The following is a 72,089-nucleotide window of genomic DNA, read 5'->3' on the forward strand; positions in this document are numbered from 1 at the left end:
CATTGATGGCATTAGAAGTACCTTGAAATATCTGTTCTATTCCTTCCCCTTTCATTTATGAGCCACCAACAGTTGCTTCATTATTCTCTTATCCTGGCTTAAGGATATTTTTCTCTCCTAGCATGACATTCCTTTCTTCTTCTAGGAGGCTGTCATTGTTAAGCCTCATGCAGCTGGACAAGATCATGCAAGTAAGAACTACATAGACTTCAGTACGGTATCTTTAATGCTAACCTCAGAAAATATAACATCTTCGAAACTGTAAGAGGGATTAGAATTAGAATTAGAATTAGAATTGATTTTATTTGTAGGCCGCCCTTTTCCCTGAGGGGACTCAGGGCGGCTCACAGAAACCAGGGAAGGGGAAATACAGCACTAAGACGACAACACATAATAAAATAATAAGCAACATGCATACAACATTCGGGCGGGGTAATGGTCCTTATCCCCAGGCCTGACGGGCGAGCCAGTTCTTCAAGGCTATGCGGAAGGCCTGGACGGTGGAGAGGGTACGAATCTCTACGGGGAGCTCGTTCCAAAGGGTCGGGGCCGCTGCTGAGAAGGCCCTCCTCCTTGTAGTTGCCAGCCGACACTGGCAACTACACCAACACATTTGGTGAACAGAACAACAAGTTCTGTTCACCAAATGAACTTAATGAATAAATGAGGATGGGACATTTCCCATCCTCATTTATTCATTAAGTTCATTTGGTGAACAGAACAGAATAGAATAACAGACTTGGAAGGGACCTTGGAGGTCTTCTAGTCCAATCCCCTGCTTAGGCAGGAAATGCAACACCACTTCAGAAAAATGGTTATCTAATCTCTTCTTAAAAACTCCCAGTGTTGAAGCATTTACAACTTCTGAAGGCAAGTTGTTCCAATGGTTAATTGTTCTAACTGTCAGAAATGTCTCCTTAGTTCTAAGTTACTTCTCTCCTTGATTAGTTTCCACCCATTGCTTCTTGTCCTGCCCTCAGGTGCTTTGGAGAATAGGTTGATTCCCTCTTCTTTATGGCATGCCTGAGATACTGGAACATTGCTAACATGTCACCCCTAGTCCTTCTTTTCATCAAAGTAGACATATCCAGTTCCTGCAACCATTCATTATATGTTTTAGCCTCCAGTCCCTTAAACTGGAATGATTTGAGCTTCTTCTTCCCAGATTTCTGTTCTACTTTTGTACTTTTATGTCTACTTTCCTTTTCCTAATCTTTGCAACTTCACCAACAATCTTTTCCAACCTTGGAAGGATGGAAGGCTGAGTCAACCTTAAGCCTGGGGAGATTTGATCTGCCAAATTGCAGGCAGCTGGCTGTCATCAGAAGTAGCCTGCAATACTGCATTCTAACACTGCACCATCATCATCATTATCATCATCATATCATTTTTATCAATAATAAACTTTATTTAAGAGGTGGAGAGGACAGAGAGGGCAGAGGAGTTTTTTAAATTCATTTTTAACTTTATACTTTTCTGATGATTTCACACACTTTGCGAAAATGAGTCCTAACATACTATTCAAGGCAATATTTTGTTCTTGACCTAATAGAAATTGAGTACTGCCTATTTAACAGCATTTATTCTCTTCGTATCCCAATTAAAAATACTATCCAAATAAATTTAGTTCATTGATTTATCTACTTTCACCTGTAACACACCATAACAGAACATCACTCTCTTTCCAATTTTTCATACTTAGGAATAAGCATGGGTTTTTAAAGAGTTCTTAGTTTATTGATTTGAATTAAAGACCTTATAGTTTATAGTTTATAGTTTATTGGAATTTGTAGGCCGCCCTTTTCCCTGAGGGGACTCAGGGCGGCTCACATAAACTAGGAAGGGGGGGGATACAGACAACAAAATAGAGACAAATACTAAAATGGTAAGCAACATACATTCATCATTCGGGAGGGGTCACTATCCTTATCCCCAGGCCTGGCGGGCGAGCCAGTTCTTCAAGGCTGTGCGGAAGGCTTGGACGGTGGAGAGGGTGCGGATCTCTACAGGGAGCTCGTTCCAAAGGGCCGGGGCTACTGCTGAGAAGGCCCTCCTCCTTGTAGTTGCCAGCCGACACTGGCTGGCCGATGGAATACGGAGGAGGCCTAACCTATGAGATCTTATTGGTCGCAGGGATGTAACTGGCAGAAGGCGGTCTCTCAAGTATCCAGATCCACTGCCATGAAGGGCTTTATGGGTGATTAATAGCACCTTGAAGCGCATCCGGAGATCGACAGGTAGCCAGCGCAGCTCGCGGAGGATAGGTGTTATGCGGGTGAATCGGGGAGCACCCGCAATCACTCGCGCGGCTGCGTTCTGCACTAGCTGAAGTCGCCGGATGCTCTTCAAGGGCAGCCCCATGTAGAGCACATTGCAGTATTCCAGCCTAGAGATCACTAGGGCCCGAGTGACTGTTGTGAGAGCCTCCCGATTCAGGAAGGGTCGCAACTGGCGCACCAGGCGAACCTGGGCGAATGCCCCCCTGGTCACAGCCGTTAGGTGGTGGTCAAATGACAGCTGCGGATCCAGGAGGACTCCCAAGTTGCGAACCCTCTCTGAGGGGTATAGAATTTGACCCCCCAGCCTGAGTGATGGTATATTAGCCAAATCTTTGGGAGGAAAACACAACAGCCACTCGGTCTTTTCCGGGTTGAGCACAAGCTTGTTAACCCTCATCCAGTCCATAACGGCCTCAAGACCCCGGCTCACCACATCCACCGCTTCATTGAGTTGGCACGGGGCGGACAGATACAATTGAGTATCGTCAATTAGGTTTCTGAAAGCATTTTTCAGATAACATAATGAATTTTTATGCCCAAAAGCTGATGCCTGTGGATTCAATCATCTCCCATTGACAACTCTGGTTAAATTATCAGGTTGTATGTAATTTTATTTGAGCATTGGAAAATGAGGGTTGTAGCCAAGAGTTTGGTGGGGTTTTCTTTCCTGAAATGATGATTTATTCCTTTTGGCTTCAATAGCTATGGTGTCAGGCATATTTTATACTTCTCCAACTTTGACACTTCAAACATTTGATTTCCCTTTGCAACTTCCAATCTAAAACATGTTTTCCATTATAGACATTGAAGTGACTGCCATGCGTACACTGACTCATAAAGCTGTTTTATATTTTCACCAAATATATAATGCTATTTGAATAAAATACAGATGGCCCCTAATGTGTTAAACACAGCAAATTTGCCATTTTTTTCCACTGCTTTTTCTCTCTTTTTCTCCCTTTATTGCATCATCAGCTTCTCTCTTTCCAATCCAACGTGGGTCTGCTTGACAGTAGCATGAAATCTTATCAACCTAAGATTGAATGAATTTGAGACATAAGGACAGCACATTAGACATTCATTCAGAAATGATGCAAATATGTAAATGTGTCGTAGAAAAATACGCCCCCATGAATTTCCTATGCACAATACACATTCCAAAGAGTATACACTATTCTCCCACCAACCATTTCTAGTGTAACTAGCTGAATCTGGGCATGCAAATGGGCACAGGAACTCCACTGGTGCAGTGCTGATGGCTAACACATAACTTCTGACACTTGCTGAAGTAGGTGATCAATGGGTAGATCTCATCTGAACTGGCCGTGCCCACTTCTTACTACAATAGGCTCTTCTTCATTGGATGTTCCAGAATAGGCAGAAATGCTGGATGTCTGGGGAGATCAAACAAGTGAATCTGATGACAACAGTATCCTGCCAACATGATAAAGCCTCTCCCCCTTTCATAGGTATTCTGACCTAGGCTTCCTGAAACAGTAAAAAGCACACGCTTAGTCCCAAAAACCCTCTTTTTATTTCAACAGCTGTGAATTATGTTCATTCACAGCCTGTAATGAGTCACAAATAGTTTGTAAAGATTTCTACAGAAGTCTGGCCAAAGTCTTTTGGGATAAGGCTGATAAAGCACCCACCTTTATCTCCCTTCAAATGCTGCCAAAGACCTAATCGGCACTTAGCATTGTAAGGCCACATGGAGCACAGAGTCAAAACGGAGCTTCAGAATTTAAACCGACCATCATTAACAAAGTTGCTTTCTGTAAAGGTTCCTGTGCCTTTGTTTCTCCTTTATGTTTTATGGGAGGGGTCAATAATCTCCAAGCCTTACTCCTGAGCCATCCCTTTTGTCTTAACTGTTATTGCCTTCTGGTCACTCTGCGCATGCACGCACTGAAGGCTCCGGAGGCAGCACATAACTCCCAGATGGTCCTGGCCTCTTCTCTGCCTCTGAGGCAGAGCCATCTTCTGAGCCTTCCCCAGACCCCAGGACTGGCCCATGTTCCTCCCCAACCTCTTCACTGTCTCACTCTGCTGCCAGTTCCACAAGCCACCAATGGACCACAACATTAGGTACATTTTTGGCATTGCACATGCACTCTGAACAGCCAGAGATTTTTACGCATTCTGATGAAAATCTATGGACATTCTCAGTCATCCAGGTCATGATTGTCCCAAAGATGCTTTTTCAAGAAGCAACTGGACTTTCTGATTTTTCTTTTGAAGATGTTTCATTTTTTTCAGCAGAGCTGAAGAAACTTCCTGGATGAGAAGTAGGACGTAAGATGCCGAGGTGGTGCAGTGGTTAAATGCAGCACTGCAGGCTACTTCAGATGACTGCAGTTCTGCAGTTCGGCTGTTCAAATCTCACCGGCTCAGGGTTGACTCACCCTTCCATCCTTCCGAGGTGGGTAAAATGAGAACCTGGATTGTTGTTGGGGGCAATATGCTGACTCTGTAAACCGCTTAGAGAGGGCTGAAAGCCCTATGAAGTGGTATATAAGTCTAACTGCTATTGCTCTTGCTCTTGCTATTGTTTTCAAAGAAAAAGCCAGAAAGTCCAGTTGCCTCTTGAAAAAGCACCTTTGGGAAATTCTGATGAAAGCGGCAGTCTATGAATGCCATGCATAGAGGCTAGAGAACTATCTCCTGGGAGTGTCTTAAATCAAATTTCTGCATTGAGCAGAGACTGACTAATTGGCTAAATTGGCCAACTTTCTGGATTCTATTGAGAGTAAGAAGAGAGTAGTTACCACAAGCTGATTCACTCAATAGACTAAAAGATCCTTATGAGAATTTCCAGCTCTTCTGTCTTCTGGGTAACAGAATAGCTATATGTCCACACGCATCCCAAGAATGTTACTGTCTAAGTTTATCTTAAATTAACATACCAACATCCACCCTTGATATAGATTGAACTCCAATCCTCATTATCCTTATCCAGCACAGGTGTCAGATAGAGCAATATTGGAACATGTTGCATGGTCCTCCTCAGCCAATCTATGTGTGAACAGAACTTGTATATATTTTTTCTCATTTTATTGTTGGTGATCAAGTAAGAGGAGACTTCTGCAATAAGAACCCATCAATGTGGATCTGGTAGTTGTATACATGTTCTAATTCAGACTTTTCCAACTTAAGGCCTTCTGTAGTTGAACTCCAACTTTCATAATTAATGGCCTAGAACAATGGGACTGTAGAGATCAACAGGTTTGGCAAAGCTGGTCTTTAACAAAGTTCAAAATCTCCAATTTGGGAGCTTATATTTTTAAAAGTGAGTCAGCTGCCTCCAATGTCAAAAACTGAAGGGTAGAGTTCTAGGGCATAATTAATTCCCATGTATTAATTCATATGGCCTATTATATGCTACCTAAGTTAGCTTTCTCCCTACCCAGGCAGGAAAAATACTGTCCTGTTGTCCCTAATTAAGTAGAATTCAGTGACTTCTTAACCTGAAGGAGGCATCAACTAATACTTCGGGAGCATATATACCATGACTCAGTCCTGGGTAAGCAGAAATAAGTGAATAAAGGAAACAGTTTTAGGATAGTGAAATAAAATATAAATTGGTGCAGGAAGCTTCTGAGCATCTTTTTTAAAAAAAAAAAATCCTAGGCCTCTGTAAGATTTTATTGGCATGCAGAAAGTATAAAATATCTAAAGATGTGATTTAAAAGAAGCAGCACAATTCAGGAACTGAAAGAGTGTAAATACAGAAGGGAGGGAGAAAAAGAGAGAGAGAGAGAGAGAGAGAGAGAGAGAGAGAGAGAGAGAGAGAGAGAGAGAGAGAGAGAGAAAGAAAGAAAGAAAGAAAGAAAGAAAGAAAGAAAGAAAGAAAGAAAGAAAGAAAGAAGAAAGAACAAACTAACAATGGAGTTAAGAACTGAAACATCGTGTGTATTGTATCTTGATTTGGCTTTAGGGAATTAAAAATTAATCCTTTCTTGAGTCTCTGAGTGGAATTTTGCATATTATTTCTGTCATGCAGCCACAACCAGTTTAACTCAAGGAGTGAGCATCCAGTATGGCTTTGTTCAGACCTGGCTGATGTATTTCTTCTTTTGTCAATGTTTGTTTCCCTATTCCATTTACAGATCACAGCAGAATTAAATCTGTTTGCCAGCTTATGGCAGATGTATCATCGAAAGCCCTCATCTGCTCATCGTTGGTCAGGCATGCATGAATACTTGTCTTCTGTTATTATGGCTAAGACATGTGCAATGTTCTGCACTGCTGGAATGATCTGCCTCATTTCTATAAAGGGAGCTACCCTGTAGACAAATAAGGATGGAAACATGGTGAGGAGAGAAGCTGGAACAGCACTGCTGCTCAGCCCATCTTCTGCTCCATCAGAATTTCCATCAGCGTAGAAGTGAGAGAAAAGGAGGAATCAAAGATGCTCTTTTATAAAACCTATTCTTTGATATGAGGATCACTCAGTTAACTTAGCTTCAGTTTTTGGGACACACTCTGATATTCTGGAAATAAGGTACAAGTTTATCACAATAATGCATCATACAAAGCCTTTCAACCAAACCCTAAAAACTTTACTCTGTATCCCTTTGTTTAGAATATTTTTTTCCTTTAAAATTTCCTCAAATTCCTTCCAACTACATTCTTACCCATCAACCCCTTCTCCTGATTGTGTCCCAACATTGGTTCTTTTTTCTTTTGCATTACTTAATTTATTATATGTTTATTTAGAATGTTTATATTCTGCATTTCTTCCCACATGTATCATAAATATTCTATCATCACCATCTTCCATCTGTCACTGACCAGCTACACACTTGTTTAGCTTCAAGCATAATGGCTGCATCATAAGCTTTTAGACAATGGAGGACAATCTATATAGTTCATGGGCTTCAGCCATGAGTGTCCAAGTTGCCATGACCAAATTCTGTCAAATTTCTCCAGTTTAGTTTTCCATTTCATAATTGACTTTTTGTCTATTCACCCCACTTGGTGCTAAAAGTAATTATCCCTCAAGTATTCCCCCATCAAGTTGTAGATGTCTTCCTCTTATATTTATGGCCTAGTTGAATACTTGGATACACCTCAAATCTTGGATGATGATATGGAAAGGAAGAAAAAAAGAAAGAAACCTTCTAGTATGGGTATCATAATGAAAAAACTACTACCCCTGCTTGTTTGCTAAATACTTTTTAGACTGAGGAAGACAGCATAAGGGCTAACTGATGTATGATTCTGTGTAATCCTAACAGTGAGGACAGTTAACCAATGGAAGAGCTTGCCTTCAGAAGTTGTGGTTGCTTCGTCACTGGAGATTAAGAAGAGACTGGACAGCTACTTGTTTAAAATGGTCCCTTCCAGCTCTATTCTGATTGATTGGCAATCAGATGCCTTCCAGAACCTAACATCTCATGCAATTCCCCTACTTCTTTTTTTCCTAGGTTGGAGACCATTTTTATCCTCAATGTTTTTTTTAAAATGGTGAAATATACAAAACAAGTAATCTTTATTAAATAATTACAGTGGAAAAACCCCAGATGTGTTAGAATGACTAACATGAATTAAATACAAGATTAATTAAGAGAGAGACCTATATGATAAATACAACAATCTACATACAATTATTTTTTTATCATTAGGTCTAGGGCTATATAGTAATGTGCCATTTCATTTTCTCATGTTTAGAACCGAGATTTTTAAAAGACAGATTACAAACTCATATCTAGGATCCATTCCTTCAAATCAGGAGAGTGACTTTCTTTCTAATTGCATAGTCCCTTAGCTATATATTGGCCTTGAGAGAGCCAATACTTTTCATTAAAACACAAATTCCATGTTTGAGGAATATAGTTCAACATTACCCAGACATCCTTAATTATAATATTTCTTTTCAAAATTAAATTCTGTCCAAACTTAAATCCACATTTACAACAAAAACAAAGCTGTCACTAAATCATATAGTAATACACCTTCAAAAATCTTGCATTACCAACATAAGAAATCTAACATTTATTCCATTTGAAACATTATTTGGAAGACCTAGTCTTCATCAGAACTAATTTCATCATAAACATAGACACTTCTAAATGTCAGTCAGAAATTATTTTTGATTCCCACAAAATCATAGATGAAAAGAAATCCTCACTAGTACACATCTGCTTCTATCTGGCCAAGAGACATCCTTCTCTTCCTTCCCATCTTTACTCATTTACTACAGTAAGCATTCTCAAAGTTGTCTGAATTCTAAAGAATGCTCTAAAAAATCCTCAGATTGCCAAGGTCCTTCCTTTTGTCCCATCAATGAGCTGCTCATATTTTATAGGACAGCCAATAGATTCACTTTAGATAAGAACTTTCAGCTTCCTCTGAGTGCCACTGTAACTGATGGGTCTCCACTTTAGCTCCTGAAAGATGTTGGAGAAAGAGAGGGAAAAAACCCACCTCATTTCACAGATTATGAATCACACACAATTTAACTTCTTACTTCCACCAAAACTACTCTTCCATTAGCAGTTTTCTGTTGTCAAGGCAATTTATTTATTCTTCTATATCCTTGTACTATAACAGGGGTTTCAAACTCACAGCCCACAGGCTGGATGGATCATGCACTGACCATGCCCACCTCCATTTTCTGAAGGTACATGTTTGTTTGTCTCAAAATACTACTACCTTATTTATTTAAGTTTTATTAAAAGTACGAAAATAAAAGAAAAGTAAATGAACTAATCCTATGCCCATGATTATGTACATATCTCTGTGTGGGCATTTGTGTATGTATGTATGTATTCTATTGTTTTGTATGTATATTAATACAACAATCCTTGGATCGTCAAGTTGTATCCAACAGTTTATGCAACATCTTATGTCAGAAATTGTTGCTTTGCATATATAACACTTTTACACTTGTGCCTCTTATTTTTCACTGCCATTTCCATTTTTTGTCCTCAATATACTTACGGTACCCATATATCTATTTGGCAAATAGGAAGGATACTTGATTAAATAGATGTTAGTCACAAATATTTATTTTATGGTACATAGTGTACAACAACTTCTATATTTCTTCCAGTCTCATGATATGACATCGGAACACAAATGGAAAATTAATTTTTTTTTAAAAAAAATGCTGCTATTACCAGTAACAGTACATATATTGTGCCATGCATATAAAGCTTACCATGAACATTTTTAAGGCCAACATCTTTAAACAAGTTTTCTTCCTACTTACTAATTTCTTTCTCTTCTCTGCTCCATCCCCAAAACAACTGAATATCCACCTTTTGCAGTTCAATATTTTAAAAAATTGAAAAGATCCAACATTTTGAAGACCAATATGGTCTATATTGCAATCAAAATTTCAGCTCTCCAGTCCCATTTGCTAAATTTGTCTGGCAGATTGTTCATTTCAGAAATTGACAGTTCCTTTTGTGCTCTGTAAATAGTATATGTCTCTTCAGATCTGAAGAATTTTCTTTCTTTTTATTCTCAGAAACATTGTTTAGAGCACAGTTGGTAGCTTCTTTCATTTTTCTACCTTAGAAATGTACAAAGTTGTTAGAAGAAGTAAAGGAAATTAAAAACCCATTGAAATTTTCAGCACATGAAAAGGTTCTGTGTGTCTCACAAGAAATCCTACGAATGCAAAACCTAACCCTTCTACAGAAATTATTGTGTACCTTTCCTTCTTCTGCCATTTTCAGTTGCAATGTCATGTTCCGGCGTTCACGTTAAAAATAAACAGAGAGTCCATTTGTTTCGTGAATAACTTTATCTCTATCTAAGAAACTATGTGATAACCAGCACTAAATGATTATGATACAATGTTAAGCAAATCCAAGTCAGTTCTAACAAAGTTAATCCCATCACTTAGATATACCATTACCCTGCCCAATTCCACCCACAAATCCACCCAATTACCCAAATGATGCCCCTAATCACCAGCACCAATCACCATGACCCTCAGCCACCTTCAGCCACACCCCCACTCAGTGTCATCATTGCCTTCTTCCTTATCGGCTGCATCCAAGTAGAGAGTTACTTCAGAGTAGGCAGCTATAACCAAGTAGAAGAGTTGGGTGAGTTCAGAGTAGGCTCTGAAGTGCAGCTGCTGTCCAAAAGGTTCTAACAGGTTCCGCCGACAACAGAGAGATGAATGGAAGGGCTTTGGTAGTGGCCCCAGTGGTGTTAGCAGCAGCATCGGTGTTGGCGGCGTGTAAGCAAGGGGAAGTGGGTGTGGCATTGGCGGCATTGGCAATGGTGGCGTGTAAACCCTCACCGAGGTCAGGAGGTAGCAGTGGCGCAGAAAAATCTCTAACCCGCGAATGTCAGCACAAGAGTTGTTATGCAAAGGAACACTTATTCTTTTGGGCTGAAAACTGGCTTTAACGAAGTTATTATATTATTATTGCTTTTATTGTGCAGTCTATTCTATAGGTTTCTATTCATATTCTATAAGGAACTATAATTATTTTTTAAAAGTGTGACCTTATGAAGGCTTTATACTAAAAATCAAATAATTCACTGTGGGAACAACTTGCCATGGAACAATCCTTGTGGGATAACTGAATGTGATAAATGTTATCCACCACTGTTTCTTCTACTTGATTTCCATTTTTGTGAATGGAAATAATGTCAAAGAAACAATAGCACATAATATTTGTCACATTGAGTTATCCCACATGGAATTGTCCCACACTGAGTTGGCTATGGCTAGTTGTTTCATGGTGAGTTGGTTGCAGCAAGATGGCCCCAGTGAGATGGCTAAACTGGATTGGCATGGCAAGATGGCCATGGCGAGTTGATTGCAGAGAGATAGCCATGGCAAATTGGCCACAATAAGATGGCCATGGCAAGATGGCTGTGGTGAATTGTCTGGGGCAAGTTGTCCCATTTCACGAGGCACCATAAACTTATGTCAAACTGTAATGGACCACAATCTATGTGATCAAATCCAATCTATTTGGATATAAGACTACTGCATCTTTTCAGAAAGAAACAATACATAGAGAGACCAGAAGAAAAGAAATGTATAGGGTTCTGTACATATATTTTTTAAAATATATTGGAATAACTTTCTAAACAAGAATTTAAACTACCTAACTGAATTTCCTCCAACCCTGTCCTCACAATAATCCTATAGGTTTGATTCCTGTAGTATCTATTAGAATTTTGAGAGTAAAGGAATATTTGAGTCGCTGTCTCTCTAGCTGCTGTGTCACAACATGCTTGATCACAGAGATGAGCAATGTGAGTAAACACAATCAGAGAGAGAGGCAGATATACAAACCGGGGAAAGTTTTTTAAAAAAATCCCAAAACAGTCCAATTTTTAAGGCCTGATGTCTAGAAATGTCTAGATTTTATTCAGGTAAAGTTCCTGTCATTTGACACTCATTTCAGGCTTTTGTACATTCATTTTATCTTTTAAAACAATCCACAGCTTGAACAAATGCCTCTCATATAGAAGGCCGCAAGGTTCTGCCTCCTGTTCGGTTTGACAACAACATCTCTAGAAACTTCCCTTTATGATAGCACAGGATTGACCCAAAAAGCCACTCAGAGTCACTCAATAGTGAGTTGGGTTGCATATAAATTTAATCAGTAAATAAATAAGTTACAGCCAAAGCAGAAGGAAGTTCATCCATTTCATTTTATTTTCATATAAAAATAAACAATTTAAGAACAAAAGTAGAAAGTTTCCTGGATGTACAAACTAGGTAACAGTATGACATTTGTCACGTTTAACATTTCCTTGCTTGCTTTCATTGAAAGCATAATCTACATCCATATATTTCGCCTGTTACAAATTTTCCATTATTAAGGCTTGGATTCATTTGCTGTTGTTAAAAACATTTTATTTTTAAAGCTAGTAAGCAACAGCTTAAGAATTCAAAACAATCACCAGCAGAAATGTATCTTTTGCTGTTAATACTCTGGAAAAAATGCATCTCTCATTAGTGGTAGCTGCCATTTTGATGTGGCAGGGGATACATTTCTCTCTGCTTTTGGATAAACAAAAGTGACTAGCCCCAAATAAAGTTTTTTCACTAGTATTTTGAACATCTAGTTTCAGGATGTTATGTCCTTGTTTATATTGCCTCCTCTGGGAACAATGCCATGAATTTTTAGAACCAAATGCAACTGAGAACATCATTCATCAGTAGTGTCCCTTGGACAGAAATTTGGATAGTCCATTGCATCAATATGAGAATCCAGACTTTTCAGTTCATTAAACACCTCATGTGTGCAGCACATCAAGTGTGCATTTTAATGTCAGATTTCAAAACTTTTGAGTTTGTGTCAAATTAATAATAATCAACTCTAAATATTGATACAAGACTATAGGGATGCATTGATCAAGTCATGATGCATATCTAAATGCCAGTTCAAAATTTTGTTTTTGTCTATTCCTGTGTCCTATTTTAGATAAAATTTTAGATAAAATAGGACACCGGAATATATAGAAACAAAATTTTGCATTAGCATTTAGATAGACATAATTTGATCAATTCATTCCTAGAACCTTGGATCAATTTAAACAAAAATGAAGAGAAGTTATATAGATTTTTATAGGCTTAATTGCTGGAGGTTTCTATGAAGTCCATTGGGATAAAATAAGCAGACTACAATTTTCAGAAGCTTCTGTAACATGATAATACCTCATTCTCTTTCTCCTATTAAGGAGATTATGGTTAGCCCACATATATAATGAACTTTTAATTTCTGAAGCTGTGTGAGATACATTCACCCATATGGGAAAAGTAAATGGGTTCAGTTTAGAGTGTGATCTGGAGACAGCAATTACCCTGCCCATTTACTAACACTCATAGGCTTACAGTGTATAGTTTTCTCATACTTCAATATCATCACACTAAGGGACAACTTCTAGCTTATTGTTAAACTAGGCATAGGCTAGGGTAATTGTATAGGTACTATAATTGCAAAATTCAGTCAATTAACCAGTTAGACTGATTGAAAGCATATTAATCTTTTTTTAAAGTAACTGAGCAGCAGATACACAGTGCATACTTTTACACAATCAGATTAAAACTGCAGATGACATGTGCAATTTTAAAAGTGGCATTATTTCCAGTGGTGCTACCAGGGGACACTGGGTAAAAAATAAAATTCAGAACGCCATTCAGCAAATTGAGTCCCCGAGCTGCAGAATTAGCATGTGATATGCTAAAGTAATATTTGATACCCTCAAGAGAGAATACAGTCATAATATTTGAAGGCTAAAAGGACTGAACCGCACCTCTGATTTCTCCCTCTATTAAAGTGAAGCAATGTTTCTTTTAAGATAATATCTACTGCAAACTGTGCAATTGAGCATATTTTTTTCACAGACAAATTTTGCTGGTTTAATGAAACTGACAGAATTACTAGATTGTAAAAAATTGATGGCAATTCTGATAGCAAATAAATCCCTTACTCAAGGACCACCCTGATGTTCACACTTATTTTTCATACAATCACAGAAGTCCTGATTGTCTTCCAGAAAGTTTGATCTTCAAGAGATTTAACAGTGCTGCATTAATTATACTTACTCACAAAAATATTGGAATAAGTAATCCTGAGCTTCTTATGAAAAGGAAGAATTTTCAGCCAACCCTCATCAAAATTGTACAGAGGGTTTACAATTCTAGTCAGAAAAGCAAGCTGCTGCTTTCTAACACTGTAAGGCTAGCCATGCAGTGTGTCACATTTTGGATTTCATTCTGCTTCTTCATATAGAGTCACATTTTTAAAATGTCATTGTATTGCACATTCCTTCAGGTAATAAAGGTCTCTTCTTAGACTTGTTTTGAGCTTGAGTGCAGTTTCCTCCCCATTCTCAGCTTCTTTTCACACAAAAGCCATTTTCATTAAAAAAAAAAAAACAACCCAATAGCTGTCATATTGACCAATTGAACCAGGGTAACAAACCTGGGTGCACTTACTATGGAGTAAGGCACATAGATGTAGTCTGAGTAAATCTGCCCAGAATTGAGCTTATAGGACGCATAAGCTTCATCCAGTCACTCTCACATATGTTATCTTGTCATGGTCAGGCACAATAGAAGTGGATCCCATCTTGAAGTAGACAAGTTGACGACCTTGTCAGATAACAAATAATGTATTATTATTATTATTATTATTATTATTATTATTATTATTATTATTATTATTATTATTATTAATTCATTAAACATGAAAGTCAACTGAACATTCAAAAATGTATCACAAATACCATTGACTGGTGTTAATGGCTGATACAGATTGCTGCCAGCATTCTAGGTATCAACCAAGTACCTTATTAAAATATATGATGTTCCGAGTAGCAGTTTTTTTGCAATTCCACTGATGTTATTGCAAGAAGCTGCAATTTGTTGATGTATCTTATAAAATTCTTGGACATGGTGTCAAGTGCCCTGATGACAATGGGTATCACTGTATCATCATCATCATCATCATCATCATCATCATCATCATCATTTTTATTATTATTGAAGTATAAAGATTTTTTTTCTAAAACCAACTCTAAAGTTATCCAACTACAGCCTCTTCTTTTGCAAGGTACATATCAAGTTAGGACCATAACTGTACATCAAGAGTTCTCAGTGGTTACTTCTAAGAAAGCAATAGCCTTCCTATGAAGACTAGCCATAGCTCATCTATAAGAGAAGTGTGAGACATGTTTATTGCAGATGCCTTTGGATTCAATAAAAATAAATAAATGATACATATTCACATGATTGCTCTATAACAAGGGTGTCAAGCTGGTTGGCCATGGGTTAGATGCATCACACACAGGCCATGCCCACCCCAGCTCTGTGAATGGGAAAAATGTTGCAAAATATCATGCGATGGCAATGTGACATGATGAGTTTGACACCTCTGCGAACTACACATTCCAGGATTCCTGATATACAAATACCACTAAAATCCTGATTATTTTGAACTAGTCCAACAAAAGCATAATATTACTAAATAAGCAATGTTGTCATATATACTGAAGAGTTCTTGGTTGAAATAATCCATTACATGGTAATAAGTGGAGGAGCATGGCATATGTTCTGATTATAGCAATACTGTCAACATTACTGGTGCAACCCCAAAAGTTAGTGATATGACCAGCGGTGGGATTCACTTAGCTTTCCTACCAGTTCACAAATGTGAACACTGCCTTCTGTGCATGCACAGTGCACTACATCGGGGCAGGTGGGCAGAGCCTCCTGCAGCCACTACTACCGGTTCGCCTGAACACGAGAGAACCAGCTGAATACCACCTCTGGCTATGACCAATCATGGGAGGACAATTTGCTATGTTCATACCTATCTATTTAGCTATATATAGGGGAGAGATTGGGAAATTAACAAGTGTGTGTCCATTCTTTTCACCTTATCTTTCAAGTATTACCCCTCCAAACAAATTGACATACAATGTTCTAATCAAAGAGGGTTCATCCAAAAATAATAGTAAAATACAAAGTCTAATTTTCAGGTTCAATAGCAGTAGACTTATATACCGCTTCATAGGGCTTTCAGCCCTCTCTAAGCGGTTTACAGAGAGTCAGCATATTGCCCCCAACAATCTGGGTCCTCATTTTACCCGCCTCGGAAGGATGGAAGGCTGAGTCAACCCTGAGTCAAATGGGGATAATATGCTATCTAAAATGTACCAGATTATTTTGCATGACTTTTGAGTCTGCATTCACATAATTTAATTATTATTAAATGTTCTGTTGGGTTAATTTCTTATAAATTGTTTCATAGGCCAGAAACATATTTCAAAGTTATTATTAAACCATTCATAATATAATTCAATAGCCAAGACTGATAGCAGCAGACGTGACCTGTGTCAAGTTCCCAGAGTTCATCTGAGGCTGCCCTTTGAGTGAGGTGGCATTTGTTAGGAACTGTGGGTGCTGAGATATGAGAACAGAATGCTCTACTTGTCAAAGGAAGATCCTGCTTACATTGCATCCAGCTGGAAACAGTCATCCAGCACACACACGCTAATCTCTTTGGAACTCATCAAGACTGATAAAGAAAAGGCGTTGGAATGTATTTTCCAGGATCACTATTGTAGCCGATGGACCCCAACTTAGTCTTAACACAAAGGAGAGTGGCTTCTCTAAATCCCTTCTCTCAAGTGCTATCATCATCAAGAACTTGTCCTCTGGATACTCCCAAGACAGATTTTTAAAATATATATATATTAAAGCCACCTGCTGAATGATCTCCTGAGATTTCTCTGAATTATCCTGCATTATGATTTGGCAGATAATTCTCCTCATTAGCAGTCCCTATCCATGAAATGCCCTCCATAAAAATATTTTTGAACCATCTTTCATGGTTTTGAATCCCAGGCAAATCCTTTTTTTTCCTTCTGTTTTTCCCTCAAGTAATGTTTTACTGGCTTTTATATTTTATATTTTTATATCTTCTATAGTTATGTTTTCAGCTAATCTTTTCTCTGTGTGTATGTGTGCGTGTGTGTATACATACATACATACATACATACATACATACATACACACTATTTCTCCATTTTAAAATGTTTCAATTTTTTCTGCTATTTATATTTCATATTGGATATTAATTTTATTGCTCTTATTATTGTATACTGTTGCCCTGAAAGCTTCGGGCATCCTGTTTCAACATCTTCTATGCTTCTATGCTTCTATGCTTTCAAGCATCTTCTAGATGCTTTGAAAATATATTTCCCAGAATTGCAGGCACTATAACTATTGGCCATCCTAGCTGGGATTCTGAGAATTATAGGCGTAACTCAAGAACAAGAGTAATTCACCTCATAAATTTGAATTATACTGTTAATGATTCCTTTTGCAAACTAAAATGTGATGGAAAGCACAATTTTCCATTCATACCCTGCTTCTCTGAAAATAAGACCTCCCCGAATAATAAGCCCAATCAGACTTTTGAGCACATGCACTAAAATAAGCCTTCCCCTGAAAATAAGCTCTCCCCAAAAATATTGCAACATAGGTGCCATAAGGTGACCACGCTCACTGTCCCCTGCACCTCAAAAATAATAAGACCACCCTGAAAATAAGGCCAAGTGCTTATTTCAAGGATCAAAAGAAAATAAGACCTGTCTTATTTTCAGAGAAATGTGGTAGATCCTAATTCAGACAATACTATGTGCTTTAGACACAAGGAATCCCTTTTTAGAATTTACCTAGTTGGTGAACTATTTTGGAATTACTATTTACTTGATAAACAAATGTCTCCAAGGAATATTAAAAACTAGGTACAATAATCACAGAGATCATTGTGATATCATGAACAATTAATTATTTTCTTGTGTGTATGCCTGAATGTGCCAATCTTCTTTTTTTTTAAAAAACATTCTCATTTTGCTAATTTAGGATTATAAAACTTTTAAAATTGGCAACTATTACCTGTCCAAGTTGTTTGGTTGATGAAAACGAAAGCTGTGCATTGCGAATGACTCTCGCATACCTCTATAGCCTCATTTACATCAAATACAGAAAGGAGACACCCTTTATGATGGTAGGATGGCCAGCATCTGTAATTTTCATTGATTATTGTAGCTTCAGGCACTCTTTTATAATCTAGAAAAAAGCAAAGAAAATCCACATTTAAAATGCATTGTTTCTGGCAAATTGGGCTTTGACGGTGTCTTAAAAAATGTTTCCAACATTCTTCTCCCTTTTTAATGTACTGCCTCTGTATGTGCTTTTAATCTTGCACCAAACATTTGCCAAAAAGAATATTTTGTTATATACACTTTGATAGAAAAAAAATTGTGAGCAAGTTTTGCCAAGAAACTCTCTGTGCCTCTACTTCTACCCCACTTCTCTTTCCTGTGAAAAGTAAGTATTTGATTTCACTGAGGTCTTGGTGGACAGACTGAATGAATATCATCCACATCAATGAGCAAAGACCTCAGCTCTTGTTATTCTTAAATCAGCCCCAACCTGGTGCCTCATGTGTGTTAAGATTGCAAGTTCCAGAAGTCCCAATCACCGATTATGCTGACTAGGAATTCTGTGGAATGTAGTCCCACACATGCAAAGAGGAAGAACAGAGTAGGACTTCATAAGCATTCCCAGCCCTTGTTCAAAATCAGGGGAGCATAGCTGGTTTTACCTATTTTATAACGAACAAACACAGTCTTAATGAAGCCAACTTTTCATTGTCAGTTTAGTTCAAAAGGGCAGTGACCTGATGAGCTCCATAGAGAAAAACATGAGGTAAAAATAGTATAGTTGGTTCTTGCTCAGGCACATCTTGTCTGCACAGACTCTTGATTGACTTTGATTTAGCCTCCCTTCTACGCATGTGTTTTGCTCACAACTCAGTGCTGTTTTCCAGCTGTCTGAGGATACCCCTAATGAATGCATCATGCAATTAAATTAACCATGTATAGCTCTATTTATCCACAGGACTCCCAAAATCCCGTCCCAAGAATTTGTTAAACATAAATATATATGTAACTATGGACTTCACATTTTGCAAAACAGAAGAAATCCAAAAACACATAATTTCTAAATGTCAAATCACCAAATCTAGAATGTCCAAAATAAGTACAATTAGAAGTACACTATATCTATATATTGTTTTTGGATTTCTTCTGTTTTGCAAAATGTGAAGTCCATAGTTACATCTGTTTTGATTTGCAAGAGCTCAACCTGGACCCTGTCCCCATTCCCTTTTTTAAGAATAGAATAGTGGGAAATCTCCACAAAGTGAATTTAGTGGCCTAGATAAAACTTGTAGCATTACCTAACATGCTTTGCTCATGTGAAAAGATTCACACAAATAATCTTTCTGTTCTTGGCAGCTTGCATGGATATGGAATACCACCCATCAGACAGATGCTTACAGCCCAGGAACCACAGGTCTCCAAAGGTCTCTGGCAGAGGTAGTATTCAGCCAGTTCTCTCTGGTTCGGGTGAACCAGTGGTGACTGCAGGAGACTCTGCCCACCCATCCCAACATCATGCATGAGCACTATGCATGTGCAGAAGGCGGTGTGCATGTGCAGACATGGCGCATGCACTCACATTTGCGAACTGGTAGGAAAGGTAAGTGAATTCTGCTGCTGGTCTCTGGTCTCTGGACTAGCATAAATACTTTGTCATAACATATTTAGTAAATAGTAACACAAGCCCACAAATATATATACAACTGTTTAGAAAGACAACTAACTGAGCCTTGAATATGAGAACATGTAAAGTTGAATGGAAAACCCTAGACATCTAACTAGACCAACTGTTTCCATTAGCTTTTTGGCAAATTTTCAGCATGGCATAGATTTTGGATTCACTCCCATTGCAACAATTATTCTCTTTTCTTCTACAAATACAGCAGCCTATGGGGAGAGGATAGCACATAGAATTCATTTTCTATTCAGTGCCCTGCACTGAGTGAAATAAATGTCAGCTGACTTTCTAAACAGAAAGAATGTCATCAGGAATCACAAGAGCAGCAAGTATTGCTAATGTCCAAAGACCCTTTTATTGCTTAATTATTGTCATTTTATTACATGTTTTATTTTAATTATTATCTTAATAATTATACTAATTATTCTGTTTCTATGTTGGTTTTATATTGATTTATTTTACACTGCCATTAAGATGAGGTGTAATGAGATGAGATAACCTTTATTGTCACTTTTTTTTCTGTGAACACACTGGCACACATTTAAAAAAATGAAATTCTGATGCCTGTTCTCAAAAGAGTAAAGACACACACTCTCGTATGTATGTATGTATGTATGTATGTATGTACGTACGTACCTACGTATGTATGTATGTATGTATATTCTATATATTAAATAAATAGGCCTATAAAATATATATATTCTAGATCAGTTTTATGATGACTGGCAACAGCTTTTCAGATTTCAAATGAGAGGATATACTATGAATTAAATATCAGAACAGTATGTATTCTACTACCAAAACCAAATATCATTTCATGAAGAAAGGAAAGAAGAAAAGGATGATGATGATGATGATGATGATGATGATGATGATGATGATGATGATGAAGAAGAAGAAGAAGAAGAGGAAGAAGAGGAAGAAGAGGAAGAGGAAGAAAGAAGGTTTATGTGTGTGTGAAAGAAAGGAGGGAGGGAGGGAGGGAGGGAGGGAGGGAGGGAGAGAGAGAGAGAGAGAGAGAGAGAGAGAGAGAGAGAGAGAGAGAGAGAGAGAGAGATTTTTCCACATGAGTTTCAATAGTGGATATAGTCATTGTAATTGAGCATGTAGTAGATTCACAAGATTCCAAACTTGGAAGATTCTTGTTTATGGATCTGATGGAAGCTAACATTCCTCCAGCTGAGAGGAGATGGCAGCTCAAACTGTGTGCGAAGAAAATAAATTCACACTGTACGACAAGAGGTTCAGAGGCAGCTGGAAAGGGCCAAGAGTTTTCAGCTGAATTTAGCACAGATTAGGTTCAGTCTGGGCAGGACTTCTTAAATAGCTCTGTGGGGGATCTGCCCGTTATGCTCTACTTAACCAACGCAAAGTAAAGATTGAAAAGATTTATTGTATTTATATAAACTTTGCTAAACTGCAATTTGGTCCTAACAAAACCATTTTATTGCAAATTCAAAAACTTCAGAACTATAATCTCATTAAAACAGGATTAGACATTTTAATAAAAGTTAACTGGAGATTCAGAAACACTACAAAGGGAGGAGATGTTTAAACTCCAACATCAAACATGCATGCAATTAGAAGTGAACTAAAAAAATACTGACTTTTTAGCAGCTCTTTGAAAATTCTCAAACTAAATGGCTGCAAAGAAAGTATTCCTTTCTGAAAGAAGACAATTACTGTAACTTAACGAAGCTGATATAAGAGGTGCAGTTCTTAAAATATATTTACCTCAAGAGGGATGAATAATGTGAGACATCATATGCAACTCAGTGTGTATGGAGATTCTCAGTCATCCAGGTCATAGTTGTTCCAAAGGTGCTTTTTTCAAGAGGCAGCTGAAGAAGCTTCTTGAATGAGAAGCAAAATGTCTTCAAAGAAAAACCAGAAAGTCCAGTAGCCTCTTGAAAAAAGCGCCTTTGGCACATGTGCCACTCACTTGCAATACCCATCTTCCCTTATTATTGACCATGTTGGCCAGGGATGATGGGAGGCATAATTTAATAGTCCTTAAAGGGCTTTCATCAGGCAACCACAACAATATATAAGTTTAGCCACAGCAACTCACGGAGGATAGTTTTAGGCAGGGTAGCATTTCATTCTCACCATTGCTTATCATTAATCAAATTGATTTTCCAATTTAGCAATTTTACCCAAAACACAACATTAAAATATTCCCTCTTGTGGGTGACCATTCACCTGTAAGCATGTAAGCCCAAAAGTCAGCTAATAATATGTTGTTGTTTATATACATACATACAAACAAACAAACAAACAAACAAACAAACAAACTGTGTGTGTGTGTGTGTGAGTGAATGAATGAATGAATGAATGAATGAATGAATGAATGAATGAAATGGAAGCAATCTGAAACCTGCTGTGATTTCTTTAATAATGTCTGTGTGTATTCATTCTATTTGAACAAAGCTAAAAAAATTATTAAAATTATTTTCTATAAACAAAACCCATTGAATAATAAATCCCGAGACCACAATATAATGATAATGGGATTGGGTATACTTTAATTCAGCCTTCCCTAATGAAATATTCTCCAAGTATAACAATCTGCAATGCTCATCAACCCCTGTATGTATGACCGATATCTTACAACAGCTGGGTAAGCCAGGCCTTTTCTTACCCCAGACTTCCAGCCTTGGTTTTTCACATTACTATAATTATATGTTCAAGGCCACCCACTGAGTTCATGGCTGAGCTGAGATCTGAACTCAGGTTAAAGTCCAGCATTCTGTCAACTGGACCACACTGGCTGACGATTGGCAGGACACTCAATGAAGGAAAGCAACACAGTGTTATTTGTGCTCTGCTCAGTGTTGCTATGGTTTGACTGGCTACAACACAACTGAAAGGCTGAACAGAGAAGCAACCAACCAATGGCAGGAACATAAGGTGCCTGTGCTACACAGACTGGAAGAGAAAACCCAGGAGGTACATAAACCCATCAGCACATGCTAGCAGCCTTGACACAGACAGTAGAGATTGATGCAAGATTATTAAAAAATAGAGGAGCTGCCGGCTAAAAGAGCTCCTTAAAAATTAGCCCATTTGAAGCCAGAGGTTTATTATAAACCCATAAGTATCACTATAAGTCTATGGCAGGAGTACCTCTATTGCTCCATAGAAGATATCTTTATTTATACTATAAATGCACAGAAGAATTTATCTGAAGCATGTGATTAAATATATGCATAGAATTAAAAGAGTTAATGGGAAGAAGTTCCAAACTCAATGCATTAAGCCTCAATTTGGCCCACCAGCTAAATAAAAGAAGCCCTTTCTTCAGAGATTTTCCTGCTCATATTTTCCTTAGTATCATGAAAAAGAAAAGAAAAATGCCTAAGCATTAAAGCATGCATTGTTTCATATGGCCCCTAGAATTTGGTTTTTATGAGTTAAGAGTTTTGTTTAAAAATGGTATAACCTTTATGTCACTAAGATTATAACTATCGCTTGTATTTTCCTTCTCTCTCCAAATGTTGTATGTAGCTGTGTGTATTTGAAGTTCTTTTTATAAGACTATTGGGTCAAGTTTTCACAAATGGCAGACCAATACTAAACTGGTAATTATTAGACTTTCAAACTAGGGTGTTCATTCAAATTTTATTGTTCTTCTAGAGGTAAGAAAACTTGAAAATTATTAGTTCAAGGAGGATTTGACTAGTTTCTTGTTGATATTTATTTTTATTATGTATAGCTTCCATGAAGGCCAATAAGTCTGAGTGGTGTGATCTTGATGTTTTCTGAGTGTGGATCTTTTACTACCAAGCTAGATAATATGACCTTGATTATGAAAAGTCTGTAGTAAAATGACCAAGGTCAGAGAATACAGGAACCAACAGTTGAACTCTGAGCTGCTAGTGCAGGGCTGTCAAACTCCCAGCCAAGGGACCAGTTGTGTCATGCGCTGGCCACTCCCACACCTAGTTTAGCAAAGGGGAAAAAGTCCCGATACCTTATGTGACACCACCGTGACCACCTATGTTTGACACCCTTGTGCTAATGGAATCTAAGTGCTATCATGCAGATACAGATTCCAGATAGGGACATGGTGGCTCAGACGCTGAGCTTGTCAATCAGAAAGATCAGCAGTTCAGTGGTTCGAATCCCTAGTGTCATGTAATGGAGTGAGTTCCCATTACTTGTCCCAGCTTCTGCCAACCTAGAAGTTCAAAATGCATGTAAAAATGCAAATAGAAAAATAAGGAACCATCTTTGGTGGGAAGGTAACAGCATTCTGTGCGCCTTCGGCTTTTAGTCATGTCAACTACATGACCACCGAGACGTCTTCAGACAGTGCTGGGTCTTTGGCTTTTAAACAGAGCTGTGTACCACCCCCTAGAGTCAGTAATGACTAGCACATATGTTCGAGGGGAACCTTCACCTTTACAGTTTGCAAAGCAATCAGAGGGCGCGAAACCACATACCTTATAATTTATTTATTATTTATTTATTTATTAATAAGATTTATAGGCCGCCCAATCCCAAGGGACTCCGGGCGGCTTACAAAAAAGAGAAAAAAGAAATAATGAAAAAATTAAAAAGACAGATTTAAAATCACCACACATACATTCATTCTGATCGGGGCTGGACCTCAACAGTGAGGTCAATAGCCCAGGCCTGCCGGAATAGCCAGGTTTTAACAGCTTTTCTGAAGGCCATGAGAGTGGGTAAGGTCCGGATCTCTGGGGTTAGCTCATTCCAAAGGGTCAGAGCAGCCACAGAGAAGGCTCTCCTCCGGGGATCTGCCAGCCGACATTGTCTGGCTGACGGCATCTGAAGGAGGCCCACCCTGTGGGATCTCACCGGCCGCTGGGAGGTATGTAGAGTAGGCGGTCTCGCAGGTACGCTGGCCCTAAGCCATGTAGGGCTTTAAAGGTAATAACCAACACCTTGAATTGTGTCCAAAGACCAATAGGTAGCCAGTGCAGCTCACGGAGGATAGGTGTAATGTGGGTGTACCTAGGTACACCCAGTATCGCACGCGCGGCTGCATTCTGGACTTGCTGCAGTCTCCGAACACTTTTCAAGGGTAGCCCCATGTAGAGCGCATTGCAGTAATCCAGACTTGAGGTGACCAGGGTGTGAGTGACCATTTGAAGTGCCTCCCGATCCAAGTAGATGCATCAGGCGAACCTGGGGAAAGGTCCCCCTGGTCACAGCCAACAAATGGTGCTCCAGTGTCAGCTGGGAATCCAGGAGGACCCCCAAATTGTGGGCCCTCTCTGAGGGGTGTAAGTTTTTACCCCCTAGGATCAAGGACTCTAGGCTGTCCTTCGGGGGCAACAGCCACAGCCACTCAGTCTTGTCGGGATTGAGTACGAGTTTGTTTACCCCATCCAGATCCTGACAGCTTCCAGGCATCGGCACATAATGCTAATAAATGAAACCAAAAGGCAATTGTAGAGAATTGTTGGTTAGAAATAATTCTGGCAATGTCAGAAGATTGCCAGAATGTGCAATGTGAGATCAGACTAGTCTATTAAGTAACAAGGAGCAAGCTTTAATCATTCCTTCTACTCAAAATTATGAGGGTCTATGCCAATGGGAGAAAAAGAAGCAAAAGTTGGCCCTTGGTTTTACTATAAATAGGGCTTGCATTTTATACTTGGCAATTACTGTGATTCTTTATTAACAGTTCTAATTTTCACAATAAAATTACTTAACACAGATCTGCTTCTTTGAATCATTGCCTGTGCAGTTTACATTTCTGGTTTCATCTAAGAGAAGCCTGACATCCTCCATCTCTGAAATTTTCCTAGCAATAAGCAGAAGGAAGTGATCTTTAAAAAAAACATAGCAGATACTGAAGTGTTGAAAATAGTAAATGTATTGAGCAACCAAGTTATTTAGGTCATGCAGTTTAATGCTATTTCTTAAGATAGCCTAGGGATGCAGTGGCTCAGTGGCTGAGACGCTGAGCTTGTTGATCAGAAAGGTCGACAGTTTGGAGGTTAGAATCCCTAGCACCACATAACAGAGTGAGCTCCCATTACTTGTACCAGCTTCTGCCAATCTAGCAGTTCAAAAACATGTAAAAATGCAAGTAGAAAAAATAGCAACCACCTTTGGTGGGAAGGTAACAGTGTTCCGTGCACCTTCGGTGTTTAGTCATGCTGGCCACATGACCACGGAGATGTCTTTGGACAGCATTGGCTCTTCGGCTTTGAAACGGAGATGAGCACAACTAGCACATATGTGCGAGGAGAATCTTTACCTTTACCTTAAGATAACTACTTGTCTTTACAAGAGCTCTGCCTGTTCCCAAGAATCAGAATAAAATGTCTACCTTATTTTGGATGCTTGAATTATCAGCTTGCACAGAAAAGGTGGATTCTTGGCCATCTTGGCCAGCAAAATGTCTTTGGTTAACTCTGCTTTCTCTGCTGCTTAAACTATTTTTAACTCAACTTTTGTGGCTACTGGAAGAAAGTAAACATACGAACGAATGCCCTATTTAAGAAGCACACTGTTAAAAGAGTGAGTATAGAACGGAAAACAAATCTTTCTAAAAACTATCTTTATTATCTGAATAGTAAGCAAGCCCATTTTACTCTAACCAGTCAAATTCTTGGACTACAATGTAATATAAATTAGGTAAAATGGGCAGCGGTTTCCTCTTTTTAACTTGTTCGAATCACTCTCAATCTGACTTTAATCAGTCCTAATGACCATTTATTTCAACCACAGCAACAGACTGTTGTTTTTAAAATAGCTACAAGTTGGAAATCTGCCCAGTCTTTTTTTTCCCAGGTTGTTGCCTACAGTATATCAAACTTCTAATGTATTTTCTTCCCTTTTGTTTGTTGGATTGACAAAATTAAATGTTTCTGTCAGATTTCCAAAAAAGAGAGAGAGATGAAAATGATTTAAACTTATTTGTAGAATAACATAGTATCAGTATTAATTTCCTTTATATGTAACAGAATAACAACTGGCTACTTTAAAAAAAAAGTTTCCACTTTATATACATGAACTTAACCACTAATATGTTTACAATAGAACCAGTGGCCAATTTTACAATTATTTATTTTGCTTAATTTATACCATATGCTATTTTACATTATTTTACTCATCCTTTCATGTTCAAATCTTGAGGATTAAGGGAAATTAATTCTTTTTTAGAATTCAAAATCTTAGTATGGTAAAATATGTCTATGACTTGTGAAGCCAAGGTTAGATGCAGATAAAATCATGATTAGAGTAGACCATCTGAAATTAATGGGGCAAATTAGTCTTGACAAACCTATGTCTAATTCTATTCCAGTGATCGATCTATCTATCTATCTATCTATCTATCTATCTATCTATCTATCTATCTATCTATCTATCTATCTATCTATCTATATACCTATACCTATACCTATACCTATACCTATACCTATACCTATACCTATACCTATACCTATACCTATACCTATACCTATACCTATACCTATACCTATACCTATACCTATACACATATACAAATATACAAATATACACACATATATACACACACACACACACATATATATATATATATATATATATACACAGACACACAGACACACAGACACACAGACACATATATATATGTATGTATGTATGTATGTATGTATGTATGTATGTATGTATGTATGTATGAAAAAAGTGAATACTGAAATGTGAATATTGAATAAAATAACAGGAAAACAGATCATATTAGGGGAAAATCTTATAAATGTGCCTATAGTACATAATGAAAAGGGAATATTAAAAATGCATATATTTGGAAAAAATCATATGGTTTTTCATGCACACTCTAATTGATGTAGGGCAGAATGAAAATAAGAATGAAAAAATAACAAATCTATCCTACTTCTTCACAAGCATTACATTTTCAGCCAAAAATATAGCTAATAAGGTGACCTGGTTTGGTGTTTTTTAAACTACTTCAGAACTTGGAGCACTAAACAAATAATTGGTTTATGCAGAACTTATCAATGGAAAGAAATGGTTCAAAGACCCCAAAAATCTTTTTTCAGATCTTGAAAACATGTCAAGAGCATTTTGTTTTATTTGGAGCTCAGTAGTTTTCCACAAAATTTAATTTTAGGAACATTGACCCAAATGAAACATTGATTAGCAGCATGGGTTTTGTGGGAAACTATTTTTAATAATTTTGCAAAGTATAATTACTGTAGATTCAAAATAATCTTGGTTAATGGATTTGATTTGATTTTTATCTTGGCTTTATTAGTTCATAAGTAACTCAAGGAAGTGAGCATGCATAATTATTTATTTACAAGTTCTATTTACAGCTGATAATTTATCCTAGTTCCTTGCAGTCAGTACCACTAACCCACTGAGATATTTTGAATGCAGTATCTGCACAGTGTCTCCAGAAAACCAACTTTAATAATGCAGTGATTTAAGATACATAACTATTAAACCTCCCCTTTGGTACCACAAACACACATATGCTTTGTTTCTATATCACTACAGTGGAATATAATTTATGGCACTATAAAACATTTTACAACTAAAGCACAATGAAAACTTAAGAATCCAGTCCTTCTGTAACATAGCCAAGGTTTATCTTTTAACATTTAGTTATGGGATGACTCAGATTGACAAGAGCTTTCATGCAGATGCATGTTTGTTGACTATGTTGCCACACAGGTGGGTTGTAAATTCCGGCGCTACCAGTTCGCTCTTGCACGTGCTCGCGTACACACACAATGCTTTTGTGAATGCACAGAAGCATCCAAGAGGGTGGGCTGAGCCTCCCGCTGCAGCCACTACCAGTTTGCCAGAACCGGGCCGAACTGGGAGCAATCCACCTCTGGTGCCACAGATGAAGTTCTACTTTAAAGAAGCTTTCCATTTCCCCTTCCCACTTTCTGTGGAAACCAGTTTAAATATGGTTTTCAGATTCTTACATCGTATTTTAAAATTCTAGAAATTTCTTCGATTTCAAAAGCTGGAACTTTACCTGATTTGTGTGGCCATGTTGAGTTCTTAAGATACATGCCACTCTTGTACATATACAAAACTCTTTCAAGATGAATGGCTGTTTCATCTATTCCCCAGCGAAGTTCTCCTATAACAAGAAAAATGGGGGGAAATGACTTAGAGAAGAAAATAAACTCTGCCTTTACAGAAACTCCAGGAAATGTAGAAAGAAAGGCACAAACCTATCATTTTAACTGATTGAGGGAATGAGGGGAAGTAGGCATGGGGGCATCAATGGAGGTTTAATTTCTCGTGTTTACATTTCCACCTTGAAATTCAACCAGAAAGAAATGAAACAAAATGTATCATTTTTATATGGTCTGGTATAAAATGCGAAAGAAAGAAAAAAGGAATAGAATCATTAGGGGGTTGAAAAATGCCATTCAGAATAGATAAGGTAGCTGAGTGGCAAGAATAGAAATCTTCGTCCTAATCATCAAGAAATTGGAGATCTTCCAAAGAAATTCAGTAGTCTTCGACTTACAACAGATCATTTAGGGACCAAAGTTACAATGGCACTGAAAAAGTGACTTATGGCCGTACTTCACACTTACGACCTTTGCAGATTCCCCATGATCATGTGATCAAAATTCAGATGTTTGGCAACTGGTTCTTACTTAAGGCCATTGCTGTGTCCCAAGGTCATGCGATCACTTTTTTCAACCTTCTCACAAGCAAAGTCAATGGGGAAGGGATTCATTGAACAACTGCAGCAAGAAAGGTCGTAAAATGGCTTAACAAATGTTTCACTTAACAACAGAAACTTTGGGCTCAATTGTGGTTGTAAGTTGAGCACTAGGATTCAAGAAATGAAGTATTTCTTCATACAGTGCAAGCCAGGGGCATCTGATGAGTGCAGAATCATGCAGATTTTTTTTTGTCTGATACAGAAATATTCCTTGTATGTTCTTACCGGTAGCATTGACTATCGCATCGAGCAATGGCTTCAAGGATGAAGGGGCACTGTGAGGCAGGAGATATGTAAAGAAAAACCTACAAAACAATGAACCGTGTTAGGTTTGCAATAGTTTGGTAATCGCTGTTGAGGAACACCAATGAATAATAAAATTCCAGTAATGTGCACATTCTTCATGAAGAAAATCTATCCATAAGATCAGTAGGGGTGGACAGCAACTTAAAATGGCACACAATCAATGATTGTCACATCTCTGGGAATTGCAAAAAATAAAACCATGTTCTGTACAGGTAGTTGGTGACTTTCGGTGGCAATTAAAACTGAACTTTCCCTTGGTAAGGAATACAGTTGTAAAATGTGACTTTTATCTTCATTAAGCAAATCTCATGATTTAGAGTAAGGTAACTTCCCCTGAGTTCCCACAACCAAAGTTGGTGGGGAAGCTGGCAGAAACTTGCAAGTCCCAGGCTTCTTTCTTTACTATTAATTTATTAACTTTTCTATTTTTCTTCAACAAAACAGAATAGAGAGAAATTACAAGTTTTCTTGATCTTTACACTCCTGATGATACAATGTAGGATTGCATTTAGGATATTTTTCCAGCCACATCAGTCAGTACATAGTGACCAGTTTTGGTCACCACATTATAAAAAGCATGTTGCAACTCTAGAAAAAGTGCAGAGAAAAGCATAAATCATGCCAATTCTTATGTAGATTATGCCCAACCTGTGACCAACCCAATTGTACAACATTTTTGTGGCAGGCATTAAGCAAACCCATTGTCTACAATGAATGCTTTTTGCTGGAAATTGGAAATAAACACTCGTTTCCATTAAAACAAAAGTGTAAATCATGGGATCCTGCAAACAACCATAAAAGTTGCCAAGTGCCAAAAATGTGTTCACCTGACAGCATCCAGCTGTCAGAATTTTGAATCTAGATTGTAAGTATCTTTTTTGGAATCCATTGAAACTTTGGTTGTAAATCAAAAAATATATGGTACGTATTTCGCTGCTCTTTCAGCTTATATACACGTGCATCACCATTACCAAGCTGAGTTCACAGATCAACCTGCTCCTTGTCTATTACTAATCTTAAAATACTAGCCCTGCCCCATAATCAAGAGATGTACTCATCCAGTTCACCCTCTCCACAATGCAGGATCAACTTTGTGGGATCTAGTAACAAAAATCTTTGCCCAGTAACAAAAATGACTGCCCAGCCTATTTTAATCTCTGAAGTATAACTGCTCATATTCCGGGACAGTGTGACTTCCAGGACAGTACAATAACTTGTAACATACGGCTACTCTTCCTTAATGCCTATTTTCTGGTTTCAATATGTAAACAATAATTTGATTTGTTAAATTATTGGTGTCCATTTGGATCAGTACCTGTATGCATTGTAAAGATTCCTCTTCTCATTCATGCTTTGGCATTTGCCGTCAACAGAACAAGGAAGAGTGAAATTTCTTGCTGGAAATTCCATGAAACAATCTCTGTTGCTAGTGCAGAAGGTTTCCTCATTGCTGGCATCATCCAGATCTGTCACTTTGAGCTCTCCATCCACAATCACAAATTGTCGAGGTCGGAAATCCAATAGAGTTACAGAGCCAAGAGGAGAATGGGCCAGGTAATGCAGAAGCTGAACTAAGCTGAAGCATATCTGAAATCAGAAAAGCCAAGTTGTCACACATGGCTTTTGTAACAGAACAATCCTAATAATATCTGTTTATTGTTAGAGACCATGGAAATTGACAATAAGCCTTCAGCTTTCTTCATTATTAGAAACAGATTCAGCAACTATGAATGCCAAGTGTGCAACTGGAAAGTTTGCTCAATAATTTTTCTTGGTCCTTGGCATACAAATCTGGCTCTCTGATGTCCCGGGTGGAAAATGAAGTTAACATCACACATGCACAACAGAGGTGGGTTCCTACCAGTTTGGCCTGGTTTGAGTGAACAGGTAGTGGTGTGCTGGCCTGGGTCGCAGAACTGACAGTAACCCAGGCTGGCCATGCCTCCGAACCAGTTCCCCAGTCACCATAGTCACCGCCACCATCTTGTTTTGGAATTCTGCACATGCACAGAACAATTTTTACTGAAATGTGCATGTGCTGCAGCACACATCCAGTGCACATGAGCAAGCTGTCAGTAACGCCGGCTAAAATCCACCCCTGATGCACAAATTTCTCAGAAACCAATTTCACCCAATGTTCCAGCATGATCTTGCAAGATACATTTCAAAGTCCACCTCCAGACTGCCTCCAGATGGCTCTGGCACATGGTGCAGCCACACAATTCCATCACATGAGAGTCTATTTGGGAAACAATGGGGCATAAAAATGCCATGGAATGAACTGGTTTCTAACATTGATCCATTAAAAATACTTGTCAGTTGCAAACTGTTCTGCTACAATATAAAGTTCTAGAAAAACCACACCTTAAAATGTATTCATTTTACAGATAGTTTTTGACTTATGACTACAACTGAGCTTAAAATTTATTTTGCTAAATGAGAGAGTTGTTAAGTTAGTTTTGTCCCATTTTATGATACTTGCCACATTTGTTTAAGTGAATCACTGTAGTTGATAAGTTAGTAACATGGTTGTTAAGTTAATCTTATTTCCCCATTGATGTTGCTTGTTGGAAGATCACAAATGATGATCACATGACTCTGAGACACTGCCATCATAAATATGAGCCAGTTGCCAAGCGTCTGAATTTTGGTCATGTGGCTATGGGGATGCTGCAACGGTTGTAAGTGTGAAAACAGTCATAGGTCACTTCTTAATGTGCCATTGGAAACAAACTGTTGTAAGTTGAGGACTACCTATACATTCAATGAGACCCAATGCCAGCCCATGACACCTGAAACAGCTTTTGAAGTCTTGGTCAGTAATTAATGATATCATCATGCAAATACCATACTTATGCAGACATGTAACCTGTAAATTATTTGTATGACACTATCACACATGTCATCATTTTCCTCTTTCTCCCACTGCAAATAATCATGGTGTCAGTACCCTGGCATAGTCTACAAGTTTTGTCACTTCCCACTTACCTTACAGTAACTTGGAATTAGTACAATGATGCCTTGGTACTCAACTGCTTTGGAACTCATCGAGTTCATCAACAAATTTTGACATGAAAATTTTATCCCAATAGTCATAGTTTGTTTACTACTCAACACACAAGCTAGAACCTGTTGGTGTCAGCTGCTTTGTGGCTCACTACATTATGCCTTATGAGAAAAAACTGTTTGGTATTCATCATTTTTGGTACTCATCATCTCCCAGAACCAATTAAAGATGAGTATCAGGGTACCATTATAATAATATTGTCCCCAGGGATCCCCTCTTCATTTTTGTTTTGGTTTTTTTTATCAGTCTCTGTCCTAATAGTTTTTAGGGGATTCAACTCCTGTATTCCTAACCAAAATGGTATTTTATGCTGAGAGCTCCAGTCCCGATACAGCTGAAAAGTGCCAGGTAGCAGAACTGATATCTTCATATAATGAAACAAATACAATGTTTAAAAGTTATGATATTTATGTAGCTGCTTACGAGGCACATCTACATTATATTAAAGTAACTGAAATATATTTACAATTGCCAAGTCGTGTCACAACATTTGAGCACCCCTAATGTTTGGAAATTGAAAGTTGAAAAATTTGAGCCTTCAGTGAATGGCTGTAATTGGGATCAGCAATTCTGTCACTAAGTGCCATGGCTGTAAAGTGTGTGTGTGTGTGTGTGTGTGTAAATCATATGAGTGTGCCAACTCACAATAGCAGTTACAGCAGTTGCAATCATTAAGTGAATAGCATGCAGTTGCTAAGCTCAACATCACCTAATTGCAACTTCATACTCCTACTTGCTTCCTCTCTTTTGCTTGTGAAGATTGCAAATGGAATCACGTGTCTGCAGAATGCCACAACTATTACAGAAGTGTGCCGGTTGATAAAAATGTAAATTATGATCAGGTGACCATGGGGTCAGTGCAACTGCCACAATTACAGGTACTTGTCGACTTACAACGGTTCATTTAGTGACCATTCAATGTTATAATGGCACTAAAAATGGAGTTATGACTGTTTTTCACATTTATAACCATTTCAGAATCCTCATGATATGTGGTCAAAATTCAGACACCTACAACTGACTCATATACATGACGGTTGCAGTGTCACAGTGTCATATGATCACATTTTGTGACCTTCTGACAAGCAAAGTCAATGGGGAAATAAGATTCACTTAACAACCACGTTACTAACATCAACTGCAGTGATTCGCCTAACGTCTGTGGCAAGTAAGGTCATAAAATGGATCAAAACTCACTTAATAACTGTCTCACTAAGCAACAGAAATTTTGGGCTCAGTGTGGTTGTAAGTTGAGGTCTACCTTTATAAGGATCGAACATAAGTCTCTTCATTCAATACCATCATAACTCTGAAAGGTAGCTGGCTGCATAGTCTCTAAGCAAGGACTACCTATACTCATTTTGTGCATATCAAAACAGAGCCATTAGACCTTTGTAATTGTACTTACGTGAAACCTGTCCTCCCATGAAGTCTGCAAAAGCTGTATCATCTCCAATGGTGAACCTAGTTCTGTGATGGCAGTCAAGGTGTCTGAGATGTCATTGCTGTCTTGGTAACAATATCCATGAAGCTGCAAAGGCAGACATAGGAAATGTGATTTATAAACCCATTTATTGTATGGAGTTCTCCATCATCCCATTATCTACTGACCTCACACAGTGATACAGTTGAAAACCTGGACAAAAACCTTACTGTGCAGAGAGAATTGGCATATTTAGAACAGAACAAGAGTTAGCCTACAAAATAAAATGCTTCTATGCAGGAGACTGTTCACCAAGATAGATAAGCAGGTAATAAAAAGTAAAGGTTCCGTCAAATTGAATTCAGCTCCTGGGTAACTATATGGTCATGTCCCCAGATTTTTCTTGGCAGCAGCACAGAAGTAATTTGCTCTTCTTTTTTGCAGGTTTCACACACAGAGACACACACAGTTTTACAGACAAGCCTACAATTTCACCATTTCTGTATATGTAGCTCCTTTTCTCTCTGTTTAGAAAAATTTGTAAAAACGCCTGTCTTCTGCCAGGCTTTCCATTATAATTAATTGATTTTAGTATCAATTTTAATTAAGCTTTAAGTTTTTAGACTCTATGCTTTCGCTTTGTTAGCTTTCCCTGAGAATCAACTGAATTTTTTGCAAAACAGAACTACAAGAGCCACAGAATTCCTGGATAGAAGTCCCCTTAAGCTGGAAATTATTTATTATGTATTATATTTATTATTATTATTATTATTATTATTATTACTATTATTATTCATTAAATTATTATTTAATTATTAAAACTAAAAAAGGGCCTAAATGGGATGACATAGAGTTGGGGCTGGGGGGGCAGGGCCACCCACAATTTACGGTACCAGTTCAGGGGAACCAGTCCAAATTGGTAGAATACCACCTCTGACTGGTAGTCCTTGACTTATTTAACAACTGTTTGAAATTACAATGGCACTGAAAAGATAGTGACTAACAACCAGTCCTTACACTTAGAACTGTCATAGCATCCTATGTGATCAAATTTTGGGTGCTTAGCAATTAGCATGTATTTACAATGGTTGTGATCAACATTTACAACTTTCCCAGCTGGGTTCTGGCAAGCAAAATCAATGGGGGGGGGAGTCAGCTTTGCTTAATGGCCACACGAATCATTAACAGCTGCAGTGATTTGCTTAAAAACCATTGGCAAAAAAGATTGCAAAATCAGGTGCGGCTCACTTAACAACTGCCTTGCCTAACAATGGAAATTATGGTCTTAATTGTGGTCGTACATCAAGGAGTACCTGTAGATAATTTGGCATGAAACAGGTACTTTCAGATTATATAGTTTGTACTTTCAGTCTATATAGTTTGATTTCTGAAACAGAGAAATGAGAAATGTCAGGTGGTTATTCAGTTGAAGGGCAAAATAAGATCGAAGACGATGGGGATGTCAAGTAAATGTGAGAAGTGAGAATTCTATTGAGGATTGTGTTGTCATCTGCCTGTAATTACTACTATTGCGGGAAAAGCCAAGACAAAGAACAAATGAGTACAGGAATTTCCAAGCTGTCACAACAGCAAATACTATGATTTTAAAGGAAGTTTGACAAAATCCAACATCAGATTTCTTCCTTAAGATGCAGAACTTTGACAGAGCTATGCGCATCCTTTAGACATTTAGAAGGAACCAGAGTCACATTCCAAAAAGTGCTCCTGCCAGCAGAATCCACATTTGAATTTAATTGAGATCAGATTGATTAAATGCTGGTCTCCATGGATTGAACAGTGTTCCTCCTTTGTAACATCAAAAATATATAATTCAGCTACCAGTTTTAACAGTGCTCTGGGCAACTTTCCACTAACTGGATTAACTTTCCGCCTAGGACAAATGAGAAACTGTCATACTGCAATATTCCTAAAGCTTAAAAAACTTTGAATATATTTGGATTTCATTTGCTACTTATCATTAGGGAGATGTGGATGTTCCACTTTGTAAAGAAAATGCAGCAACATAATTAAATTCTTAAATCATATCACATTGAGTTTTGTGCCACCCTGAAGTCTAGCCAGGAATTACTGAGGCAGTGGTGCTATGTCCAACCTTAATTGCTTTAGGAAAAGTCATCTTGATTTAAGCGTGTTGAAATCCACACATTGGACATGAACTAATTTTAACAAAGATCAAATTATTGACTTCTTAAGGAAGAAATATAAAGTTGAGAAAGTAAGGGGAATTATATCAGCAGTGTAATTCGATAAGTGATTATGTACAACTCCAATTATGTTGATCACCTCACTATTTATTAGGTTGTGCATAATTTAGCATAGAACCTATTTGAGCAAACGAAGAGGAAAGGTCACCATCTGAAAATACATAATAACTCATCTCTATTATGTGCACCCTGTGGAATGGAAGTAGTGTCCAGAAAAATAGAGCTTAGATGATGTGTGTAAATAAATAACATTATTTTCACTGATTGGAGTTTCCTCCAAAGAATTCTTGTAATGAATGGTTAGTGTAGAATTCAGAGTTAGATCCCCTTAGCTCTCCTTACCAAACTATACCTTCCTTTGTTCTCAAGTGAAACATGGACTGACTACTAAATCAGTTTAAGTCTACTTTTTAGATAGACATGCTCTCTACATTCTAAAACCTTTCCACACATAAAACCGTCTTACATTGTAAATGTCAGTAGCCTGGAAACAGTACCGAAATTAGTAGCAATTGATTCCATAACAGGCCTTTCCGGGGAGTATTCCTAAGGAAAATAGATGAGGTTGCAAATCATCAGTTCCTATTAAAGAAGCAGCAACTGAGAACAGAGTTTTTAGGAGTGATTTATATGATGCATATGTCAGAATAGACAAATTAGCCTGGATTATTTCTCATGAAGGACAGTTTTCAAAGTGAGTAAGGATGGTGGAGGGGTTTTTTTTAGCCAACATCATTGTGTACCTTGTGTCTTATGTAAAAAGATCCCCTCCTTATCACACCTTATACAAGACAGCCCCCACAACACACACACACACACACACACACACACACTTCATAGTTTCTAGCATCTAGACAGCTACAGCTACTTCAGAGAAGAGACACACAACTCATCTAATAATGACAAGGATAGTTAGGGGAAGTTTACAGTTGTATCAGCTCTGGCTTCTAGCAGGAGCAGAATTCCCGCTAACAGATCTTTTCTTCACTCTTAAAAGCTCAGGATAACATCTGGGCCTTAGGGAAACGTTCTTGCAATAAAGAAGCACTTTATGTAATTTATCTTTCTTCACCAAGCCGCATCTGTCTGCTCTTTTGGCTGACTCCTGTCTCCCACCCCCACCTCAAATCCCATGGGTTGCACAAGAAAAGGAACATATGGTCACCTCCAATGAATCACCAGAAGGTGGCACTGCTTTGACCTTTCTAACGTCCATCAAACACCAATTTGGACCTATGCATCCCTTTAAATAATTTGTATGCATCAAGACTCTTTAATTGTTAATTAAAGAGTTATCATGAATCAAGATAAAACAACAAAGAGATTTTCATGCATTATTTAAGGGGCATATAATCACTCACTTAAAAATATTAAATAGTGTTGAGGGAGGCAATGGTAAACCACTTTTTCAGATTGAGGGGAAATGATATAACATGTGGCTACTCAGTAAAATTCATATCAAGTATGGACTTGAAGCAAGACCAATAATAATTAATTTGCTATTAATCTTTAACTAATATTTTCCTTCCTGTCTTTAAGTGCTTTAGATAGAACCATTGTTTTATACCAGCTGCAAGATAATATCATATGAAATATTCCCTAGAAGAAAGTTACTCCTTAGTGCATTTCCTATCAAGAAAGGGGGAGGGGAGAAATCGCCAGAAAACTTCCATATGGAAAAGCTTTCATTAGATGAATAAGGCACAATAGAAACAAAACTGTTCCTTAGTAATTGTTTCTTTGTAATTGGCTCCCCCAAAAATGAGAAGAATCATTTAAGACAAGCTGTTTATGCCTGCCTGAGCATTTGTGCCAACCGAGAAGGCTTATAATTATATTTGATTACAGTAAATCAAACATCACCATTATCTCTTTACAATTGCATCCATTGTTTGAAATTAACAGTTCTACTACTGCAGTTCCAAAGGAAATAATTTTTCAACCTTCATCTCCAGATTGCAATGTATAGTAGTCGAGGGTGTCTTGACACTAAACTACAAACTATCCATATTTATCTCCCAACAAAAATGCAAGGTCTGGAATCTCTCCTTCTTCAACCCACCTACCTCCACTTCCACAAAAGAAAGCAACCACATTGCATAGAAATAGGAGAAAGAGGCAGTTACCAGTAGCTACCAGGTTTCATAGAGAGCAACTGCACAGCAATTAACAGAATTAAATAAAATTTCAGAAATAAATCAGACTTTGATACCTCTCTTTTGCAAAGGTCCCTCATTACTAAATTGATTTTCCTTCTTCCACTTCCTTCATTCCAAACACAGCAACATTAAACTGGCTATTAAAATGTCTCCCACTAAAATGCCCACTTGCTAAGAGAATAGGAAAGAGGTGGAACAAGCAAACACTTGATTGTGCTATATTTTCTATGGGTTTGGGTCTTCAGGTCAATGCTGCCTCCTGGCAATTACTTTGACCAGTCCTCACAGTTCTCTTGGCAAACATTTAGGAAATGGTTTGTTCTTGCTTTCCTCCTAGAACTAAGAGAAAGCGATAGGTATAAAGTCACCCACTTGGATTCATACCTAAGGCAAGATTAGAACTCACGGGACTCCTAATTTCTAACATGTGCCTTAATCACTACACCAAACTGTCCTCTTGAGTTATACAGAACAAACTTATGCAAACTGTACTAGTGACACCGTAATAAAAGAAAGGGGGGATTTTTGTTGTTCTTGTTAAATAGAAGGTTGGGATTTTTCAGCAATTGAACCTTCCCAGTCTTGTGGGTCATACTTTACTTCTCATATGCCCAGTGAATAATTTGCCATATCCAAGATGAATGGATAAAATGAAATGATACACACAAAGTCAATGAGATCCTTAGGAGTGCTCAGTTTTCATTCTCTCTATCTATGTAGAAATTAATCTATTCTATTCAATCTGTTCTGATGATTTAGATATTCATTCGTTCTAATTTCCCCTTGCCAAATAGTATTTTAAAAATTCAGGAAAAAAATATACTTTATTATTTGAATATAACCTTTGGAACTATAACAGACAGACACAATATTTAGCTGCCAGGATGCTAACCATATTTAGACTTATTTCATGCAATTTTTCTGGCTGAAGATTTTCAGGCATTTTTTTTTAATTGTTTTGCCTGCCTCCCCTATGGTGCCATTTCAATTTCTAATGGGCACTTAACACACTTTTCCTACCTAATGCTCTTCGGAGATGAAACATTGTTTTTCTATCATAGACATCATTAAGTATTACCTGCATTTTGAAAAACAAAAGTACACTGCCTTAATTAATCATGGCCCACTTTATAGTTAACCCAAAACATTTCATCAACATGTACTACATACAGAATGTTTTGAAAGAATGCATTTAAAAATACAAACACAATCTAAGGGTGACTGTGAGGCCTGGCAGGATAAGAACTGGGAAGGGCTGAAACAGTAGAAGAATAAGTCTGTTATCTTACAGACACACTTCAAGCTGTCATCTGGAAGAGATTTACAAGGAAAATGTCCCTTGCAGGGTCACATGTATGTCTAAGGGAAGACCCCCTTCCACTTAAAGTAAGACTTGTGACCACATTCAATTTGAAAAGGCCCAAGAAGGCATAACCTCTATGGGTGACCAGTCAGCAAGGAACAATTTGTATATTAGATGGAGGACTTAGAATAAAATAATATTTATTTATTTATTTTAGAAGTAGTCTCTGCCTCTTGAAACAAAACATTCTTTCTAGAGTTGCACTACTCAGGTCTTTTGCTTTCATTGCATGCAAAGTAAGGTGAAATTATAAGAAAGCTCCAGATGCTCAAGCAATCACTTATTTTAAAAAAATACACAAGGTTAGAGACTTGTTCAATCATATAGTTTGCATTTGTTTTCTTAAATGCTGCTCTTCTGCAAAAAAAATTAGATACCCAATTGGGGAAGGTTGCATTGTTGCTATGATTCCATGATAATATGCATAGTATATACTTCCAGAGAACTCTTACCTGCATTTCCTTGCTTATATAATAAAATTTGAATAAAACATTAAGCAAGACTCCAGATTTAAGCAGTGAGCATAACAATTTTACAGTTGGAAAGAACAATAAGCTTAGTCAAGGTTGCTCTTGAAAATATTACATATTTATTGAAAACGTACCAAAACCACTCAAGGTGAATTACAGAATAAATAATGAAACAATGAACGAAACATTTTTTTTCCTATAGCAAATCCTTCAAGACACTTTTAAGAAGCAAAAGATAATAATAATCATTAAAAACCTGTACTGAGGGAAAGTTGCCTTTTCAACAGGCAACTTTAAATGCCTGGAGGCCATGAGGATCTGAATGACCACACGCGCGCGCACACACACACACACACACAGATGCACAGACCTTTTTATGTTTAATTTTATCCATCTTTGCTTCTTATTTAAATTTTATACAGAGTTTTTATATTTTAATATTTTACTTGAAGAGTGTCCTTCTGTGAGGGAGATGGGTAATTTCTAAATTTGAAAAATTAAGTTTAAAAATGTAGTTTTGTAATGAGTCTGTTTTGGCACTTGGTGGCATGAGAGATATTTAACTTTAGGGGTCCTTAGTGTTCTCTGAGCTTTGTTGTTTTCTTGCAGACGTTGCATTAACCCAAACTAGCTACTGCACTGATGATGTTACCTAGTTTGGATAATGAAATGTCTGCAAGATAACCAAAGCTCAGAGAACACCAAGGACTTTCTATTTCAACCCTGAGCTACAAAGATTCTCCTTTATCAGTATGTTTGTGTTATTTAACTGGTTTTAGTCTCTCTGAGTTATTCCATGTAATATCGGTAGCCATAATAAATGTGTGGCAGCCATTCCTGTGGAGATCATAAGAAACTACTGTACACTAAATTCAATTATGCCAAACCAGGTAGAAGCAAAATGGGATCATCAGGCTGACATCCGTTCTGTGGGCTGTTTGCCACACTTCTCTGTATGGAAAGCTGTTTGCCTACAAATAAGTTGCCATGTCAAACCAGCCGTCCATCTGCTTACCATTTTAATCATCCAACATTGCAGGAAACTATATTCAGAAGCAGAAGATTCATTCTTATTTGTCTCCTTATAGTGGGGCTGTCATTCTAAATAAACTTAATCAGGAATAAGCATAGGTATTTGCAACAGGAGTTGCCCTCTAGCAACTGGGTCTAGGTTACAACATTAGTCTACAATCCTAAATACATTTATAAAAGATTAATATAATTTTCATGTCGTAAACTTAACTATGGTGTTAGAAATACCATTTATACTTCTACCTTAAACTATTTATCTGTACTTGTCAAAAAAGTAAAACATTTACCAGTCCTGATGCAATCACATGTTGCTCACATCCAGACTATTTTTCTCTACCCTTTTCCCTCAAGAGAGGACTGTTAAAACTTTACAATTTCCTTATCTATGTCTAAACTACAAATACTCAAGTACTATCTTCTAAATAAAAGATTTTACAGTGTTTTAGAACATCTGTCTTAGTTCTTCCCATTAGAGAAGAAACTCCACAAAAAAAAATCCAAATAGCTTTCCCAAGTATCCTGCCATGGATTGAGGAATGACAGAAGGCACCTATGGAAGATCAAACTCACCTTTCTTCAATCCAGTAACCTTCAAATATATTGCACTACAATTTCCATCATTTTCAGTTACCCTGTGCTGGATAGAGATTATGCTAATTTCCTCCAACTAGAAGAGCATCAAATTGGGGAAGGCTAATCTATATGGAATAAGTAACCTTTGCCTTATCTGTGCTGACTCATTCACTCCAATTCAAAATTAAACGTGAGGCTCTGTCCCAAGCCATCTACCAGATCTAATTTTATACCCAAGGATAGATTGACCATACTAATTAAAAATAATATTTCCCAACATTGTCAAGAATTTCAAGTGCTAATATATATGATCTCAGAAATCCTTGCAACAATCCTACAACATAAATGCATGATATTACTGTTAGTGTAATTGAGAAACTTATTGTTTTGTTGCCTCCCAAAAATCATTTAAAAGGTATAGTTCCCTTGTCCAGTTGTGCCTGACTCTGGAGAGTCAACTAAACGCAGACAATGGTTCAAGGACTTACATCCTTAGGATTAAAAGAAGCTGGACAAGGTTTGGTTTGGTTTGGTTTGGTTTGGTTTGGTTTGGTTTGGTTTGGTTTGGTTTGGTTTGGTTTGGTTTGGTTTGGTTTGGTTTGGTTTACTAAGCTTCAGTTTCATTCTAGATCAGCAGAATGCCAATGTGATTTTCCTTACATGTATGGTAAAAAGAATGGAGCAACTGTATTGTCAGCCTGCATGAAGCTTTACACATTTCTTGCAACAATGGCTGTTGCTCTGACTTGAAGCAAATAAAGATGCACATCAAAATGGTAGATGTATCTCAATTTACATGGGCAAGCTGACTTATTGCAGGAGAAACACAAATACTTGAGATGTTCAGAGTTCCAATCACCACCTTAAGCAAACTCCACCAACAACTTTCATGGAGCAGACAGGCTTGTCCATTATTCTGCACAACCAGGACATTTTTTTAAAAAAAACCTCCTGAACACCTTGGTAATCCAGTGACCATTTCAGATCTCTCCATAATTCCTTCTCCCTGCATCTTGTATCCAGGATTATTTTCTGCTCATTGCATTGGTGTCTACTGAAACCAAAGGTCAGGTAAATATGAGTGTGCAAAAAAAAATTCAAAACGTTGACATGGCTCTTGGCTTTTAAGGTTAATCAATTGGCTCTGTGGTCTTGAATCAGAAGTACTGACCCATCTAATATTATTATAACAACCCATAGTTTGGGTGGACCTCCCTCATTGTCCAAGTGCCCAGAGCCCAAGCTGAAGCTTCCAAGATGCTTTCAGCGGCTGCCCTGATCCTGGCTGCCCTGATCAATTCTATTGCAGTAATCAAGCCTGGAAATTCCAAAAACATGAATCAGTACAGCAAGAAATTGGCAAAACCTTCTAATGAATCAAAGATGGGGGGAGAATATCAGATTGTCACTTATTAAGTCCACATATTTTTTTACTGGACGGGAAGAGATGTGGGTTGAATTTTTAGAGTTCATCCAGAACTAATCCTATTCAAAAAAAGGGAGTTACAAATTGTGTGCTAAACTGTCCTGCACAAGTCTGATTTCTGGCCAGAGGGTTAGACACCCCTCCAGTATAAGGCACTATTCGTGAATAAATAGACTAATTCACTAATGCTTTGGAGGCCCTTGGCAACCCGTCACTCACTGTAGATGGATGTGCTGCTGAACTGGAGAGAAGAGCGGGAGAATGGGTGGTCTCCAGTGTATTCCAAGCACTCAAGGAAGCAGCAACAGGAAAATAAGCTTCTGTTCTTGAAAGCTCTCTACACTTTCTCTGGACACTAAGAGCTTTGCTTTAGGAAATTCACCTAAACAGACTGGGTTTATTTAGAAAGTCTGCCCCCCTGTCAAAATTAAATCAGAAACCAGGAGAGTCTGAGGTGGGGGTGTCAAAAGGATGGAGTTTCAAGCATTCCCAGAAATTTATATAAAGAGATCAGTGAAATCACCCATATTGCTAGTGCCTGGAAGTAGAAGTTCATTTTGTCATTATTACCTTCAAGGCGGAATGGAAGGAAACAAAGTTCAGAATTTAGAAGAAAGCCAAATTTCTCATCATGACATTGGGTCTATGCAATTCGTTACAGAAGAAATGACCACATTTACAGTCTTAGATATTTCAAAGTAGAGCAAAAACTTTTAGTAAACCAGGATAAATCTCTCTAGTGTGCTAAGTCATATTTATACCATTAGTTTTTTTCCAATCTTCAAAATAAATTTTCTTAAGGCGGCTTTATAGAAGTTAAATAACCATTTAAAAACAAATACCTAAATTTAAAAAAAACCCAAAAATATTAGAAAAGTGAAAAATCAATTTTACAGGAAATGAAATGAATAAAAGCCTTTGACAAAATATTAGACACAAGGCAAATTTTTAAATTCTCTCATCACTATTGGGAAGACTGGGACTTATTTGTCTCTTTAATTCACCTAGGATGGCAGGGATATCTAGTGGACAACCTTGTGAAATTACAGGTAGTCCTTGACTTACAACAGTTCATTTAGTGACCATTCAAAGTTACAATAGCACTGAAAAAAAGTGACTTGCAACAATTTTTCACAGTTACAATCTTTGAAGCATCCCCATGCTCATGGGATCAAACTTCAGATGCTTGGCAACTGGTTCATACTTATGACTGTTGCTGTGTCCCAAGGTTATGTGATCACTTTTTGCAACCTTCTGACAAGCGAAGTCAATGGGAAAGCTAGATTCACTGAACAACTAGGTTACTAACTTTTCAACTGGAGTGTTCACTTAACAACTGAGGAAGGAAAGGTCATAAAATAAGGCAAAACTCACTTAAATGTGTCACTTAACTACACATATTTTGGGCTCAATGGTGGTCATAAGTTGAGGACTACCTGTATTTATGCACAAGTAAAATACCATGATAAGTTATGGGGCAGTGGTTAGAATGCAGAATAGCAGGCTAACTCACTACTCACTCCAGGAGTTTGATTCTGACCAGCGCAAGATTGATTCAGCCTTCCACATCAGTAAAATGAGGAGCCAGATTGTTGGGGGCAATAGATGACATGCTCAGAGACCACTGTAAAGCATTGTACAGCTGTATATAATGCTAAGTGCTATTGCTATCCCTAACAGAACCTCTTGGTCAGGAAAGCCACCTCTTGCTGGGAAAGAAGTAGTGAGGAGCACAGTTGGCTATCTCTTGCTGTATTTGTGTACTTTTAGAGATTTCTGAGAATCATCTGGCTGTCCATAGTTTAAAATGTGAGTGATGTTGGTTTAAAGCAGGGGTATCCAACCTTGGCAACTTTAACACTTATGGACTTCAACTCCCAGAATTTCCCAGCCAGCATGGCTAACTAAGGAATTCAGGAAGTTGAAATCCACAAATCTTAAAGTTGCCAAAATTGGACACCCCTATCTGGAGGGATATTCAGATGGATCCTTTCTTGCATTCTATGAAAATTGCTGAGCAATAGAACATCCAGCTTAAAGCTGAAATAGTAACAGAATATTCAGCCACATTCTAAAATACCCTTTTATTTTACCCCTGAAGAAAGAATAGATTTGGTATTCTAGCAGATTCAGTGAGACTCCTTTGCCTGGGACTTTCAATTCATTTCAAACTGATTTCAAGATTAGAAGCTGTAATACAAATTTAAATAATACACAGGAATCTAGAAGTTTTGAAGGGCTACAGCTTCCTATTATGAAGCAGAATGAAACCAGAACTAACTATCTGGAATAAAAACTGGAGTTCATGACAACTTCAAAGAAAACCGTAACCCCACTTCAGACAATGAAGTGGATTGACTACAGATTCATGAAACTGAAAGCCACAGTGTTGCCTTACTCCACACATCCTCTCAAAAATCTATTTCAAAGATCTCAGGGAAAAAACAAAAAATCTAAGAGTGGGACAGGAAGCATAATTAGCTAAATCTCTCAGCTTCAATTTTCTTCACATTTTTAACAACTATTTAGTCCTAACTTGCATTTTACAGATCCACATTACCATTTCCTCCAAGATTTGCAGAATTAAGTCAACTGGGAGCAGTAACATTGCTTTTTTTTATTTTCCATCTGTCTTTCCTGCTGTGAATAGGATATCTCAGTCAAGGAAGTCTTGCTTTGCTTTGGCGTTCTCACAAGCACAAATGTTCATAGGTAAACATGGTTCATATTATTTAAATGAATTATTCCATAATTGATGGGGTATATTTGTGTGTGAAGAGCACATAATTAACAAAGTTATAATTGCAGTTGCAAGATAGGTAGATGTTGAAAGGAACATGGCCATCAAGTCACTCAAGAAAGAAAAGGGGAGAAACAGGATAGGGAAGACAAGTTGCAAGAAATACTTTAAAAAACTTCTCATCCACCTTTTCTTAATTTCATGGACCAAAATAAAATAAAAAAGATGTGCTGTTGTTGTTTTTTACTGAAAATCCACACCTTCTTCTCCAAAGAGCAGTTCTCCAGGAAGTACCCATGTACAGTGATTACTGAAGAGCACCATCAAATTATTTTCTCCAAGAGAAGAGGCACATAAAATCAGTTCTCAGAGGAGTCCTAAAGAAATGGTTACCACTTGGGATGAAATAGGATGGAGTCCAGAGGAGAGAAGGAGAAGAAAAAGTCACATCAAGTTCTCCTCTAGAGTAGGCCCTTTTATTTGGGAGAAATCTAGGGAAGCCTATGCCCATGTGGACAGAACTGACTGATTTCCTATGCTTTTTCTGAAAATTTGGAACAGGTAAGAAAACGATTCTGATGACCTAGAATAGAAGCGAATGGAGCATTAGTTTAAGTGAGGATTTGGAACAAAAACCACAACCCTGATTACTCCCAGGCATACGTTTAACAGTGTCAAAGAAGAAAGTGAGAAGAGGAAATGAAAAGGAGGAGGGTTTTTCCTCCAGTGTAAGACATTCTGGACAATGCCAGAGGCGGGAGACTTTGCAAGTCAATTTGAATCTCAAAGACTATCCTTGTTTTAAAAACATATAAAACTCAGTTTGAAGGAGGACAAAAAAGAGGGGAAAGGTTTTCGCTGTCAAGCTCCATTGATTGACATATCTGTACTTTTGACAAGAGTGATTTCCCCCCAACAACAAATAAGCACCTAGAATTTAAAAAATGCTACCGGTAACAGAAACTTTAGCCTCCTGTTGCTCTGCTCGCTGCTTATGAAGAATGAGGAGAGTTGCTGCTGCCTAGCCATCTCTGCCCACTCTGACATCTGCCTTGATTTTTTATCCATCATTTCTGGGCACAATGATTTCCAAATCTGCTAAAACTGAAAGCACTCAAAGTTCAATTAATTTCATACATTGGTCCTCAAGCAGTTATGAAATTGACCAATGAACTCCTCTTCAAATTAGTATAATGCGCATTCAATACGGAAACCAGAGCTACTGTAAATGGTCCTTGGTTTGCCTTTGGAAAAAAATAGAGAAATGACTTTACTCAAACTTTTTATTTTTTTACCAATTCTGATTTCTAATGAAAGAAGGTCAAGTTCTGGTCCAGAACCCAGAGTTGCAGGTGTTCCTGTGCCTTATTAAATCCTTACAAAAAACAAGCAACAAGGTTGCGAAGCACCACATTTTCATCTCACTTTTAAGATTCACAATGATTTGGGAGAATATTAAATTTCAAGAGTTTCTGAAAGTAAATTAGCTCCCTGCTTTGCCTACCTTCACCAGTTCAGTATGCAGACAGAAGGAAACAGCTGGATGAGTATTGCACATTTTATTTTGCTGTAAAATTTTCAGATTTACATCACTGCAGCACTTCCCTGTCTGAACTCACAGACTTCCAATAGGTAGGTCCTAATTCACATACAACTAACTGACCTAACACAGACACACAATTTGAAGAGTTTAGAAGTGACAGCATATTTTGTCCAATTACTCAGACTACGGGGATTTTTTGGCCGGCTTTCTCACCATAGAATCAATACTTCCAGTTTAGAAGAAACATTTCACACCTTGTCCCCAAACACCCTGACTGTCATAACATCATCCTTACTATGCATGTCTAAAAATAAAGACTCCCTGAAGCAGAGCTTGGACTCTTTCTTGATGACTGTATGGCCAGGTTCTTGCAATTCGCTCAGGAGAAAATTCAGCAGGATTTACTTGCCAGGAGGCTGCATAAGATTTCCAGCTTCATTTATAGAGATGTCATTAGGCATTACAATTGGGACTTTAAATGGGAAATAAATTCCATGGGAATCTATACATGCTTTAAATTGCTTGGAATTGTGGCCTTAAGATGATGAGGCTGGCACTAGAGTATTCATTCTTCCGCAAACTCTTTGAGAACATTTTCTCTGGCATCTGACCTCTAACAGAAACATCGGTAGCCAAAACAACCTTCTTAAGTTCTAAATCTTGTTCCGGATTTATCCCTGATTTCAACTGCTTGAAACACGATCCTACCTTATCTTCCAAGCCAGTTCAGCTCACTTTATAGCAACTTCCCAATTAGGTTGCAACATCTCATCCCACACTAAACAAGAAATCCCACGTGGCCAGCCGGAAAGTCTTAACTTAATTTTGATAGATGAACACCCTGTTGCCTCTTCCACCAGCCCATCAGGTGGAAGCGAACAGGATTGAAATATGACAAATAATCATTCTGTCTGCTGATAACAAAGCAGCCGTCGCCTTAATATTCCGCTTAAGGAAAAGCAATCCAGTCTGAGTTTGAATCCTAAACCCCGCGCCGCCCATCTCTCACCGCCTGGGCCGCGCAAATCCACCCAAATCTGAAGTCCCTAAGACCAGGGGATCCCCTGCTTACCTGGAGGATGTTGGGGTGCCGCAACCGTTGCAAAAGGACCATTTCCTTGACAATCTTATAGGAGGCCAGCCTGTAACAGTCTTCCAGAGACCCATAGAGCTTGACGCAATTGTCGATGTCGTGCCCCGCAAAGTCGACGGACTTCAAGGCCACCGCCAGGCTCTTGTTGAGCACCGCTTTGTAGACGGCTTTGGTGTAGCCGGAGCCCAGGTAATGGACCTCGGTCACGTTGCTAATGTCCCGGCATCCCAACCGAAGCGGCCCGAGAGAGAGTTCTAGCTTGGATTCGGGGACCCAGGGCGCCCCGGAGGCAACGAGACCGGGCGAACCGAGCTGGAGCCCCCGTGGGCTGCGGTCAGTGGGCGAGGAGGGGAGCCTCGGCGGCGCCAGATCCATGAGCCGCCTCTCCAGAGGTCGCACCGCCGGCCGAGACTTAGCCGCGGCTGCTCCCGCCGCTCCGGCTTCTCCGGGCGGCTGCCTCTGTTGGTACCGCAGCACCTCTTCGTAGCGCTCTCGGATCTGCCGGGCTAAATCCCAGCGCCGGTGACGGCCGCTGCTTCTCCTTGCCGCCTCCCACGACCTGTCCCGAGGCGAGCCCGCCAACGAGTGCGCGATGCCCGCATTTCGCTGCTGCTGCTGCTGGAGGGGATCAAAGGCCGGGATGAATAAGAGGTTGAGCAAAGTGCCCAGCAAGAAGGACAGACAGAAGCCAGCTGCCACGGCCAGCTTTTGCCGCTTCATTGCTCTGCGAAGCTCCACCAGCGAATCTTCCAGCCGGGGCTGCCTTTTGCCTTCGCGATCAGCTTCGCCGCGGTCTCGCTTGCACCATTCCAGATGACAGACGGACGGACGGACAGATGGGGGGGAACCCCGACCAAACCCCCTTCTTCACTCAGCCCTGCTGCCTTGCCACTCCTCGGCGAGGCGAGCTGAAGCCCACATGACACTTGCCTCCTGCCTTGCCTTTATAAACCCGCCCTAAAAGTCTTATTATTAGGCACACCGCTATGAGGAGGGGGGAAAAGGAGTGTTTTTACATACCAAAAAGAAAAAGAAAATCCCAAGCGCTGCTACATTCATTGTGACGCCAACTGATTGACGGCTCGGCCTCGCCAGTGGAAGAGGGAAAACAGCAGAGAGGAGAGCTGGGAAATGAAGTCTTCTCGTCGCAGGTGGCGGCCGGAGAGCAACGGGACGGAGAACTACAGTTCCCAGAAACGGCCCTGACACTCCGGGGCTGGAGAGGCGGCAGGGAGGCTCGATAACGGTGTCGCCTCCCAAAGACAATCGTGAAGGAAACGGGACAGTGGGGAAAGTATATCCCGCTTGCGTGGTCGAAGTCGTGTGGCGCCTCGAGAAGGCAGAACGTGGGAAACGAAGCCTTTGGCCGGGCAAAAAAAAGATAAGGAGCCTTTCAAGGGCGTCGCTCTCTAAGGTCCGAAGGGGATTTGACGTTTGCCCTCCACCCGTCTATCCCAGTCACGCTGTTTCTAAATTGATCCCGTGGGGAGGTGTGGGAAAGACGGTTGCATTTTGCGAGAAAGGGGGAATGAAGTGGCACTTTCCAGCCTCCCGATGGTCGTTTCAGGACCTTCCAAAAACCATGTTGATCCTCGTGTTTATCTCTAGTTATGAATTTGGTTTTGCTGCCCTGAGTTTTCGCGAGTATTTATAGACCTGCATCACCCTGTTCACACCATCAAACAGTTCCGCTTTGACAGTCTTCGCGGCGTTACTTACAGACGTTCAGTTAGCCCGGGGCGGAAACGTTTGGCGCCCGAGTTTAATTACTCGATTTTTTAATAGCCCACCTTTCAAAAATCTGTAGCAACCCCAAAGAGAGAAGCTAGGAGTGGCATGTTTGATTTCTTTTATTTATGAAACACTTTCCTTTAAAAAAAAAAAAAGCAAATCGGATGTATATTTATTTAACTCATACTGCTCATCATGAACCTCAAGCACATGGGTTCGTACATGTGATAAATATTTTCCCCCCTTAAGGCCAAATGACCGAATTGCCCTCCCACGAAAGTGATTCATTTCCACCCCACACACCCCAATGCCTTCGAAATGCATAGCGAAGGGATGTCAATCAATCCGTGACATCGGTCGCTCTACCGGGCTGACAAACGGATCGATTTGCCCGGGAAAATCAACTGTGAATGTAATCCTCGAGACTAGGAATATTAGTAAAATGAGAGCAACCTCAAGCGGTAAACACGGGTAGGGGAGGCTCCTGAATGATTGTATTCACATCACAGGCTTAGCCAGAATCACTCAGGCCAATTTGCATAATTTATGAAACTTGTTCAGTTATAACTTTGGTTTGAGCGGGGGAGGAGGGGGAATCCTAGACCATTTTATTAATCAAATGGTTTGGATAATCAAATGTGAGAACTCGGGAAGAAAATCTGTTGTTGCTCTGGATGTGGTTTTATTTCGGTTTGCCTCCCAGAGTTAATTGCAAGGGGGTGGGATATTGAATTTGCATAGTAAAATAAATGGATCCAGTCGTAACATAGGACCACGCCCCATATCAATGCAAATAATTAAGTGTCATTATCGTCCATTCATGTATTAAGGCATAATAGAAGTAACTTCGCTCTGGGATCATTTGGTAAGGGCGGAGTATCCGAATTAGTAATATCATTAAATAGGGTTAGTTTCACGCTGTGGGAATCATAACAATTTTGGTTGAACTCTAGGGCAAGATCTGACCATCTCTTTTCAAATATGCTTTTCGGGCCATTCCGTTGTTTGGCTTAAAGGGGCCCTAAATTTCTTTCCCAAAGTCTTAAAGGTTTTAGACTTTACTCAAAGAATAAATATAAGACACAATTGATATTTTAAAGGCACGTAATGAAGGCCTCCCTCCCTCTTTCTTCAAATAACTTCAGAAAAGTAAGCGTTCTTCTGACAAGATACTTAAATCAATGGGCTTCTTCTATTTTTCCATCAGAGCATAACCGAAGGGGGCAGAGCCAGATAAAAATCAGATTTTAAATGCACACGCAAGCCCCATTGAAACGGGTTGATTAATCACAGGGGCTCGCCGATTTCCCGGCCAAAGGTGCTTAAAGCACGTACGTACAAACATTGCTCAAGGTGGATTGCGAAGTTTGTGGGGCGGAGAAAAACAAAGCTTTATTTTGAGCGCCTTTATCTCCTGGGAAGGTTTATGTGAGAAATTTACAGCTCAGTTTTCCACCTATAATCTGACGTCGCCCGAGGCCAAAGGGTTTTAACTCCCATGGAAGCCGGGGGGGGGGGAGATGTGTATAGAGGAGGGATGTGCCGAAATTCATTGGACGGCGTGGTAAATTTAACGGGTCGACGAGGGCTTCAAGGAACCTCTCTGCTGGCTTGCCTCATCCCAAGATTCTGTGGGTGTGCGAGTCTCCAACACTCACCTTTCCTGGCCTGCTGGCTGGGAACGATGAGCCTTGTAATCCCACACACCTCATGGGCATCTGCAGAGCAATTTCACCATCGGGCTAAGAGTTGGCAGCGGGTCTACAAACAGTGGAGAGTTTTCTGGGGGTTTTTAATGTAAAAAGAGAGACAAAGAAAAATTAGGGGCGCTCCCTCTCTGTTCTTTGACCTCCTCTCCCGGTTCACAGGCCTGGGCGCGATGCGGATTTAAAGAGAGAGAAAAATCCATAGAACTCCGCTTCTCCCCCTGAGTTTGCCCTACCCCTCATTAAAGTCCTCAGCCGGGAGCTCTCTGTTGTGGCTACCGCGGGAGGGATGAAAGGGCCCCGCCGAGATTTGGTGGGGGTTAAAGGCTCTGCGCCCCTCCTGCATCTCCCGGGCTCGGCGTGAGGTCGCCGCAGCTCTGCTGGAGACTGGCCGAAGCCGAGTGCTAATGGTGTGCTTATCTATCCCGAGCCAACGCTGTTAGCAACTAATTAACAAATGAAATTAGTCCCAGAAAGGACACAAAAGGGTGTGTGTGAGAGAGGGGGGGAGGGAGGGGGAGGGGGAGGAGAGAGAGAGAGATCCCCAGCTGAAATAGCTTTGGATGGATAAAGTTTTAGCTGGAGAGCGTCATTCTGGTCGCCGGCACAAAGCAAGCAAGAACGCGGCAATTAAAGCGCTGTTTGGATTGTCTGCCAGAGAGAAGAGTTAAAAGGGCGGACAAGCAAGAACAAGAATCGGTGCCCGCCTAATATCTTGATAAAGGTGGCTCTGGATCCGGCGATTTTCTTTGTCAGGTCCCTCTCGGGCCGGTACTAACTGTAAAAGCGCAAGCTGTCCCTAACATCCATAACGGGGAAACGTGTCCCTTTTGCAAAGGAAATGATAGCTCCCGAGAAAAGACAACAAGCGGGCTGTTTTATTTCGTTGTGATATTTTGAACCCGATTTAGCTCTTGACTAAATGTGGCTGAAAAATAATGAAATGCGTGTTTCCTCTCCACCGTGCTCTTCATTCTTTCTTTCATCCTCCAACAAGACAAAAAAGTAAATAAAAGCTGCTTGAAATACCTACGTGTTCTAAAAAGTAACCTTTTTATATGTTAGTTTATCAATAGGATTATGGGAAACATAATCACCGGAGTTAGTGTTTCTCAATTTCAGCAACTTTTAAGTTTTGTGACTTCAATTCCCCAGCCTAAGGCTCTCACCCTCTCTAGCCTTCTGAAAAAGTACTACACTTGTTCTATAGGTGATGGTTATAATGGAATAAGAAGGATCCCTAAACCAGCCAAGAATTAGTTTTTCTTTAACAAGTCATAAAAATCTACACTGGGAAAAAAAACTAGAAGAAACAGGTGCATAAATGGCTTGGAAAAGAAATAATTCTCAAGAGTAACCAAGAAAGATTGTTGAATGTTTCTTTGTATAAATACAAATATAAATACAAATAAGAAAGTTTTAATGGATGAATAATTTAAAGCAGAATGATTTAAAACATTTAATCTACTTCTACCTGGGATTTTAGTTCGCAACTAACCCTGTTAATGGTGAAATACGAGGTGGAACAATAATACATAATTTAAACTAGTGTGCCTATCTCCTTTTTTTTGTATACCTCTAATTCTTAACAGGGGTTCTGTTCAGACAACATATTCCCTTGTAAAAATTCTATGTACAAAGAGCGATGAGTAGTCCATTGCTTCTATAAATGGTACTGTGATGCCAATGAAAAGCTATATGATTGTTCATGGATACAGTGCAAATAAGAGATTTACATGTAAATTATCTGCTCCCTGGTGCAGACAACTGTGCATGGTGGCTGACCAGCTCTCAAGGGAAACAGAATGCAGTTCAGAAAAAGGAGGGGGAAGTCACTTTACCTTGCAAGTTGAATTCTCTACACAAAAAATATGTTTGAGTAGAGCATAGAATCTTGTTCTAAAACCTAGAAGCAAATTTTATTTGTTTTCTTGCTTACAAATACATAAAAGAAACTAATTGGATACTAAAAGAACAGCTTTTCTAAATAAAATATAATGCATATTGTATTATAAGTACTACATAATATTATTTAATATTTATTTCTTGGCCTGGTTCTTATGCATAAAGAGTGATTGCACATAATTATCTTCCTCTGTTTATTCTTAACTTCAGTTCTGCAGGGTAAAGAGAGATAATGATTGATCAGAAATCATGGCTGAAACTTGGGAGATTTGAGCCTGGGCCTCTCCAGTTGTAGTCCAACCATTCTATTCCCAAGTTATTTATTTAATTAATCAACCCATGTGGAATGCTGAAACGATCCATAAACTTATCTCAGAAGGAAGAACTCAGAAAATTCATCTCATTTCTGATAGGATCCATATTTAACCCAAAACTCTAAAGTTACAATGGAATTCTAGTGACATGCTGAACATTCCAAAAGATAATCTGAATCTGAACTTCCATCAAAAATATGTTCCTAATTTAAATGCAATATTCTTTTAAATGGATGGCATGTCAACCATGAAGCACTAATTAAAAGGGGGTGGGAATCTGATAATAACTTGCAGAGAGTCCTTGAACGAAAAGGCAGACCAATCTAAGACCCTTGGGATTTTGTGTCCCTCAATCTTTTGTTATTGTAATTATTCAAATCTTTAAAAAGTGACAGTGATTCACTCATAATGTAAACTGAATACATGTTGATTGGACAAACTACGGTCTTTGATTGCCTAAACCTTGAGAGGGTGAAAGTTTCCTCCTGATCTAAATTTGGAGTTTCCTACCATGTATTAAAAAGGACGTGGTGGTTCAGTGGCTAAGACGCTGAGCTTTTCGATCAGATAGGTTGGCAGGTTGGCGGTTTGCATCCCTAGAGCCGTGTAAAGGAAGGAGCCCCCATTACTTGTCCCAGCTTCTGCCAACATAGCAGTTCAAAAGCATGTAAAAATGAAAGTAGAAAAAATAGGAACCACCTCTGGTGGGAAGATAACAGTGTTCTGTCCACCTTCTGCGTTTAGTCATGCTGGCCACATGACCACAGAAATGTCTTCGGACAGCTCTGGCTCTTCGGCTTTTAAACAGAGTTGAGCACCGCCCCCTAGAGTAGGGAATGACTAGCACATATATGTGAGGATAACCTTTACCTTTATTATGTATTACAAATCTAGACAGCATACTAAAAAGCAGAGACATCAAGCTGCCAACAAAAGTGCTTATAGTGAAGTCTATGGTTTTCCCAGTTGCAATGTATGCTTGTGAAAGTTAGACCATAAAGAATTGATGACTCCTGCAAGTCCCTTGGATTGGAAGGCGATCAAAGTGGTCAGTCCTTGAGGAGGTCAACCCTGACTGCTATTTAGAAGGCCAGATCCTGAAGATGAAACTCAAAATACTTTGGCCACCTAATGAGAAGGAAGGACTCCCTGGAGAAAAGCCTAATGCTGGGAACAATTGAGGGCAAATGAAGAGGGGGACGACAGAGAATGAGGTGGCTGGATAGAGTCACCGAAGCAGTAGACATGAACTTAAATGGACTCCAGAGGATGGTAGAGGACAAAAAGGCCTGGAGGAACATTGTCCATGGGGTTGCAACGTGTCAGATACGACTTCACTTCACGACTAACAACAACAACAGCAACCCCATGTATCAATTGACCTTCACCTAAAAGTCACATTTAGTATTCATGATAACACTGCCTTTTTACAAATAAAGAGAACCAACTATCATGACCTTTTAAAAAGATTTTAATGTGAAATGGTGGGAAATTATGTACTGCTGCCTCCTAATATGTAACAGGCAACCGGCAATAAACAAAAAACTCTTAATTGAACTACTATGGACTTTACAAGCTGTGACACTTTGATTTTGATGAGCACAGCTTTTACATTTCATGGTGTTGATGATGGTGTTCTAATTGTTGCAGATTTCCAGAAGGCATGTATGATCTAAGAAGAAGCACAGAATGAGATTCAAACAGAGTGGGCATAGGGACATTTGGCCAAATGCAGTCAATTAAGTGCCACCTACTGGTGCTGCTGGAAGCAAAGCAAAAACTGCCCAAAGGCCCATATGTGATCTTATTATCTGCAGATTTGTTTCCCTCATTTTTTATATATAGCAAAGGTTCAAATGGTTTGATTCATTTTAAAATCCGGGCCAAACAAAATAATCTCTCATCCAATTTCAACTGAAGTCTCTAATTTATTCCCATTATGATTGTTTGTATAATAAGGGCATTAAGCTAACAAATGGAAATGAATAAGCCTTAGTTAAAAAAAACCCACTTACTTTGTGTTCAGTATTTTGCAGAATCATATTTGTGTATGTTTGGTCAGAAAATGGATTAGCTAGGAGAAAGTAGGTTGCTAGTCAATAAATTGAAAACTTTACAGATGTGAAGAGAGTGATGTACCCAATTAACTCCTGAATATTTCCAGATGTCCTCAAGGGGAAGATTTCTGATGAAAGGAAGTTGATGATTTGGTTGGGTTATATTAGTACACCATTATTGTTCAAGTTTACATAATGATCATTATACTGTTAAATATAATATTCATTGTCCATTGCTGCTGCTACTACTAATTCTACAGCTGAGAACAGAAGAGCAGATACAAATAGCTTAACTCCAAAAACAGCGGAACAGGTTTTTTAACTCTAATTTGACTTATATTTTAATGGCAAAATGTGTTTTTGGTTTTTTTGTTTGTTTGGGAGCATTTCAAAATCAAAAAATGTCTCCCTGCAAACCAATGGAGCAAAAAGCTCCTTTGTGCATTTTAGTGTATGATTTGGTTTGAATAGTAATCAGAGGGGGTAATTTAAGTAAAAGGATTTTTAATACAGCTTGAGAAACGTGGCTTGAAATTCTAAGCCAGGTTTTGACACACCTCTTTTAAAATGAACAATGATCTACACAGCAGAAAACCATGGCTATTGCCCAGTAGCTGTAAAACAGAAATATTCAAGACCAGGAAACAAAAAACTTTTTAACATGAAATATACCCATGATTCTATTTTTTAAAGGGGGAGGAATAATATTGAAATAAGTCACTTTTGAATAATTCTGCCTTTTCTGATTTACATTTTAATTCACAGTATGTTACTTTGCTCAGTTATGAATCTTAGTAGGATTTATGACAGCATATTACAATAGTCTGAAATGATACCTGTTAAAAAATAATCATAATTGGAATAACACTCAGATTATTTTGGCAATTTTTTTCTTCATTGTACTGAAAAGATTCTACCACAATGCTACATTTAAGGAAATGGTAGTAGGCCTTCAAAGTCTCTTCCCTGAATGTCTACGATGGACTTTCAACTAGAAATCATTTAGCAATTTTTGCTGTTCTTTCAGCATGATGGAGAAATTTTCCAACATCTCCTCTCAATTCATGAATAGTATCTTTGAATACTTCTTCAGATAATCCAACTGAATGGATTCATTACTCACCTTCTGGATCTTGGGAATAATTTGTAGAAAACTTTCTTTTCTTTTTTGGGAAAATACTAGTATTCCATGGGACATAACTGAAGAAACTTTGTTATGGATCACCCAAGGATTGTTTTTCCACACAGTCAGCTGCAGATCTATAGATTATAAGCTACCCTTTCAAAAGAAAGCAAACATAAAATAATTAGTAGCAAGATTAGATCAGGTATTTTTTTCCTAAAAGTGTGTCATAATCTATGAAAACGTACTTTGTATGTGTTCATCTAACCAAAGTGCTAAAAAGAGTAACAGAATGTCAGGCAACTGAATTTCTTAAAGCATTTTGAAATTTGGTTGACAAATGAATATCAGTTAAAAGTTTTTAAAAAAATACTTCCTTGAATTGAATTCGGTTTCTAGTCACTGCATGAACACATCCATGTAGTTTCCTTGGCAACCATATAGGATTGGTTATCATTCCCTTCTTTCAATATGTTTCTTGGATATCACAATCTAATCTATAGCTTTAAGATTTCCTGTAGCTTTCTCAATTAAGTACTTAACCAGGTCAGCCCTGCTTAGCTTTTTTTAAAATCTTCCTTTGAGTAAATACTTCATTTACTTTCTGCCATGTCTTTCTAATCTTGTTATTTATTACAAATTCCAGTTGATTTGTTCTAAGTTAGCCAGCGTCAGAAATGGCCAGTGACCACAGTGATTGAACTGTTTGTTCAATCCTAAAAATCAATTTCAAATGGCTGACAGTGTATCCAACATCCAAAGTGCCTTCAATCCATATTTTTGCACGATTTGCGTTCATCAGTGAAAACTTGCATTGTCAGAGATAAGACAAATATTCTGACTTTATCTAAGGCAGCTTCCTGTGATTTAGGAGAAAAATCAGAGGAATAAATATGCATGTAAATATTGATTCTTCTTTCCCAAAACAAAGTTGGCAAATACAAACATTATTTTTGATTTTAGACATGATGACACCTTTCTTATATTTTTATTAAATCCATTTCTTGGAACCAATTAGTGGAATTGGTGGTTCTGATTTCCCCTTTGGCATGAACAAAGATCCTCCCCATCAGTCTCTTCTAGGTAGAGTAGCCTTTTTCAAGGGTTATAATTCCTCCAAATTGCTGGCATTGTTTTCAGACACCTAACAGCTATTTACCATCCTTACATCTTAATCACAGAATCCATTTAGAGTGGGATTAGCAGCCTTCACATATAAGCAAAGGAAAGCCTCCCCTCAAGCACACAATGGAGGCTTAACCCTCCCGCTCTGTTGGAGATTGCAGATCAGATAATGGAGCCAATTCTGTCTTATTGAAAGGTCTTGTTTAGGCAGGGACTTTGCATCACAATTTTACCTGAGATAGATCAGGAGTAGGAATGTCAATAGCCCAAAAGGAAAAGCCAGAAGGCTGGAAGTCGCTTTAAAGACCACATACTGATAGCAAAACTGAGGATTCCATTTAGTTTCTAGCTCTTAACAACAGCAAGCAAAGGCTTGACTTGGCAGATCAGATGGGAGGGAAGGTCTACATATGGGTTTGGTGTTCAACAGTAGGACCTCTGAAAAAGCCACTTTTGTAATATAAAGACACTGATAAACAACAAGAATAAGCTTAGGTTGATTTCTGTTAATAACTAGATAGAATAGTATTGCATCCAGTTTTGCTCACCATATTATAAAAAAGATGTTGAGATTTGGAAAAACTGCAAAGAAGAGCAACTAAGATGATTAAAGGCCTGGTCTAGGGATGTCAAACTCACATTGTCACGGTCGACATATCGTGACGTTTTTTCCCCTTCACTAAACTGGGCATGGGCATGGCCAGCATGTGAGGCATCTGGCCTGCAAGGCTGTGAGTTTGACAGCCCTGGTCTAGAGACTAAAACATATGAAGAATGGTTATAGGAATTAGATATGGCTAGTCTAAAGAAAAGAAGGACTAGGGGTTACATGCTAGCACTATTCCAGTATTTGAAGGGATGCCACAAAGAAAAGGGAGTCAATTTATTTTCCAAAGTGCCAGAAGGCAAGATAAGAAACAATTGTTGGAAACTAATCAAAGAGAGAAGCAATCTGGAATTAAGAAGAAACTTCATAACAGTGAGGACAATTAACCAGTGGAACAGCTTGCCTTAGGAAGTTGTAGGTGCTTCATCACTAGAGGTTTTTAAGAAGAGAAATGGTATAGAGTCTCCTGCTTGAGCAGGTAGTTGGACTGGAAGACCTCCAAGGTCTCTTCCAGCTGTTTTCCTGATTAATGTTAATGTTAAAAAGTCAGAATTTATCTCCTCAAAAGAGGATATGTTTACATAGTATTAAAAATATAGTTATATATAGGACTTGATAGAGCCTCGGTGGTGCAGTGGTTAGAGTGCAATACTGCAGGCTACTTCTGCTGACTGCAATTTAGCAGTTCAAATCCCACCAGGCTCAAGGTTGACTCAGCCTTCCATCCTTCCAAGGTGGGTAAAATGAGGACTAAGATTGTTGGAGGCAGTAAGTTGACTCTGTAAACCTTTTAGAGAGGGCTGTAAAGCACTGTAAAGCGGTATATAAATCTAAGTGCTATTGCTATTGATAGACATTTAGAAAAAAATGGTAATACCGTTCCCCGAGTCAGGAAGATTCTATACTGCTGACCCCTTTGCCAAACTGTAGTCTATCTGTTGAACTTCATTGTTCCTACTTCCCCAAAGATTTGCTTTTATTTGTTATGGTTAACGGATGTCTGCAAATTCCTCCAGAATGAATGAAATATTAATTATGTGCAAGAAAATCTTCCTATTTTAGTTCATATATTCAAATTCAGCTCCAAATTTAAAGTATATATAGAATTTGGAACACAAATTATAAACTAACATGATCAGCAGCACTTAAAGAAAATATATACAAAATGTTTTATCGTTGGCATTTATCACCAACAAGATTGGCTAAAATGTACCCAAACATGAAGCCGACCTGCTGGAAGTGTAAAAAAGTACAAGGGACCTATTATCACATATGGTAGACCTGCCCGGAAAGACAAAATATTGGATAAAAATTTGGAAATGGGTGCAGGAAATTACAGGACAACAGATAAAATACCCCCTGAAATCTTTCTACTGGGAATAATCAAAGGGAAATATACAAAGAAAATTAAGTACATATTAACACATCTGCTAATTACAGCTAGAATAGCATTTGCCCAATGCTGGAAACAAAATAATACCCCCTCGGACGAATTAGTGATAAAAAAACTTTGGATTGTGCAGAGATGGACAAATTAACACTGAAATTAAAAGATAAAGAAGAGTCGGAATATTATGAAATTTGGAACAATTGGTATAAATGGCTGCAAAACAGGAACAAAATTAATTAAGCCAAAAAACAATATATATAAATATATATAGAATTGTGTATAAAGTGTGTAAATATAGAAGCAAAATATTATATACATGTACAGGTATGATAACAATGTTGATGTAATGACTATAAGGTGTTGTAAAGGGAAAAAATAAAAATAAAACTATTTCTCTAAAGTATATATATTATAAAAAGCTGAATCACTGTTTTCAATATTATAAATTTTACCTGACTACCTTTCAAAATGAGAAGCTAAACGAATTACCTTGTAAATTGCAGAGGGTTACTGAGATGATCTTTGTGGCCCCTTCCAACTTCACAATTTGATAATTTTATGAACTCTACCCACAGATCCCCTGTTTTAAAAGACGTTACTACTGAGTAGTCAATATCTGCTTTGGCCAGTTTTCTTTCCCGGGACAAAAAACACAGACTGTCTCTTACACATAAACACTGATTAGACTTGACCCAAGAAGGACCTCAAGATCAAGAACCTTTTCTCATCTTTCAGGGCTTCTATTTTCTTTTGTAGAAGATACCAGTTAAACTCAGATGTTATCACAACTTCAATTTAGACATCAAAGCTTTCCATCTGCCTGATGAACTCTCTCAACCTTAATCATAAGAATAATGAAATGTATAATGAAAATACTTAGATTTTCATTTTAAAAAAATCACATGCACATGTCCTAGCTGAGCTGTGTATTTTCCATGCTCTTAATGCAGGAACACACAAATGAACAATGTTACCTTTGTTGATACAAATCTTAGAGTCCACCCTGGATGAGGTAAGTCTTCTTCTTCCCTATTGTAAATAGCAATAGCAATGGCACTTAGACTTACATATCACTTCACCATACTTTACAGGCCTCTCTAAGCAGTTACAGAGTCAGCATCTTGCCCTCAACAATCTGGGTCCTCATTTTACAAATCTAGGGAGGGTGGAAGGCTAATCAATCTTGAGCCATTCAGAATCAAACTCCTGGAATGAGCATTCTAACCACTGTGCCACCAATTATGTATATATCACATAATTCTAAGATTTTCATTGACTTAACAATATTAAATAAATAGCAACTATAATTACAAAACAGCATCAATCAAATTCATAATTAAGATCATGCACATATATTTGTATTAATATTTTTTAATTCAGCTTAAGGAAAACCATTTGTACCTTGTTATTAAACTACTGATAATAAGTTTTGATACTGCATTTGTGACTTCATTTCTTGTATTTGTTTGGTTTCTCTGTCATATCTTTTCCACCAGCTACTAAAATCAACAGTAGCCTTAATTTTAACTTTAACTACATTTAAGAATGTAGTTCTGGCCTTGAGAAGGAGATGTAAGTGGTAAAATATTAATCAGCCCCAAGAAAATAAAAAGGGTGAGAAAGAAATAGAAAACCTCTAACTTGACCTTGTGGTCCTTCGAAAGGGGTAGTGAAAGTTGTGGGCAGGCTTTCAGGATTCTGTTGATAGCTCCTACAACTATAAAGTAGCATTCCTATAATCCTTGCAGTGTCTGTTCTTGACCTGGCTATCTCAAAAGGATCACATAATCTCTCATGCCCTGATCACGGCTTAACTACTGCAATGGGATTTCATGGCATTGCCCTTGAAGATCACCTGGGGGTGGTGGTTAACTGGTCCAGAATACTACCCAGAAGATTTAATCCTGCAGGGTGGGTATGCTCTCTGGATTCCTTCAATTAAGCAATATCATCTCTCAGGATCCTGTAAGCGCAACTTCCATATAGCAATGCTTTCCCTCTGGAACAAAGTTACTGAGGAGATCTGGATGTCCCTCCCCCCCCCTTTCTGCTGTTGTTTAAAACAGCCATGGAGACCTGGTCTCCACCTAGGCCTTTGGTGAGGGAGAGTGAGACCCCCGCCCTCATCTCATCATGTTCATCATCTTTTATCTTTTTTCAGTTTTAATTTTATTGTCATTTATTTGATTGCTGTGAGATGCCCAGAATCATTGGAAGTTGGGAGTTGCAAATTTAATAAATGATAATGATAACAACATCAATTCATTTTTGAAGCAGGTTAACATTGCCTTTACCTGTTTCAGTTTCAAACTAGTGTTTTTTCTCTCCTCCCTGCAAGGGTTTTGCCATGAATATTATTTAGGATGAGTTATTGATGATACGGTTAGGAACTGGGATATGACCAGCTCCTGGTGGCTATTTTAAATTGCATGGGCATGAAGTTGGTATGTCACTAGGGCTCTGTCTTTCATGATCATTTTGGCCTGGGCACCCCTGCTTCCACTGCCCAACAAGTACCTGACTAGCCATTTCTGAAGTATTTGGTAGGATTTCCACAGGGTCCATATTGAACACTCCAAAAATCTTTAAACACTCTAGACCAGGGGTGTCAAACTCGCATCGTCATGTCATCACGTGATGTATCCTGGCTTTTCTCCCCCCCCCTTGCTAAAATGGGAGTGGGCATGGCCAGTTCATGATGCATCTGGCCCTTGGGCCACAAGTTTGACACACCTGCTCTAGCCCTATTTAAAAATAGAGCTTCTCTTATAGAGCTCAATAGAGCTCAGCCAGGTATTGAGATTTTAATTTCACTGAAGATTGCCAACTGGGAGAAATCTGCTTATGCCATATCCTATTCCTTTGCCTCTCAGGATCTAGTCAATGTATACTATTACCTGCCCTACATGTAGTAACTATACTCCCATCCAGATACTCTGTATGCCAAGAAAGGGCAGTTTATCTAAATGTAGTATATCCACTACTTTATTCCCTCAAATAAAAAACAACAACACAGGGACAATATGCTCAGTAAGAAATTATAAATTGCCTAATTTCCCAATTAACATTCCACGGCAAATTTCCACCCCTGTCTGCTGGACAGTCTGAGTTGGGTGACCTCACTGATTTTTGAGGTTATTTTTCCTCTAGGCTAAGGAATCTGATGTAGCCACAATTAATATGGAATAAGAGATGAAATGAGATAGGTCTAAAAGAAACCCACTGAACTTGTGACTCACGAAACTGAACACAGCCCTCTAGCTGGATTGTGGCTTGACAGATGGTTTGCAATTCCCTTTTTTTAAAGTCCTGGGCTAATTATAATACCTGGTAGTTTATGAAGCCACCAGCCCTAATAATTTGGCTTCATTTGTCTGGCTGAACCAAAAGTTGCATAAGCATAAAGTAAAGAGACACACAGCCTGATGCTTCAGAGTCACACATGGCTAAACCAGAACATTGGATCTGCCTCTCCAGAGCCTTCTTAAAGTTCTCGTGCAACTGAATTCATAATGTCCTGGAATGGATGCATTACTAAATACAAGGAGAGGAATCTTATAAACTCTATTTTATTAATTAAATAAAAATTTCAATCAAATGTATTTTAAAGTAAATTAGAGTTGGACTGGCTAAACCCATCATTTTCCTTAGATTTAACTACTTTTTTTGGCGTGTGGCACTAGCATAGAATGGAATAGCACACCATTCAAAAGCTAAATGTAACCCCATATTATACTGGTTGCATATCATCTGATAAAACTGCTAAACAACATTTTTTTATGGACATTTTCAGTCCGATTTGGGAGATCTTATCTCAAATGCCTATTTGAAACTAAGCCAGGCATCATCTTACATTCTTCCCTCTTACCTTACCAGCAAAACTCTTGTAAAGATAGAAGAAAACAGCCTTATTTATGGTATTGAAAACACCCCACTCTTGAATCCAGCACTTTAATCTTCAGAAGAAGGCTTATTCCTTTAATAGATAGATACATTTTTTCCATTATATGGGGAAATTACTTAGAAATATTTGCTAATAGAAATCGAGATAGCTTTGAGATAGCTTTTAACTCCTACAAACATGCCATGCTTCCTCCAATTGAGTCTATAGAAATTTTTATCCATAGAATGTCTGTGATGTACAAACACCTGAATCAGTTCAGTGAATAATGAAGGCCTCTTTGTTGAAGATTATAGACTAGAATCTACCTTTACACTTTATTTATTTGTTTATCTCTTTATTTACTTAACTTCCCAATATAAGTTTGAATTAGCTGGATAGATTCTCTTCTCAGGGAGCAGTAGAAACTGAGCTACCTCACTCCTAGTCCAGCACCTTAATCAGGGTACCGTACTGACTCTCCTATATGTCTAAGGACCACTTTAGTATAGTTGTTATAGCATCCAGGAGACCATGCATTTTAGTTCTCTCTTTGAATAAGAGCCAATTGGGTGATCCTGGTCCAATCACTCTTTATTTAGCCTAACCTCATAGGGCTGAATAATATAAGGAATAGCATGCATCCCCCACCATAAGTTAGTCAGAGTCTGTCTTTCCCCCCCCCCTTCTCTCTCTCTCTCTCTCCCTCCCCCCCTCTTTCTTTCTCTCTTTCTCAGAATTCTGGGAATTAATGTCCACACATCTTAAAGTGGCTGAGATTGAGAAATATGGATGTATGTAATGAAAACTAAATCCTCCAGATTAAAGCCCTGGGGTCTCAGATTAGATGTACTAAATGGTTGGCTATTAAGCATTCAAATGATTGCCTATGCAAGGCTATTTTTATCTACATAAATAGAACACTTGGTATTCATCAATATTCCAGCCAGAACAAATATAAACTACAAACATATTGTTTCTTATGCATTCAAAAAATCATTTTCTTCCTTTCCTTTTAAAAAAAAAATATCATAGAATTGCAAGATGACACTCTAAGCCATCACATGCAACTATCTGTTCATTAAAGGAATCAAGTCATTCCCAATTAGTGACAATTTTGATTCTCTTTGATAACATCCAGTGGGAACCTATTAACACACTAGTAAAGTTAAAATTAAAAAATTAAGGAGGCAATAATAAATTAAGCCTGTTAAAAGTTGGTTAAGAAAAGACTCTCATAATTGCATGCTCCTTTGAGCTTCCCATGCAAGGCCACAGAGCCATGTTTTAATCCATTTTTTGAAAGCCTGCCTTACCACTGGGGGGGGGGGAGAATATTCAATAGGGAGGGGGCAAGAGCAGAGAAGGCTTTCTTACTAGGCCCGCCAGTTGAAATTCTTTAACTGGAGGGGTCTGCAAGTTATCTACCCTCCCTGACTGGGTGGGATGGGCTGGTGTAATGAGACAAAGCTAGTTCCATGGGTAATCTGGCCCTAGGCCTTGTAGGACTTTATATATAAAGGATTTATATATAAAGAATTTTTTCAAATGACCATCAGATCATCAGTATTCTTTATACAGTATTATATTAACACACATCGATGCTAAAGAGTTAGTCATTCTACTCCCCCTCCACACCTGAAAGAAACTCTGTTCCAACTGCCAGTTGCCTTATATGGGCGTGGCCAGCACGTTATTCATCTGGCTGCGGGATGGCCTGATCACATGGTTTTGTAGCGAAGCACGAGTATCCAGCTAGTAGGTCATAATCAGTACCTTAAATTGGACCCAGAAGCAAATTGGTACCCAATGCAGTTCACAGATCTGCATTGAGGAATTACATGTGTTCTTCTTTGGATATCAATATAGCTTGTGTGGCTCCACCAGTTGAAGCTTCCAGATACTTTTCAAGGGGAGTCTCATTTAGAGCATATTAATCTTCTTAAAGGTTCCATTTGAAAATATTCTTCAATAATCTTCATTGCATCAGACTGCCCAACGTTTCAGTTTGGAAAATGACTTGTTTGGAATGTTCAAGAGCTTAATTTTCAGAAGACCAACAACAACAACAAATGTCCCTTTGGATACCTTACTCCAGCAACTCTGTGTCCCATGGAGCATAAAATGTGGTACAGACACCTACAAATGCAAAATCTGAAGGGCATTTAAACCAGCTGTCTTGAGTGTACTTAATTACATTAGTCTGGAAGAAAAATCAACAAGAGCTTATAAACAAAGCTACTGACTGGAATTAACAGAGCAGCACATCAGGAGTTTTGGCAGGGGAAAGGTTTAGATTTGAAGGGTGAGAAGGGAAACCAGAGAAATACCAAAGTTTACACCTACACACATTTCATTCATTTCTAAACCAACCTATCTACCTACCTTCCTTCCCTCCTCATTTCCATAATGAATTAAATTAATATATGCAGTATTGTTTTTTTCCAAAATGGGGAAAGGGAAAGCCATATAAGGAAGATATAGGTATTTCCATTAAAGTTGAGCAGTTGCAGGCTTTCCTTACCTATCTCATTTCAGTCTTTATTTTTTAAAAACTGAAGAGTGAGTTATTCAAGGATACTTAAAAGAAAAAAAAATCTTCATTTAACCAATCCTTATTACTGCCTGCATTTTAAAAGTCAGAGGATTAAAAAATTCACAAATTTAAACAGTGTTCTCCTGAAGAACAGGATCATGTTTGTGGTGCTATATCAATTCCTTCAGGAATACAAATGAAGCTTCATTGATTTTAGCAATCAGCAGAGCAGAGTGTGATAGAGAAATATATATATACTCTAATGATCAATAATAAGAAAATTAGTCAAAAAAAGATGCTTTTGAACTGATGATTTTTGGATTTGGTTACAAAAAGTACCACGGACTGTAAGAATTGATAAACTGATCCTTGATGAGTAAAGACTGACTTTTCCTTGAAATATTGATTAGTCAGCAAAAAAAGTCGCATATATTAGACAAGTGATTATGCATTAGAAAAACAATTATGCTTGACAAAGTTGAGGGAAGGGGAAGAGAACAGATAGACAAGATCCAAGATCCTTGGAAGAATTACACCAAGTCACCAAGAACAAGATGTTATAGAAGAATTAGGTAAGCAAAGGACACAATCTTATTGATCAGTATTATGTTGTAATTAGTAGCCCCTGGGGCTTTAGCATCCAGGCAAGATCTTCTGCTGATACCTGCCCTGTCCCACCTTAATGCTTTTATCTAGTCTAGAACTCTGCCAAACATCTGGTTCTAACCTTTCTGTTTTCCAAAAATGCTTTAATTGCAGCATCAGTCTAGGGTGTTATGAAAAATTCAACTATCAGTGCTGCTTGAATTCTGTCCCCAAACCCTGGCAACAGCCCCTGGCAGAAATGGTCCAATTATATAAAAAACAGGTGCAATTGTAGTCTTGAACACCTAGTGGCCTTTATTGAAAGCTAAACAGAGTCTGACTCAGTTAGTATTTAGGTAGGTAGCACCTGGAAATCTGGTTATAGGCTAGAATTGGAGATCAAAGCCACATCCCAAAAGATGGGAAAGGAAGCCATTTCTGTACTGCTGCTGCATATATACAAATATATATTCTGCTTATTTAAAAAAAAAATTCCATGAACTAATGGAAATATTTCTCAGTATCTCAGCTTCAGGGGCATGTAATGCCATATCTTCTAGTTATGCTTGATTCTTGGTTACTTCATGGACACTTTCTTTTGTTTCATTCATTTCATTTCATTTATTGATTTTGTATGCCGCCCACTCCCGAAGGACTCCGGGCGGCTTACAATAAAACAGGGAAAGGGGATAAATAAGACAATACAAGACAATACAACAATTTAAAATATGACAACATTTACAGATGAAGTGGGGCTGGATACTTCAAGAGCCACCAGCCTGCCAGAACAGCCAGGACGTGGTAGCTTTAAGGAAGGCCGGGAGGGTAGTAAGGGCCCGGATTTCCACGGGGAGCTCATTCCAGAGGGCCGGAGTTGCAACAGAGAAGGCTCTCCCCTGGCGGGTCGCCAGCCGGCATTGGCTGGCAGATGGTATCCGGAGGAGGCCAAGTCTGTGCGATTGAATCAGTCTTTGGGAGGTAATTGGCAGGAGGCGGTCTCTCAGGTACCCAGGTCCGATGCCATGAAGAGCTTTATAAGTAACGACTAGCACCTTGAAGCATATCCGGAGCCCAATGGGTAGCCAGTGCAGCTCGCGGAGGATAGGTGTAACGTGGCTGTACCTAGGTGCACCCACAATCGCTCGCGCGGCTGCATTCTGTACTAACTGAAGTCTTCGAACACTCTTCAAGGGCAGCCCCATGTAGAGTGCATTACAGTAATCCAGTCTTGAGGTCACGAGGGCATGAGTGACTATCTGAAGGGCCTCCCGGTCCAGGTAGGGTCGCAATTGGTGCACAAGGCGCACCTGGGCAAAGGCCCCCCTGGTCACAGCCGATAAATGGTGTTCTAAAGTCAGCTGTGGATCAAGGAGGACTCCCAAATTGCGAACCCTCTCTGAGGGGCGTATAATTTCACCCCCCCAGCCTGAGAGATGGAGTAGTTAGCCAATCTTTGGGAGGGAGCATCAATAGCCACTCCATAGCCACTTGTATGTGTGTGTCGTTGCTACCTCACCTCAGTGCTTTATTTTATGTGGCCAAAGAATAATAAATAACAGAATTACAGAGTTGGAAGGGACCTTGGAAGTCTTCTAGTCCAAACCCTATATCAAGTTGGAAACCCTATACCCGGGATGGCGAACCTATGGCACGCGTGCCACAGGTGGCACACGGAGCTATTTGTCAGGGCACGTGAAGCATTGCCATGTCAGCTGGTGAGTGTGCATGAGTGTGCTGGCCAGCTGACTTCAGCTTTTTTAAAACCAATTTTTCACCCTCCCCAGGCTCCAGACAGTTTATAGGAGCTGGGGAGGGCGAAAAGAGCCTCCCCTGAGGCCCTCCAGAGGCTTTAGGAGCTTCCCTGAAGCCTCCGGAGCACAAAAAACTGGCCCTATGGGCAAACCGGGAGTTCGGGAACGGACTTCCGGTTTGCTCATAGGGTCGGTTTGAGCCCTCCAGAGGCTTCAGGGACCTTCAGGAGGCTTCCCTGAAGCTTCCGGGGGACTAAAAAGGATCCTACAAGCAAACCATGACTCTAGTTTGGGTGGGGGAGGCTGTTTTTGCCCTCCCCAGGCTCCTATAAAGCCTCTGGAGCCTGGGGAGGGCAATAAAAGCACGCAAAAAATGGGAGGAGTGCCTCTCATGTGCACATGTGCACTGGGAGGGTCATGTGTTGCATTATGGGCATGGCACTCCCACACATGACCCCCCTGCACTCCCCCCCTTATGGTACACAAGCCAAAAAAGTTTCGCCATTGCTGCCCTATACCATTTCATACAAATGGTTGTCCAATCTCTTCTTAAAAGCCTCCAGTGTTGGAGCACCCATAACTTCTAGAGGCAAGTTGCTTCCCCGATTAATTGTTTTAACTGTCAGGAAATTTCTTCTTAATTCTACCTTGGTTCTCTCATTGATTAGTTTCCATCCATTGCTTCTTGTCCTGCCTTCTGGTGTTTTGGAAAATAAACTGACCCCCTCCTTCTTTGTTGCACCTCATTAAATATTGGAACACAGCTATCATGTTATCTCTAGTCCTTCTTTTTATGAAAAGAGATGCAATTTGCTTGAACCATCATCAAAATGAGGTCAAACCTTCTCTATTGTGCCCTTGCCTTAAAGGAAATGGCTGATCCACTGCTTTGATGTAGGGTATCTGCTTCACTTTGTAATTTTCTTTGCAATTTTGCTTTAAGAAAATGCTTTTAGCACTTGAAGCATCAGTGAAGCAAAGAACCTCTTCAAAATCCCATCCATCTTTGTTAAATAACTTTACATGTTTCTTTTTTCCATTATTTCTTCCCAAGTCCTATATTCTTTCAGCTGCCTGTCAGTTATTACATTTTCCTTGAAAGCCTTCCAATACAAGTAGTGTCACTTTTGAGAATCCATCAGGAAAGATTTCAGGTTTTATGAAATTCTGGTTTTTGTACTTTACTGGCAAATGTTTTAACTAAGCAAACACTTAGCAAAAAGGCAATGCAATTTGGAGAGAATTATAATGCAACTAACCATAAGTAAGTCTTAGGAAAAATATGATTTATGGAACTATAAGTCTTGTCTGCAGTTTTTGCTGTCCAAAAAGTTAATGAAAATGCAGAAAAAGAATGAGCCACACAGAGAGGGGAAATAATTTGTTTAGACATTGAGCTTATTTTGATAAGTCTACTTTCAAAAGTCTACTAAGAAAATTTGGTCAACTTCAGAGAATGAGAAGCAAAATCAAAATAAAAGTTTTTTGGGGATAAATTTCCAGTTCTAAAGAATGTAAAAAGTTTTTTTTTAAGTGGGTACCTTAGATATTATAAACGGGGGGGGGGGACTTGATTGTAAACTGGCAAATATCTCCTATGAAAACAAGATTCCTGAAATATGGCAAGAAATAGATTTGTGAGAGAATTTAAAATTATGGACCTCCATAATCTTTTTTTTTTAAAAATATCTAAAAGAAGAAACAAATTGAAGATTATCTTTGATACATTATTGTCATTGCTTGTCTTCCTTTCTTCCTTTCTTCCTTTTACACGCTTACACATGTGTTCTAAACACTTGAAAGGAATAGAAAAGGTGGTTCCTTTATTCTGTTGCCAACTCTTCCTCTTAATAACACAGAGCAGCATATACAGAGTTATCCCTTTTTATCTTCAAAAGAACATTGTGAGGTAAACCAAGCCAAGGTTTGGCTGACATTCAGTCAGTAAGCTTTTGTGGTTTGAGAAGGTATTGTTTGTAGCCCAGGTCTTCTTGGATGAAATCCATCACAGCATCCCCACATACTACTCTGGCTTTGAGGTTAAGTCCTGATGACTGAGGAAAGTGCATCTGTTAATTTATTCTCCTATGAAGCACTTGAGGAGTTTCAAACAAGGATATGCTACAGGAATTTTGATAAGATTGGTGAAAGGTTCACTAATGTGGGTGGTCTTCACTTATTTATAGATGTCATTAGATCTATAAAGGGCAAGGCCATCTTGAAGATATTTATTATCTTTGTAATCTCTGGCAGCATCCTTTAAGTAGAAGGAAGTAGGTAGCAAAAACAGAAAAGATACAGCATCCTCCTTTTAATATTTTTGAGTGGGGACACATAATACAGGGCCCTTGGTAGGTTGACCTGATCTGCAGGAGGTGTTGTAAGTTCTCATGACTGAATTCATAGATTTTGAAGGAATTACAGCAAAGCAGGAATCACTCTTCAATCAGAAACATATTTCTTTAGTAACCGCCTCACAAATCCTGCTGGAATAGTAGGTGGATACCATGGTTAAGGAGCCTTTATAGAGCTTAGGCTGGTGCACCAGTTATAACCATATTCGACCATGAAGTCCTTACAGTGGTGATTTATGTTTCTACAGGCACACACTTCAATTACATGAAGACTCTGTGAAGATGATCCCCAAATTGTAATTAGTAAAATATAGAGCATCTAGCAATGGGAATAGCTATTGTGATATAACATTCAATTCTCTGGTCACTGCTTTGATTATCAATGGGTTTTTAGTTAAAACTGCTGGTTTGAATATATGAAGTCATACATGGTTTGGCTTTGGGTACCTTAGGGATTGTCTCCTCAAGATGGAATATGTCTGATTGATACATGCAAGAAGAGAGAGCATGCTTGTTGTC

General features: G+C 38.7%; 1 protein-coding gene across 1 annotated transcript; it reads right to left on the reverse strand.

The window, feature by feature from the left end:
- Nucleotides 1-12,702: 12,702 nt before the first annotated feature.
- Nucleotides 12,703-49,672, reverse strand: PKDCC (protein kinase domain containing, cytoplasmic). The gene is made up of 7 exons (XM_014063928.2): nucleotides 48,486-49,672; nucleotides 33,868-33,990; nucleotides 30,708-30,979; nucleotides 29,312-29,391; nucleotides 28,379-28,486; nucleotides 17,677-17,850; nucleotides 12,703-14,364 (listed from the first exon to the last, which is right to left on the reverse strand). The coding sequence occupies exons 1-7, from the start codon at nucleotides 49,224-49,226 to the stop codon at nucleotides 14,279-14,281; spliced, it is 1,584 nt and encodes a 527-aa protein (XP_013919403.2). The 5' UTR covers nucleotides 49,227-49,672; the 3' UTR covers nucleotides 12,703-14,278.
- Nucleotides 49,673-72,089: the final 22,417 nt, after the last annotated feature.

Source organism: Thamnophis sirtalis, unplaced genomic scaffold, assembly GCF_051295495.1.
Source record: "Thamnophis sirtalis isolate CommonGarterSnake01/CBP01778 unplaced genomic scaffold, rThaSir2_p1.2 scaffold_6, whole genome shotgun sequence".
NCBI classification, from domain to species: Eukaryota; Metazoa; Chordata; class Lepidosauria; order Squamata; family Natricidae; genus Thamnophis; species Thamnophis sirtalis.

What these genes read in the sequence shown, in the direction of transcription:
- PKDCC (XM_014063928.2), bottom strand. Translation starts at nt 49,226, where the DNA reads ATGAAGCGGCAAAAGCTGGCCGTGGCAGCTGGCTTCTGTCTGTCCTTC. An exon ending in AATCTTTACAATGCATACAG is followed by an intron (nt 29,392 to 30,707) that starts GTACTGATCCAA and finishes ATTGTTTTGTAG; the next exon opens with GTTTTTCTTTACATATCTCC. An exon ending in CAACCAAACAACTTGGACAG is followed by an intron (nt 14,365 to 17,676) that starts GTAATAGTTGCC and finishes TTATCTGACAAG; the next exon opens with GTCGTCAACTTGTCTACTTC.